This window comes from Pyrus communis, chromosome 7 (genome assembly GCF_041283825.1).
Source record: "Pyrus communis isolate YQ-2024b chromosome 7, ASM4128382v1, whole genome shotgun sequence".
Lineage (NCBI taxonomy): Eukaryota > Viridiplantae > Streptophyta > Magnoliopsida > Rosales > Rosaceae > Pyrus > Pyrus communis.
Genome location: NC_142571.1, coordinates 28920415 through 28980559, shown reverse-complemented (window position 1 = coordinate 28980559; position 60145 = coordinate 28920415). Strand labels below are relative to the sequence as shown.

Here is a 60145-nt window from a genome sequence, read left to right as displayed (position 1 = left end):
GGCGTCCCATGCTACTCGGTACCTCCGGTTTTCTTGTTTTGATTCTTCACCACTTGTCCAGAGGAACTTGATCAAGACTCCTCTCTTTCTACACAAAACAAAAACGCACAATTAAAATCCATCATTCGAAACCTTTCTGTACACAATTCTTGTAACATCCCACATCGTCAAGGGGAGTGATGCTTATATGTATATTCTCATCCCTACCTAACACGAGACCTTTTGGGAGCTCATTGGCTTCGGGTTCCATAGGAACTCCGAAGTTAAGTGAGTAGTGCGCGAGAGCATTCCCAGGATGGGTGACCCATCGGGAAGTTCTCGTATGAGTTCCCAGAAACAAAACCGTGAGGGCGTGGTCGGGGCTCAAAGCGGACAATATCATGCTACGGTGGTGAAGCGGGCCCAGGAAGTAATCCGTCCCGGGCCGGGATGTGACAATTTGGTATTAGAGCCTAACCCTGGTCGCGTGTGTGCCGACGAGAACGGGATGTGACAATTTGGTATTAGAGCCTAACCCTGGTCGCGTGTGTGCCGACGAGAACGTCGGGCCCCTAAGGGGGTGGATTGTAACATTCCATATCGCACAGGGGAGTGATCCTTATCTGTATATTCTCATCCCTACTTAGCACGAGGCCTTTTGGGAGCTCATTGGCTTCGGGTTCCATGGAAACTCTGAAGTTAAGAGAGTAGTGCGCGAGAGCATTCCCAGATGGGTGATCCATCGGGAAGTTCTCGTCTGAATTCTCAGAAACAAAACCGTGAGGCCGTGGTCAAGGCCCAAAACGGACAATATCGTACTACGATGGTGGAACGGGTCCAGGAAGTGATCCGTCCCGGACCAAGATGTGACAATTCTATTTAACGGAATCGATACGATAATAAATGCTCTTTTTTGCCAATGTTATCAATATGTAAAGAGAATTGCACAAGTTCAAATTAATCAAAGTTACAAAATACGATGCATTATCCAAGAGGCATTCGAATGGTTATTGCCTGCTGCAGAGCACCAGTTACCCAAAGGTTATATTTGTTAGTCATAGAAATACACTTGTTTCCATCAATCATGCATGTCTTTTCACCAAACATGAAAAGAAGCAGTGTTTAATTTGAAGAAAGATGATTGTAGGGCAATGACCCAACTCCCCACTCTGCCAATGCAAGCAGACGCATATATATATATATATATATATATATATTATATGTACATATATTCCTGAAATATTCAACAAGGGTGTGACGTTGGATTTGCAGAGACTGGGGTTTGGATTGGTGAAATCCTATGGGGATTTTGGCGGAATTTAGGGCTAGAGAGTTGAGAAGAGTGTCTGAGGGAGAAAGGAGAGAGAGCTGTATTCTTGAGCAGCAAGAGCAAGAGAAATGTTAAGGGAAATCTCTTGAAAGTGGGACTTCTCATGAACAGTCTGTCATTTTTTATATTAATTTAAAATATTGTTATGAAATTGTGTGAAAAAAATAAGATGACGATATATTCACCCATACCATATAACTTCTTCAAGCACGTCTTTTTTGTTATTCTAGTTGTGTCAGTGCCATCTAAAATAAAGTAAACATTAGATGTAAATTTATGAATTACCAGGTATAATCAATATTTTAAATTAATATTACCTTTAATTTTTCATTTGAAACACCTAAATTGTGCCATCTTTTTAAGGAATTTTCTCTTATGGAAAATGTATGCCCACAACAAAAATAATAAAAGCGAAACAATAGGAAAACGAATCCAATACAAACCTTAATCGAGGGTTGTGAGACCCCTCGACCCTGCCAAAAGAAAGCATTTTCTCAATATTTATAATGTTGCTATGAAATTGTGCGAAAAAATAAGCTGACAATAAACATCCACCCATCCTATATAACAACTTCATTTTTTATTTGCTAAGGATGACTTTTATAATAAGCCTATACAACTTTTGTATCATTGCCGGGGTAGCATCAAATATAATTTGCTCTAAAGAGTTTGATCAACTTATATGGAACTTGATAAATTGTTATAGTGGTGTCACGATTTAATACATGAATTGTTATTAGCATTCCAAATTTCTCACTCTATAATCCTAACTTTCTATATTTGAAAAGAAAAATACACTTGTTAGGAGTGTAAAATGAGATTTTTAGAGTGTCAATAACACTTCTCTTTAATAATATATTATCACATGAAAAACGAAAAACGGACACTTCACATTACATTTTTAGACCGAAAAATCATGTGACTTGATACAATCCAATTGCTATGATAGAATTTGTGGCTTGCCAGCTTTTGCAGGAAATAACATGGGAATAAGATTCTTTCTCCTCCTAATCTCTCTCTCCTTCCATCCACTCCTATTTAAACGGTTGCGATTACGTCTTGTCTACATCTTGTTTTGTATTTTTTATATAAAGAATAAGACAAAAAAAGAGTGAGAGGAAGAGATGGAATGAGATAGTAATAGGAGAGTAGAGAATTCTACTCCAATAACATAGTGTCATTTACCACACCGTACCTTTGTACAAAAGTAAAAGCAATCTACCTCACAAGGTAGAGAGCGCTAGGGTTGGTTGAAAAATGGGAAGAAGGAGGGTAGGGTTTCTTCGGATGAAATGAAGGGAGAGAGAGCAGCGGCCATTGTATGTATGGACAAACTTTCTGTTTAGATGGAGTCTGGAGATAAGAAAATAAATTGTATTGGGTTGAAGAAAAATAAAGTCCATTTTTTGACTTAAATCTCTACCTTGTGAGCATGGCAGATATTTTTTGTGGTGTGAATGAAAAAAAATTTGAAAATTTTGAGTTAAAAAAAAAAAGAAAAAAAAAGTAAAATAAATAATATCAAGATCAATTTTTAATGTAAAAATATAATTTTTCGTTAAAATAAACAATACTAAGAACTTTCGTTAAAATTCTCCTTTAAGGATTAGACAGCTTAATCGCTTAGTATGTTCGACATGCATATTAAATTGATATGTCATTCGTATTATTGAAACTACTGAAAATTCGATTACAAAAATTTATATCTTGAAAGTAAGCATAATTTTCATAGAAACAAAACTATCTGTATAGTGTATATCTTTACATATAAATGTGGAGGTACCACCGAGCCCGTATCAGAGGAACAGCTGGAAAGCTGTCTGGTGTTGTCACATCAGCACGAGGCACTGGGTGGCCGTCAGAAACAGCGGGCACAAAGGTGGAGGGGCCACCACACAGGTGTATCAAAGGAGTCGAAGCCTTCCGCAGAAGAGAAAAATGAAAGAGAAGGGACATTGACAACACCGATCTCATAATTTTCTTTAGATATGATCAAGATTCCTCGTTGAGTGGTTGTAGACAAAACCCCTTCAAGTCTCTCAAGTTCCATTCAACAAGACTTAACACAAACCCTAAATTTTCCTCTGTATTTTGAAATGATGTTTGCGTGATCACGTAAACGTGTTTGCGTGATCACCTAAGAAAATTAGTTTTTTATACTAAATTTGCAAATTATATGGTATATCATCAACTGAAAATAAACACATTTATCAACATTTATAATCGTCTTCCTAGCATTACCATAGTTAAATACACACCCCACTCTCCACCGCTCAGTCTACTCCCACTGCATTCCTAAGTAAGGGGATTAAAAGAGAAAAAATTTATGAGTTACAACCTTGATCTCCACTTACTAACGAACACAAAAAACTGAAATTGCCACTAAAGTTTGGCCTACACAGGCCCCTACAATTCCACGTAAAATACTTCATTAATTCAGCTCAAGACAATACTTACAATTTCCTTTAGCTTTTGTTACAACCTTCTGCACTTCCTTAGACTTAAAACCCCTACCTCAGCTGCCCAACTAGATGCCACAACATCACCAGCAGCATCATAACTTTCTCCTACACTACTAGAACTCTTCATGATTAACAGCTCCAGAAACACAATCCAGAGCACACTGATAAAAATAACAAATCCACAGATCATTAAATAAGTTGGCATCAGTAGGAAACCAAAATAAAGCAGTTTCTAGTGCAAACCAACAACCAAAAGACTTCCTAAGCATAATGATCTCCACTTGCATCACATGTAGACAAACTCCATCCACATAAGAACCGGGAATATCATAATTTTGACTATCTGGGCAGTTCAGCAAAGTGTGAGACGCTCATCTATAAACCCTTTATTGGTCAATAAACACTCATGCTTATGTTGAATGTTAAGTTCTTAATGTTGCGATTTTCATTACTTACAGTGGGTTTGATCAAAAGTAATATCTTCCAAGCTCCACGGTTATTTTATATTAGAGTGTTAAATTATTTAATAATAAAAAAGTATGTGGGATACATTTAACAAAGTGTGAGACGCTAATAAACTTACCATAATAATACAATATTATGGAGTTTTTTTTTTCTAAAGTTTTCTCCTTCAAGCACGTCTTTTCTGTTCTTCTAGTTGTGTCAGTGCCATCTAAAATAAAGTAACCTTTGGATGTAAATTTATGAATTGCCAGGTATAATCAATATTTTAAATTAATATTTCCTTCAAATTTTCATTTAAAGCATCTAAATCTAATTTTTTAAGGAATTTTCTCTTGTGGAAAATGTATACCCACAACAAAAAATAAAAAAGATATTTTGAAATAGATGCCTTAGCATTGAATATTTTAAACTACATATATTCCTTTTAAAGATTGGTTAAACAAGATTCATACAAAATTGTTGGAGTTTTCATTTACGTTAGTTCTTGATGTCAAAAAAATTACACATCATTTGAATTGAAACAAATTTCCTAGAATCTACCTCTTTCAATTTCCCTTCTAAAGATTATTACAAAAATAACTTGATTATATACAATTTATTAGCAATATGCCGTTTATTGATGAAGAAACAATAATAAACGTACCAATTGATAACATACACATAATTTGTTGTATCTAATAATAATGTCTCAAAACCGAAATAAGAAATACCTATACCCGAAATAAGAAAACAAAGATTACTAATTTGAACAAAAGAAATACCTATTTTTTCTAATATATGCGGATACTTCAAAATAGTATTAATTTGTTAAGTAAAATATATGAGTAACTACTAGTAACGAAATACTTCTTAATCAAAATCCGAAAGCGCATAAATGTTTAATAAATATAAATGGTAAGATTAGTGAGGGATTCTAATTTTTTCTAAAAATAATAAAAGCGAAACAATAGTAAAACAAATCCAATACTAACCTTAATCGACTTCACCCTTTGGGCTCCTAATGTAAAACATTCTGTCACACGTTCGAGCTACTCAAGGTGCCTCAATATTTGGTACATGACATCTAGAGTTTCTATCTTGCCATCATGTAGCATTTAAGCCTACACACAAACCATAGACGTTATTTTATATATCCATAACCCAATGGAGCTGATTCATTTCCAAGCACACAAACATGAGCCTCATCACATTTCTCTCCTACTTCAATCTATCAATTTCTAGTTGTTGCGTTGATTCTTTTTCCTGAAAAATTATGCGCCACAATATTGTTTTTTGTTTTACTTTTATTAATATTATGATGTGCATATTTTTTCAGGAAAATGAATCAGCACAACAACTAGAAATTGATAGATTGAAGCAAGAGACATATGTGTTGAGGCTCAAGGTATTGTTTGCGTGCTTGGAAATGAAACAGCTCCATTGGCTATGGATATGTTAAATAATGTCTATGGTTTGCGTGTTGGCTTCGGTGCCACGTGATTAGAATTGCGAGAGGTAAACTCTAGATGTCATGACCAAAGAGTTAGACACTTTGAGGAGATGGAACGTTTGACATAAAATTTTACATTAGTAACCCAAACGGTGAAGTCGATTAAAGTTGGTATTGAATTTGTTTTACTTTTGTTCACTTTTATTATTTTAGAGAAAATTAGAATCCCCCACCCACATGACAATTTTTTTTATTAAACATTTGTGCATTTCAGATTTTGATTAAAAGCATTTCACTACTAGTAGTTACTCATATTTTACTTAACAAATTAATACTAAATTGAAGTATCCAAACATATTAATTAAGAGATTAGAAAAGATAGGTGTTTCTTGTATTTAAAGTAGTAATCTTTCTTTTCTTTTTCTCTATTTTCTTATTTCAAGTATAGTCACTAGTTCTGTTTTGAGACACTATTATTAGATACAATAAATTATGTGTATGTTATCAATTGATACATTTAATTTTATAGATATCGTTGGTTAGTAGGTTTTCATATGTATTTTTTTATTGGTAAATTTATATTGAATACCTTTTAATTTGTATTATTGTTTCTTTATCAAAAGAAAATAAAAATTAAACGGTGTATTGCTAATAAATTGTACAAAATCAAGTTATTTTAATAATTACTTTTAGAAAGGAAATCAAAAGAGCTAGATTCTAAGAAATTTATTTCAATCCAAATGAAAATGTGTAATTTTTTTGACATGAATGACCAACTCAAGGTAAAGTAAATGATAGCTTCTACAATTTTGTAGGAAAAATGTTTAACCAAATCTTTAAAAGCAATATGTGTTTAATTTAAAATATTCAATACTAAGGCATCTATTTCAAAACGTCTTATATATTTATTTATTGTTGTGAGCATGTTTTTCCAAGAGAGAATCCTTAAAAAACTGAAGATGAACACCTTGAAACACAACTTAGATGCTTCAAATGAAAAATTAAAGGTAATATTAATTTAGTAGGGATTTTAAAATATTGATTATATCTGTTAATTATAAATTTAAATTTTACATCTAATGTTTATTTTCTTTTGAATGGCACTGACACAACTAGAAGAACAGAAAAAAATCATGATTGAAAAGAAAAACTTCATAAAAAAAAAAACTCCATAACACTATTATGGTAAGTTTTATATTAGCACCTCACATTTTGTAAAATGCACCCTACATATTGTTTTATTATTAAATAATTTAACACTCTAATTTTCTTGAAGTGCGAGTAACATTTCTCTTATATTTCATTGTTATGAAACTTACTGATGATTAAATTTAATAGGATTAATTAGCAAGATATGTATATGTGTGTATATATATATTTGTATATTTGTCTAGCAAAAATTATCATTTTGCAGTTATATAGGAATTGACCTAATGCATGCAAGTGATATATTAGGCCTCATATGTTAGTAGATGGGATGTTTATGTAAGCCCATGCAAGACTTGCAAAGGCTATTCTGTGAAATGAGATCATATATAAATGACATCACTTTGGATTATTTTTAAAAGATAATTTAGCAGGAGATCAATGAAAATTTTACTATTTAGCCATATGTTAGTTAGGGTACACTTTGGATTGGGCCAATCCTAACCCGCCCATGTGCAACCCAACTTTAAACATAGCGAGTTTTTTTTAGTTATAACTCATCCAAACCCAACCCAATTTCAACCCGTTCTTTGATTGGGTTGAGTTGAGTTAATCATTTGCCCATTCATCCCCATCCCCAACCCAATTTCAATCCGTTTATTGATTCAGTTGAGTTGAGTTGATCATTTGCCCGTTAATCCCAATCCCCAACCCAAACCGATCCCAAATTGTATTGCAATGTCAACGTCAAACCTTAGTTTCTACTGTATTTGGTGTTTGGAGCATGTGTGGGATTGGATTGCAATGTCAACGGCAAACCCCTGCAAATTTAGGGTTTTAGGTGGATTATGTTGCAATGTTTTCTCCAAAAAAAATAAAATAAAAACTTTGAAAAATCCAAAAATATGTTGCATGCTTTCTTTATTTATCTAGTTGATTTTACATCTGTTTTTAATTTTCACAAAAATTGGTTAATTGCAGGTTGCAAACAGAGAAAATAAAGACAGATTATCTTATACTGGATCATGCACTCAGCAGCAAGTCTATATTCACATCAACCACACCTACACTATGCTGAAATTTAAAGCAATTAACATGATCTAATTTAAAGATGCAAGTTTGGGGGTGATTGTTGCAATTAACATGATCTAATTTTCTGCAGCTCAGTTTTGCGATGCATGGATGAGGAGTACGGTTAAATCACAGATCCATACACCACAGAACTGAGTACAGCTATTACTACCGGATCTACAACTGTCTCACATGGATCCGAGCATCCTGCACACAAACCATCAACATGAATATACAGAGATCAAGAGTTTGCTACCACAAGTAAGCAGCTCCAAGGTGAAATTTATACGAGACATGAAGTGAGAGATCAGTTATGGAGGCTAGTGATTTTACATTTTTTTTGTTTTGGATCTGTGCTGTTCGAGTGTAGTTCCTCATTATTTCGTCAGCGGATCCAGAACCTCATACACATATCAGAACAAACATGTGTTAGTTTCCTACTTTTTCTGTCTAAATATCACCAAACGGACACATATTCAAGAATGTCATGGGTGATGTTTACCTCTGTGGGAAGATTGGAGCATCAATGTGACAACATTTCCATTGCAGAGACTCGTTGGTTTTGGGTTTTTGCAGAGAAGAGTGAGTGTTGTTGAGCCGCTAAGGGTGAAGGGTTGTGTTGATGTGAGAGAGGAGGGTAAAGCATTGAAGTAGAAATGGTAGAGGAGACGCGGCCAGGGTTGTCATATTTTTGAGAGATGGGAGCTAGGGTTTTGGTTTGTGAGAGAGGAGCAGCTAGGGTTCTAAGTTTAGAGAAATGAGAGACATCTCTCATATTTAAGAGAGAGACAGCGCCGAGGGAAATGCAGAGAGAGAGAGAGAGCCGTTTGGCTCTGGGCTCAGACTCAGAGGATAGAGAGAGAAGTGGCTGATGGTTAGAGAGAGGTTTCAAATATCAGAAATAAGAGAACTGTGTGTGTTTTAGTTTTATTATGTATAGGGGGACATGAGGGTTGTGATGCCAACCGCGTCCCATTTCAAGTGCAGCAAAATCACCACCCAACCAAGCAAACAAAAAAAATAGAAAAGTAATACTACCTTAAGTTTATCATTTGCGACTCATGCTTCAATGTATCTATCTCTTCCTTTACTTTAAAAATGTATACAACATAATTAAATACATTTTGTCGAGCAATGAAAAAAGAAATTGGAAGAACCAAAAAAAGTGTTTGTTCACCATTACAATTACAATGTATTGTGGTACATTCATGTTTGCAATTATATCCAAATCAGAATGTAGATCAAAGAATACTTGAGTCCTAAACTTTCTGCTAACGAATGATGTTATGAAGAGTTTTATCAAAGTCAAATCGTTGTGTACTGATCTGCAAAAAACCATGACACAAAAAAACTAAATAAGGAATCGTTAGAAATCTAAAAATGCAAAGACATGGTTGTTTTTTCTTTTCTTTTTTTCAAATTTACTCTCAGCATTAAAACTCGTTATACAGAGAAAGATGATTAAGTAGGATGGTGTGGAAAGAAAGTGATGGAAAATTATCATGAAGAAGAAAGATGCAATAATATCGTCTAAGAAAAAACGTTTGATATAACTTCAAATATTGTTATAGACGTTTGATAATATTAAAACAGCCCTCGGGTTTTGCAGTCACATTCATGCGTGTGAAATGCAGTGGATATCCATGCATGAAGCATCAACCGTTTTCCTTCCTGACAAATATACAGTTCACCTTTTTCTTGGCCAACTGACATATCTCCTCTCTATTGGGTTCACAATCCTCATATTCTCTGATACATGAAATACTCAAATCAAGTTACAACTATTGACAGTATGGACAATATGGAATAATGGACAGTATGGAATACTGTCAGTATGGCAGGGAATATTGCAGTCGACAGTATGGACAATATGGAATAATGGACAGTATGGAATACTGTCAGTATGGCAGGGAATATTGCAGTCAGTATGGAAGGGCACGTGAAAAAGGAATGTTGTATTATTCCTTGACAGCTAGTCAGTATGGTTTGCTGCTTATTTTTTTCTAGTTGCTGCATCATGGACAGCAAGCACAACACACTGCATTGCATTTGTTTATTGCATGCGTATGTGTGCATGCGTGTATGTAAAATATGTATAAAACACTGCTGCCGTTGCAGCAGTTTAATCAGAAAAGAACAACAAGTTGAAACCAAAATCGTAAGATGGTATCAGAGCAGGAACCATAGGGTCCTGCCTCTGTTGTTTATTCTTCTAGCCTGTTCTTCATCCTCTGTTCATCATTTGTTGTGATGGCAGAAGATATCCCATCTAGTTCTGAGGCTACAAGTTCCTCAACCCTAACACCAGCCAACATGATACACGGGGAGAGCAACCCACGACTGTGCACCGTGTTGTTGAATGAGTTCAACTACTTGCCATGGTCACGAGCTATATCTCTTGCTCTAGGAGGAAGATCGAAACTAGGGTACGTAAATGGAACCATCAAGCCTCCAGATTCTTCCTCAGCTAACTTTGATGCATGGCACTCAAATGACCAGCTTGTTATGTCCTGGGTACTTAACTCGATGGAGCCCAAGTTGTCCGAGATCTTCAGCTACTCAGATTCTTCACACATCTTATGGGAATCGATCAAAGAAATGTACGGCAGTCAACACAATGCTGCCCGTGTGTTTGAACTGAAGAAAAGCCTCGCTGGACTTAAGCAAGGTAATCAAACTTTCATTCAGCATCTTGGAAGCATGAAATCTATGTGGAATGAACTTGATCTATACCGTCCACACACCACTGAATCCGCTGCACTCTTGAAAAGGGCTGATGAAGATAAAGTGTTCCAACTATTGGCAAGCTTGGGAGTTGAGTATGAAGACTTGCGTAGCCACTTACTAATGACTCCTGAGCTACCATCGTTCGTCAACGTGTGTCATGCAGTCCAAAGAGAGGAAACTCGAAGGAAAGTAATGCATGTTGAGCCTCGGTCTAGCCCAGAAGCTAGGGCTTTCACCAGTAACCACAACTTCACTAGTGAAAGGTTTTTTAATGGAAAGAAAGCTGACTGGAAATGCACATACTGCAACACCAAGGGGCACGTAAGGGAAAAATGCTGGATTTTACACCCTGAGTTAAAACCTAAGTTTAACAAGGAAGGAAAAATGATCAGGGATGGGAAAGGGCTTACGCCTAAAGCCTTCCAATCTAAAGAGATGTCAAACTTCACCTCAAGCCCTTTCTCCCTGATCAATGAGTTTGCCGCCTTTCTCCAAAAGAAGAGTGATATCGCTGAGGGTAACAATGTCACCACGGAAAATTCCACAGAAATGCTTGGAAAATTTGCTGGTTTTTTGGCAAATTCAAACACCACTACATCCGGCAATATCCCAGGTATCATTTGTGCACTTTCCACGGCTCTCAATCTCACACACGATTTTTGGATTGTAGACTCAGGTGCCACTGACCATATAACCAACAACCAAGCTTGTCTCCATGAGTTTCAAAAATTACCTAATCCTACTCATGTGTCTGTAGCAAATGGGAAAGGGGAACCAGTCCTAGGAAAAGGAAAAATTAAATTGATGGGGAGTGATGTAGAGTCTACGGCACTATATGTACCCTCATTTCCATTTCAGCTTCTGTCCATAGGAAACATCACACATACTTTGAACTGTCTTGCTATTTTTTCTCCTCACACAGTTGTGTTTCAGGATCGAGTCACTCAGAAGAAGATTGGTGAGGGTTTTTTCTTAAATGGTCTGTACTACATCTCAAGGGAGTTCAATCAAATTAAGGAACCCATTGCCACCCTAAGCCATGTCCAGAAGCATCAACTTTGGCACCAACGTCTCGCTCATCCCTCCGAACCAGTAATGTCTAAATTATTTCCAAATTATTGTACCAACACACATGAGTGTGAGATCTGTCAAATGTCAAAAGCCACTAGGCTACCTTTTGTACCCTCTAAATCTAGAACCAGTAAACTCTTTGAAGTTGTACACTCAGATATTTGGGGACCTACCCGTGTTGAGTCATTTGATGGGTACAAGTATTTTGTTACATTCATAGATGACTACTCTAGGGTTACCTGGTTATATCTCTTAAAGTCTAAAAGTGAATTTTTTACAGCTTTTCAAGACTTTCATAAGCTAATAACCAACCAATTCTCCTCAAAAATATATACCTTACGGTCAGATAATGGCACCGAGTATACCTCCAATAATCTGTCAAACTACTTGAGCAGTCATGGTATCTTGCATCAAACTAGTTGTGTGGGTACACCACAACAAAATGGTGTTGCCGAACGCAAGAATAGGGATTTATTGGAGAAAACTAGGTCTCTTATGTTTCAGATGCAAGTTCCCAAGAGATTCTGGTCCCAAGCACTCCTCACTGCAGCCTATATCATTAACAGACTTCCCACTCGTGTCCTGAATTCCAAATCACCCTTTGAAGTTATGAAGGGAAGAACTGCTGATTTAACTCATTTCAGGATTTTTGGATGCACTTGTTATGTTCACGTTCAAGCAAATCATCGTGATAAACTCGAACCTCGAGCTATCAAGTGTGTGTTTATGGGGTACTCGAGTTCTCAAAAGGGATACAAATGTTATAACCCACACACTGGGAAGCTGGTTGTTTCTAGGGATGTACGGTTTGATGAACTAGTTCCTTTCTTCAACAATCACTCCCCGAATAGTTCTCAGGGGGAGAGTCTAATGGATATTTTTCCACTACCAACTCTTGCTGAAATCCATACAGACACCCCACCATACCACCCTATAAGTGATTCCCCAGTTGATGAGATGGTCAGTGAAGATATACCTCGTGCCCCAGCACCAGTTGTTGCCACACAACCAATTGTAGCAGCACCAAAAAGGAACCCAACTCGCGATCGCAATCCTCCTCTACGGCTGCAAGAGTACATCACTTACAGTGCAAGGCATCCCATTTCTGAAGCTCTTACTTATCACAAACTGTCAGCATCTCATGCATCCTTCCTAAGTCAGGTGACAAATAATGTTGAGCCTAAAAACTTTCAAGAAGCAGTATGTATGCCCGTGTGGAGAGAAGCCATGCATAATGAGCTCAAAGCACTGAACGAAAATCAAACCTGGAGTGTGGTAGACCTTCCCAAAGGGAAGAAAGCCGTAGGGAGTAGATGGATTTACAAGACCAAATTCAATTCCAATGGTACCATTGAAAGACACAAGGCACGATTGGTTGCACGGGGGTTCACTCAAACCTACGGTATTGATTACAAGGAGACTTTTGCTCCCGTCGCCAAAATGAACACAGTAAGGGTGTTGTTATCAGTAGCAGTCAACCACGACTGGCCCTTGTTTCAAATGGATGTTAAAAACGCATTTCTTCACGGTGAGCTTCAAGAAGAGGTGTACATGAAGCTACCTCCAGGACACCCTCAAGAACAAGAACCTACCAAAGTCTGCAAGCTTCATAAAGCTATATATGGACTTAAACAGTCTCCTCGCGCTTGGTACGCCAAACTGAGCTCCGTTCTTGAAGTGGCAGGGTTCAAAAGGAGTCATGCTGACTCCTCTCTCTTTGTTCGAAGTGGTGTCCAAGGGAAGCTCATAGTTCTTATATATGTTGACGACCTTATCATCACGGGGGACAACATGGATGAACTCGAGGCTCTTAAACGGTCGCTTCACCAACAATTTGCCATTAAAGACTTGGGAACCTTGAAATATTTTCTGGGAATTGAGATGGCTACCTCTTCCAAGGGTCTATTCTTGAATCAAAGGAGGTATGTTCTTGACCTTCTTAAAGAAGCACATATGGTCAACTGCAAACCTGCTCGCACCCCACTTGCTAGCAAACTTCAATTGGATGCTCCAGGTAAACCCCTATCAAATCCTAATGTGTATCAACGCATGGTTGGGAAACTCATTTACCTCACTATCACAAGGCCTGATATTGCTTACTCCGTTAGCCTTATCAGTCAGTTTATGCATTCTCCTACATTGGTTCATTGGGAAATTGTCAAGAGAATCCTCCGATATCTCAAGGGCTCGATCGGCAGAGGCATACTCATGCAGAAAAATGAGTCTAACAACATTCTGGCCTATACCGATGCTGACTGGGCTGGTAATTCCCTTGATCGAAAATCCACCACAGGTTTTTGTACCTTTGTAGGTGGAAACCTTGTCACCTGGAAAAGTAAAAAACAAACAGTGGTTGCACGGTCCAGTGCGGAAGCTGAATATCGGGCCATGGCAGCAACAGCTTCTGAACTCATCTGGTTGAAGAGTCTCCTTCTTGATCTTGGCTTCACCAGCAAGGAACCCATGTCCTTATTCTGTGACAACCAGGCTGCAATGCATATTGCATCCAATCCTGTCTTCCATGAACGGACTAAACACATTGAAGTTGACTGCCACTTCATCCGCACTCAAGTTCAATCCAAAGTCATCGAAACTGTGTACACTAGAAGTCATGATCAACTTGCGGACCTTTTCACGAAAGCTCTCGATTTTACACAGTTTCAACGGTTATTGTTCAAGCTTGGATCAATCAACCCCCTTGATCCAGCTTGAGGGGGAGTATTGACAGTATGGACAATATGGAATAATGGACAGTATGGAATACTGTCAGTATGGCAGGGAATATTGCAGTCGACAGTATGGACAATATGGAATAATGGACAGTATGGAATACTGTCAGTATGGCAGGGAATATTGCAGTCAGTATGGAAGGGCACGTGAAAAAGGAATGTTGTATTATTCCTTGACAGCTAGTCAGTATGGTTTGCTGCTTATTTTTTTCTAGTTGCTGCATCATGGACAGCAAGCACAACACACTGCATTGCATTTGTTTATTGCATGCGTATGTGTGCATGCGTGTATGTAAAATATGTATAAAACACTGCTGCCGTTGCAGCAGTTTAATCAGAAAAGAACAACAAGTTGAAACCAAAATCGTAAGAACAACACATAATATATTAGTAATCCCAATATATTGAAATCGAAACAACACAAATAAACTAAAGGAAACTTGTGTAAACTTACGGTGAAGCTGAAATTAACATCGAATCTACAAAACGTCCTAATGAGCATAGCGCATACAGTAGAATTAAATGTCTAGATATGCATTATTCCATCTAGAACAATTTCGAATGTGGTGATAAAGCTATTGAGACTCGATTTGCATGGTAGTGGCATAGTTTGCAGAAGACAGAACTGGAAGTTCCCGGATGAACCGTACACTCTCTTAGCCTTAAAATTCAAACGTCTTTAAGTTCTTTTAGTACCTGCAAAATTGAACCTTGCAAAGATTTAAAACAGCCAAATAATGGATTTAAAACTTCAAACATCAGCAACGATCGTTGTTTAGCAAAATGCTCACATAATATGCGTGTGGAAAAAAAAAATCAAGTTTTGTTATGTTTTATAATTTTAACGGCTTTCCCTTAACTCTTAGAAAAACCAAACTCATTTATAGAGAAACAAACAAAAGAAGTTTACAACAATTTTTTCCTAAATTCCAAAAACTATGCTTTATAATTTATAATATGTGAGGTGCATGATTTAAAAAAATGATCTTACAAAAATGGACATGATCATAGTGTGTTCCGCTAGTCTTCCATGGTGTTTTCTTCTCCATTTGTTTCGATTACTCTTCTTATGATTTTGTGATTCCGTTCTGAGCTTTCGTTCTCTTTCTCCCTCTCGTCTCTTTACCTCTTAAAATAACCACATTAGAACCAATAGCATCAACTAAACCACGTGAAGCTGCATCCTCACCCAGTCCAAACTTGGGCAACCTCATCCATTTTATCTACCTGGCAACACAGGAAAAGAGGGACACTTCGGTGTTTCAAATTAACAGAACGAAAAGTATGTAGTGAAACCAAAACAAAGAATGAATTGATGCGCATATAAACGTTCATCGATCTGGAAAAAGTTGCCTTGCCAAAACTGAAAGAATTTCAAAGCAGTTCTTTCTACCTGAAAAAATTTCAAACGCCCAAGATCAGATTTTACATTTTACAATAAAAGAAAAACCCAAAAATTATCAAATTATAGAAAACCAAACCGAATTTAAAGAAAATGCGCGGGAGAGAGACTTACCGATTTGTGTACATTCTTAGCATGCAAATGGGTGAGAACCGAAACCTGTAGAGAAATAGTAGTGAAAGAAGGAGAGAATACGGAGTGGTAGGCTGCAGTTAGAAAACAGAAAGAATAGAGTTGTACGTGGAATTGTGGGAGGTTACAGAGTCTCTTGAATGATCGATTGAATAGAGAGGTTTGTGCGAGGAAGAAGTTTGATCAGAAAATGGGGGAATAGAAGATAGACGTGGGTGGGTTGGTTTCCGTTGGCAATTATCTCCTTTTTCCTGTAATCTTTTAACTTTGAACGGGAACTGATGATGAAAGGTTGTGAGAGTTTAAAAACTGAACGGGAACTGCTATGCAGTTTGAAAATTAAACATGCAGAACGTGGTGATTCTTCCTCCCACATTATTTTAATTTTATCTTATCTCCTTTTTTTTTTTTTTTTTAATTTTATCTAATTATTTTATCTTTTTTCCTTTGATTATCTTATATGTTTTTTTTATCAAAATGTCCTTGCAGATTATAACCCTTTTGATGTTGTTAGTTGTAACTTTTTTTTTGTTTGGGGGGCTTTTTAGTCCAAATATTTTTGGTGAAGCCTTGAGACACCACACTTGACTTCTGACTTTCTAATATTAAAGATTATTTTATCTTTTTTCCTTTGATTATCTGATATGTTTTTGTATCAAAATGTCCTTGTAGATTATAACCCTTTTCATGTTGTTAGTTGTAACTTTTTTTTTGTTTGGGGGGCTTTTTAGTCCAAATATTTTTGGTGAAGCCTTGAGACACCACACTTGACTTCTGACTTTCTAATATTAAAGATTAAAGATTTTATCTAATTATTTTATCTTTTTTCTTTTGATTATCTGATATGTTTTTGTACCAAAATGTCCTTGTAGATTATAATCCTTTTGATGTTGTTAGTTGTAACTTTTTTTTGTTTGGGGGGCTTTTTAGTCTAAATATTTTTGGTGAAGGCTTGAGACACCACGCTTGACTTCTGGCTTTCTAATATTAATTAAAAATTAAAGATTATCTGATATGTTTTTGTACCAGATGTCCTTGCAGATTATAACCCTTTTGATGTTGTTAGTTGTAACTTTTTTTTTGTTTGGGGGGCTTTTTAGTCCAAATTTTTTTGGTGAAGCTTTCAGATGCTACACTTGACTTTTATCTTTCTAATATTAAATATTAAAGATTAAAGATTAAAGATATAAAGATAGACGTAAATATATATGAGAAATACTAAGAGACTCTCAAAAGCTGGAGTGTGATACCATTACCAATTTACCATGGCAGAGGCAATGCCTTGCGTGATGCCCTTCTTTTGGCCAGACAACGAAACATAAGGAAGATTATAGTGGAAGGAGACTCCAAGTTGTCATTGACAAGATTCCTGAAAGATGTGTAGCCCGTTGGAGAATTAGACCTATTATTGCAGATATCAAAAGGCTTGCTTCCTCCTTCGAGTCAATTGGAATGGAACCATGTTCTTAAAGAAGCGAACTTCATGGCGAATGCTATAATCTCCTCTAGTCACCATGTTAGTAATATGTGTATTTGGGAGGGATGATCCCTTCAAGTTAAAAATGTTTTTCAGTTTAACTTTAGATATCTCGGATGTTCATGAAGCTTCTCTTTAAATTAATTTCTTTGTTTTCTCAACCAAAAAAAAAACAAAAAATCCATACCTACCAAACTAAACTTAATTTAACTATTTAACTCATTAATGATATCAATTTACTAAAAAACCTAAATATAGTTTTGTTGAGTGTAATTTGAAATTATACTTGTGTAGAGTCAAACCGTAACCAAACCGGTCAATTTGTTTCTTAAAGTAGCGGTCGAACCGGCGTCTAGGGCTTTACAGGAAAAATACACAATTTCTCTCTCTCTCTCTCTCTCCCCTTCTCTCTCATCGCCCACTCTCACTCCGCCTACCCGCCAACGTTCCACTTTCTTCCTCCCTCCAAAATTTGAAGGCGTCGCAGTAACATAATCACACGTCCTAGAGAAGGATTTGCAGACTTGCGACTTTTCGATCGGCGTTGAGGTTTAAGGGACGGCGGACTCTTTCTCGGGTAAGTCCGATTCAGATTTTACGAAATTTGAGATTCCGAAACCCTAGTTTCTACTGTATTTGGTATTTGGGGCATATGTGAGATTGGACTGCAATGTCAACGTCAAACCCCTTAGAATAGGTGGATTAGCTTGCAATTTTTTTCTTAATTGTGCTAAACCTTTGGAATTAGAAGCTGTCGAATTGGGTTTACTGTTCAGAGTGTGTTTATGTGCAATTACTAGCATTAATATGATAAAATGAATCGGTTTAGTTGTTCTTCTTTTAGGGTTTTGGTTGAAATTGCGTTTGAAGCACCTTGTTATTGCAAAAGAAGAAAGCTTGAATTGGATTTTTGGTATTTCAGTTTGAATGTTGGTTAGGTCAATCGAATTGGGTTCGGGGTTAATTGTGATTTGTTTTCAACTCTCTTATTTTTAGGTGGATTCATTGACTTGTGTTGATTTTGTGTTTTACATCTGGATCCAGGATCATTTGGTCACTAGGCTTTCCAGTATCTGCTCCTGATGTAAAGCACATCAGGAAAATCAGAAATAATAGTAATAATTATTATGTTTGTTAATTTGAAGGCCTTAGGGTTTTGATGGATTCTCCTGAACATAGTCGGAGTCATGTGAAACGAGAGTTGGAGGATAGCTCAGATTTGAGGAGTGATAGGGCTGGAGATGATGAAGAGTGGGAGGGCAGTGATAAGAGGAAGCACAGGTCAAGCCGATCAAGAAAGTCTGGCAATGGAGAAGACACGGGAGGAATAGAGAGTAGTGGAAGAAGGAGAAGTTATGGGGACAGAAGTGAGAGCCGAAAAAGATCAGGTGGTTCTAGCATTGCAGATAGCGATGAAGATGATTATGACTCAAGGAAAGAGTCGCATTCTAAGCAGATGAAGAAAAAACAAGAAGAGAGCAGTTTGGAAAAGTTGAGCAGTTGGTATCAGGATGGGGAATTAGAGAACAGGCAAGATGGCGGAGATAAGTCGGGAGGTAGAGGGTCAGTTCGGGCTGAAGAAAGTGACAGAAGGAAAATGAGCTCAAAGCTTACACAGCATGAGGATTCTCAGAGTAAAAGCAAGAATAAAGAGGAAAGACCCTATGATGGAGAGCTTGAAAAGACACTTGGTAGAGACTCCAGGCATTCGGAGAGCAAGGAAAGTAGCCGCGAGAGGACGCATGGTTCTTCTGAACAGGTGAAGACCTCAAGAAGAAGATGGGATGAATCAGAAGGTGGGAGAAAGGCAGAAGAAAGTCATTATGAAAAATCTGATTCAAGAAGCAGTAAGCCTTCTGATCCTAAGTACGAGAGTTCTAAGGAGAAGAGTATCTCTGTGAGAAATGAACCCAGTGACAGGAGAATCCGTGGTGTGGATTCAAACAGTGATAGGCCTACCAAATCTAACAGGGAAGAGAGAAAACTTGATTTGGAAAAGAGTAAGAGCAAAAGCAGGACTGAAACACTGGAAGAAGGCAACAGTGATAGTCCTGTCACTCGTGAAGATAGATCACACAGGGAGAAAACTGAAAAGCATAGACAGCAGAGAACTCCACCTGGTCGGGATGTTGCTGAAAGCAAGGAGAGGTCTTTGAATGCAGATGAAGAAGCAAATGCGGGGACGAAAGACAAGGGTCCTAGAGAAGTAGAAAGTACCACCAGGTCGAGGACACCTGATAGGAGTGGGAGGCGTTATCAGGATTCAGAATACTTTGAGATGGATCATGACAGGAATTTTAATCTTAAACGGAAAGAACTGGAAAAAGATGGTTATAGGAATGATCGACCTAAAGGCAGAGATGATGACTGGACTGGCAGGAGTAGGGATCGGGAAGGTTCCAAAGAGAACTGGAAAAGAAGGCAACCCAGCAGTAGTGAAAAAGACTCCAAAAATGGGGACATCAATTATGATCAGGGTAGGGAGTGGGAGCTGCCACGACACAGTCGTGAGAGGACTGACAGTGAAAGGCCTCACGGTCGGTCTGGTAATAGGAAAGATGGAAGCCGTGGTGAAGCTGTGAAGACCTCATCAAATTTTGGAATTTCAAATGAAAATTACGATGTGATTGAGATCCAAACTAAACCTATAGATTACGGAAGAGTAGAATCAGCATCCAACTTTGCCAGGAGAACCGAAGCTGGTCAGCAATCTGATGGGAAATCAGCACCAAGTGATGAAGAGTGGGCGTATCTGCAGGATGACAGGACAAGGAGTGATATGTATGGATCTGGGCCACCTAGGGAAGATTCAAAGGAAAGATATACAGATGATATTAACTCCTTGCGAGATCAGAATTCATGGAGGGAGGACTATGATGCCCATGGAGGCAAAGGAAGAGGACAGAAGGGTTCCATGCCTGGGCATGGTACTGGTGGCCAAAGTTCTGGGGGTGGTTCACAGCCTCCATATGGAAATGCGGAGCCAGGTTCCTTCAATAGAAATGCTTCGCAAGGGATGAAAGGGGGGAGAGTTGGTAGAGGAGGAAGGGGTAGGCTTACTGGAAGAGATAGCCAACCGGTAGGAATCCCACTTCCAATAATGGGATCGCCGTTTGGCCCTCTTGGAATGCCACCACCTGGACCTATGCAGCCACTTACACCTAGCATGTCACCTGCTCCAGGTCCACCGATGTCCCATGGTGTCTTCATTCCTCCATTTTCTCCTCCCGTGTGGCCTGGGGCTCGGGGAGTTGACATGAATATGTTAGGTGTCCCACCTGGTCTCTCCTCAGTCCCTCCTGGACCTTCAGGCCCAAGATTTCCTACTAACATGGGTACTCCAACAAACCCTGCCATTTTTTTTAACCAATCTGGCCATGGAAGAGGAGTTCCTCCAAACATATCTGGCCCTGGTTTTAATTCTGCAGGACCAATGGGACGAGGAACTCCGGCTGATAAAAATCAAGGTGGTTGGGTTCCTCATAAAAGTAGTGGACCTCCTGGTAAAGCTCCTTCCAGAGGAGAGCAGAATGATTATTCTCAAAATTTTGTCGATACTGGTATGCGACCCCAGAATTTCATCAGGGAGTTAGAGCTTACAAATGTTGTGGAGGATTACCCCAAGCTGAGGGAGCTTATACAGAAAAAGGATGAGATTGTGGCTAATTCTGCTTCACATCCCATGTATTACAAGTGTGACCTGAAAGAGTTTGAGCTATCCCCAGAGTTTTTTGGAACCAAGTTTGATGTCATTCTTGTGGATCCACCTTGGGAGGAATACGTTCATCGTGCTCCTGGTGTTGCTGACCACACGGAGTATTGGACATTTGAAGAAATAATGAATCTTAAGATTGAGGTAGTATGGCTGAAAATCACATTTTTTTTCCCTGACGAAAGACTAGAAATAGGCATATCTATGAGCTGCAAAACTTGCTGCTTAGTTACATTTTATTTTTTAACTTCGTAGTGGTAAATATTAATAATAAAGCAGGTATCGACAGGTGCTTCATATTATTAAATATTAGCATTTTCATATTCTTTAGGCTGCACATACATTTATATGTACTGTACTGTATTAGACATTTAGACTTCATTCATATGCCATAAAGGTTTAATTATTGCCTTTACGCTTCCTCTCACCTTTGACTCAGTAATTGAACTCTTGTCTTTTGTGCTCACAGGCAATAGCAGACACACCTTCTTTCATTTTTCTTTGGGTGGGTGATGGCATGGGTCTTGAGCAGGGTCGTCAATGTCTAAAAAAGGTATTTAATCAAGAATTGTTGATTGGATTGTAAACGCAACATGTGGTTGCTTTTGTTGATGTAATATGGTGTTGGATAATATGTTTGTGTAAACTAATTGTAATTATTGACATCTAATCAATGTGTTCCTGCAGTGGGGCTTTCGTAGGTGTGAAGATATATGTTGGGTGAAGACAAACAAAATTAATGCAACTTCTGGTTTGCGGCACGATGCTCATACTTTGTTTCAGCACTCAAAGGTTGGTGTAATGTTTCTATTGTACACCTGTATCCTATCACCTGCCCTCCTCCCTTGTTGAAAATCCTTTGTGGTAAGTTGAGTGTTTTTTAAATGGTTTGTTCTGTTGCCAATACAATGAAGGAACATTGCTTGATGGGAATAAAAGGCACAGTTCGTCGCAGCACTGATGGTCATATAATCCACGCCAACATCGATACAGATGTGATAATAGCCGAGGAACCCCCGTACGGTTAGTAACCACATTAAGAACGCTGAGTTTTATTGCTATGTGTGAATCATGGATATAAAGTTGAAGAGTGGTGGGGGTTTTTATCTTAATGTTTCTGTGATTGGGTCTTGTGATGTGTAATGAGCTGGTGGCAGTAGCATAGTCTGCTAGAGTGTGAATGTTTCTAAAATGAGTTAAATGTTTTATGCTGTTGGTTTATATATAGTAACTTGGTATTCATGTTATTTCTGTTTATGTTTTAGACATTAAATGGTGACACAATGATCTCTGTAGCGAAATTTTACTTTAAGTGTAAACACAATAACACATAGAAGCAGTCCTATCCTCGAACAATTAACAAAGTGAGGAATGGGGGAGAGAGAAAAGGCATTATCAATTACATTATTCTTGGTTCTAGGGATACCATCCCACTTGCATCCAGAGCAATGAAAATGAGCACCTATGATGCTAAATTATGCCTTCGCAATTACAGGTTCAACCGAAAAGCCTGAGGATATGTACAGGATTATTGAGCATTTTGCCCTTGGCCGCAGAAGGCTTGAGCTTTTTGGTGAAGACCACAACATTCGGTCTGGCTGGCTGACTGTTGGTAATGGACTATCCTCATCGAATTTTAATGCCGAGGTAAAATAGCTTAAGCTCAAACTCTTTGTGCTTTTTGTTTGGTTTTATATTGCAAAGTAGAAATATGAATAACCCATACATGCCAGAAAGTGGGCTTAGAGTCGATTAATTGTACCACTGCATCAATCTTGTTCCCTTATCAACATCAAAATTCGTTTCATTAATCTCCAGGGCTATATCAAGAACTTTGCTGACAAGGACGGGAAGGTTTGGCAAGGAGGGGGTGGACGAAACCCGCCTCCAGAGGCACCTCATCTTGTTGTGACAACTCCCGACATAGAAGCACTTCGGCCCAAGTCACCAATGAAAAACCAGCAGCAATTGCAGCAGCAGAATTCATCGTCCATTTCTCTGACACCGGCAAATTCCTCCAACAGAAGACCTGCCGGAAATTCGCCACAAAATCCAATTGCTCTTGGTATAAACCAAGAAGGTTCAAATTCCAATCCCTCAACTCCAGCTTCTTGGGGGCCTCCACCAATGGACGGTTTTAAAGGGAGAGACGGCAACAATATGTCGTCCGATGATAAGGTTTTTGATATGTATGGATACTCCGGACAGCCAAATGCAGAGTTTGTAGATTTTGAGTCTCACAGACATATGAATTTGTTGTAAGAAAACTCCGAGTATTCTCTTTATTTGTATTTTATTTTTTTTTCCCTCTAATATAATGGAAAGAAAATGCGCTATTGTTATGCATCCATCTTCTTCGTCATTGTTCATCTTTTTCCCCTTCATTCAATGTTTAAAATATCGGTATGCAAATATATAAAAAGATGATGGATGTATCGATATCGGTTGCTTTCGATGAAAATGATGAAATTCTCCTATGAGGGTTTATCGATATTAACTGATATGTTAAAAATATAAACAAAATCTATCAGTTTTAGATGAAATTTAAAGGTTTTTCTGATATTTTGTGAAGTTTGGACCTCACCCTCTTTCCATGTCTTTTCTCTAATTCTCCGATATTTTCAAGGAAATATTGACCCGTATCGAAAAAATTTCCGACAGTACTTTCACCTTGAATAAAATTGCTCAACTAATTGTGTCTTTGAAGCTGAAGACATCATGGTACAAACCCGAAAAGAAAGGCCGAAATTGTCACTTCCTAAAAAATGGCATACCTACATTAGTACCAGGTCAAGATATTGCTACTAGATGAGATTGCAAACACCTTTTTGGTCTCTGAATTATACAGAAATTCTATGTACCAGACTAATTCCATATTTTCTTTGAGAAGGAACAACAAAAGTGGGATTTCTCAGCTCCATTCATCCTCTGTCAAAGCTTCATGTCTCAACTTTGAGATTTATGAACAATTGGCAAGCGTCCGTCCATCAATTGTAATTTGTTCTTATGTCTCAATTTGAGGTTGTTGAGGCGAAGGCATTCTGGCAGCAGTTTCTTCTTCAACAGTTTGAGGTTGTAGGGGTAAAGGCGTTTCCGCAGCAGTTTCTTCAACAGTAGCTGTTACCAATGTACGTACACAACAAAATCATCAAGAGCGAGAGAGAGATGTATGCATTCAACAAAGTTGTCAAGAGAGATTTGATAACGACTAACCTTGAGACAAGGTCTGAGGTTCAAGCTGACTTTCCACTGGAGCAGACGCCTGCGCCTGCTTTTGGGCAGCTGCTAGCTGCTCCTCTGTGATCTTTAAGTACTCTTCTGTGGTGTATGCTCTGGGTGGTGATGGAGCCCCATCTGCATTAGACAATTGACAGGTCCGGGTTTATTAGACAAAAAACTATTTGCATTGAATCATACAGCGACAACATGAATCCGATAAAAAAAAAAGACTAAATACTGAATATTTTCCTCTGTACGAAGCAGATGTAGCACACATGAAGGATGATGCATGTGCAAGAAATATTATGGGAGATAGAACCGTCTCAACATTTCCCAGCTCTAGTTACTCGAATTTGTTTTCTTTCCTACCATTAGTCCATATTCTAAACCTCAAAAATTTGTACTAAAGTTCCATAATGTGTCAGATGATGTAATGGTTACTATTTACTTTTTCAAAACGAGGGTACAAAATTTGAGGAACAAGTTAATCGCTTACTGGTGTCAGCCATGGTCTTGGATTCATCAGCCGTCGTAGTTGATGAAGAAGTTGAAGTCTTGCCCATTATTCTGGCATTGTACGCATCTATTGATGATAAACTTGAAACGTCTACAGTTTTGGAATCTTCAGCCGTGGTTTTGGAATCTTCAATCGTGGTTTTGGAATCTCCAGTCGTGGTAGTTGATGAAGGGGTTGAAGTCATGTCCATTTTCTTGCCATTGAATGCATCTATTGATGAACTAGAATTGTCATCAAGACCGATCTCCTTTTCTAGGGTGCTCTTGAAATCCCTCGAAACTTCCTACATGCAGATGTCCGTACATGCAACATTGACATCCTTCTCATAAGAGGGCGTAAACATACATTTTGAATGAAGCTCATATTATCTACCTGAAGTTCTCTAATGGTGGGTTGAAAAGCACGCAAAGTTTTTCCTAAAGTCCGAGCAACCTGCATGAAGATAAATCGTTACTCAGGAATGCCAGAACATCTGCTAACTGTCGAGACTAAACATTATCAATTCTTGTCTAAAGCTTGTTATCCTAAGCTCTTGACACTATCATTTTGACAGACGAAAATTCTGTGAGGGGTTCATATGCCAATCGTAATCCCCCAGTTCTCCAAAACCCCTCCATCCCCGCTACTCAAACTGAGAATACATGCATCTACACGAGAAATTAAGGGCTCGTTTGGGATTTGCTTATGGGAAGGTCAAAAGTGATTTTACGACAGAAAAATTTAGAAGTGCTTCTAGTTTTGGAAGTACTTGTAGTGGTTCCTGGGAGAAGCACTTCTACTGCAGAAGTCCTTCCAAATGCATTTCCAGGAAACATTTGGATTTCTTAAAACATTATTGTGCTTCTCGCACAAGCAATTTGGCTGTGAGAACTAATGAGTAGAAGTGTTTTTTTACGAAACAATTTGAGAGCTCAATTTCCAGCTATAATATAACATACCACAGGTAATGCTAGGTAGATTCAATTTGGAGACTAAATTTTGAAAACTAAAAAACATAGAAGTTGATAACTGGTTTATTATTTAAGCGTTGATAGACATGTTCATTTATATTGATGACACACCATTTAGTTTGTAAATTTAATCTCCAAATTGAGTCTCCGTACCATTACTCAACATACCACTCACCTCAGCAAGTCCTTTGGGACCAAAAACCAGCAGAGCCACCACGCCAATAACGAGAGCCTCCGGAGCTCCAACCCCAAACAGGGATGCATAAACCACCATACCCTTACACCTTTCCCTCCTCTCTGCACCGCCAAATCACAAACAAGCTGGACTGATTAAGCAAAACAGCAAACAAATTGCAAAAGCAAGAAAAACCCACGAACCCAAATACTGAAAGTTACCTAATTTCAAAGACTTAGGTGCCAATGAGATGCTCAGCTGCTTCAATCCGATCCATGGCGAGAACGGGCTGAGACCCAGTGGAGGAACCACTGAGCAGAGCTGAAACTTCGGGTCTTTGCGACGAAATACGGCTGCTTTTGTGCCTCTGGCGGTGGATGACGGCGAGCACACAAACGTAGCAGCAGCAGGAGCAATGGTGGACGTCATGGCAATCAGTTCAAGAATTTTGATAATTTTGGAGTCATGAGCTCTGGTGGCAGTTCTTCCAAAATTATACCAACCAGAAGAAGCATTGGAAAGTGGGCTTTGCAATCCAACTCAGAAAGGATCACGAACACTGAATGATTTTAGAAGATGGGTTTGATCTATACCTTTTGTTGGGCGAGTCCAATGTTGTTGATGTACTCTTCTTTGGGCCCAAATAACATATGTGATTTGTTTTCAGATACAAGCTTAAGGCGGGTCAGGGTGGGGTTGGAACACAAGATCTCGTTTGGAGAGGTAAACGCTCTCAACCACTTTGGTTACAACAACAAATCCTTTTCATGTGAAAATTTGGCTCCTAATGTTCTTTTCTTTTTGGTATATGGAACGAAATGTTGTTTTGCAGGGGGTTTAGTGATTTTTCTAACAATGGATACTCTAAGCTATTCTAATTTATTTAGAGTTGATTGAATTATGAGAGTGACAAGTCACTCCCTCGCCTTGCAGCGTCGACATATGTCTTCCAAGTTAAGTCGTTTCCTAAAATGACTCAACTTATTTACTATAATCCAAGCAACAATACTTATTAATCAACTAAACTAACACATACGGGCAAAAGATTCGTGCATCAAGAACTCGTTTGAAAGTACTTTCAAAATGACTAAAAGCGATTTTAGCGAAAGTGTTTTTAGGTTGTAAAAGCACTTGAAGTGCCTCCTACAAGAAGCATCAGTAATGTGCTTCACGCAAAAAACATTTAAGTGTTTTTCTAGGATTGATTTCAAATATATTCTTACTATAAGTTCTTTCAGCCATTTTAAAAATACTTTTAAACCAACTCTAAATCCTACAACAATGATTGACGTTCATCCAAACTTCCAAAGCAGGATGATGATGAATTATTTTGATGAGAGAATTTTGCATAGGAGGATAATTTATGATGGAGGATCTTGAATTAAATCTTTTATATGCATATAGTATGTTATGCATGTGTTTGTATATTAAAAGTTTGTGATCAAATCCCCCACCTACTTGATAAGTGGAACATGTGGTGTGCTGGTTTAGCTTTTGGCTTGTAGGACCATAGCCACACCACCTAGCCACCCCATTAGAGGGACCATTTTATGAAATATCCAGTAGTTGCACCTCCCTTGGGTGCCCCTGCCTTTTCCACTATTTGGTTACATGGGTGGATCTAGAACAAAGAAGTATCACGTTCTACACTTCAAATGTAACCAAACATATACATACATATATATATATATATATATATTTTATCAAAGTGGGATATGAATATGATAAGCGTTACTATGATAAATTATCCTTGTTTGGTGGGCCAACCAGGGACAAAGCCAGAAATTTGTAAGAATGAGGGCATCTTCAAATAATAAGGTACAATTAAAAAACTCAAGAATTTACTGCACAAAACACTTATATATTAATCCATAAAGTTTTTCATACAACATCTTACAATATTCCTACGCGTTTTCGTGCAAATAGCTCCCTCTATAAAAATAATGTTGTCATTGATCCATTGATCTCTCATTCGATTTCTCCATCGATTCTTCAAAAATTTCATGGCCAACAATGCTTTTTCAACAGTGGCAGTAGCAACTGAAAGAGTTAATGCTAATGTCACAAGCATGTAAACTAGCGGATGCACCTTGTCTTTTTTCCACTAGACCATTTTTTTATATAGTTTAATTAGAACTGACGTTGGAATTGAAATGCAATCCATTTTTTCATTTATAGTTTAATTAGGGCTTGGGAATTGGAATGCAAAAGTATACACACAACTGAGTGGGGACGGATGCTCCCCTAGGCCCTATACAGCTCCGTCCTTGGGGCCAGCATGGAAAGGCTTCTCCATAGTGTCGCGTTGAGAGTATTGTCTCATGTTGGGCTGATGAGGTGTTTTGTTGAGCATTTGGTAGGCATGTCGACATATATCAAGCTATGCTACAAAGACTCTTCAAACATCACCTATCGTGCCCTGTTGAGATATGTTGAGTATACATTTCAACGAACACCTGATAGGCACTATCAGGTCTTGTATCAGATTGTCATAAGGTATTCAGAGGACTTTCCAAGCCATTCTTCCATTTTCGTAGGATCTCAAGACATAGTTGATCCCTAAATAAATTTGCTAGGGGAGAAAACTGATCTTAGTTATTAAGGGTTCTAGTCCGACGTCTAGGCTCAATCCAAAATCCTTATGGGTTGCACGAACACTGTCTACTATAAATCACTTGTACATTTACTTACCACAAATAGATATGAAAGGAGCTTGTATTGTTTCATCTCGAAATTTTTATGCTCTTACAATATAGTATTAATCTTACATGTGAACAATCACGTATCATATCAGCTATATAAAAATAAATTTATCTTATACCTGAACAACTATATATCATTCAGATTTATAATTCACTCGATCTGATCATAAAGTTCAACTAGATATGAGAACACAATCTTAATATAAGTGCGTGTGACTAGGTAACATGAAACTTAATAATTAAAAAGTAAAATCTGAGACCATAAAGGTAAAAAGGTACAAAGCTAAGAAGATAAAAAGGTTAGTAATAATGCAAAGGGGTCCTCTTGGATTCCTTTCCACCTATAATCCATCTAGTCCGAGACTCGGATCGTTGAAATTTAATCCAATAACTAAAAACAGGAGACTCATTTAAAAGTAATAGTAACTATAATTGTTGAATTAAATTTTAACGGTCCGAATTTCGAACTAGGTGAAAAGGGATCCAGCTTTCCAGTAATAATAATAAATTGGAAGAAAGAGGGTGTTGAGATTTCATTATCAGAAAGCGAAAGGATTGAATGGGATGGGAGGGATGATAAAAGAGAGAACCACCCGTGCAAGTTTAATTTAATGTATGTGCATGTCGCTATCTTACGCTCGTGGGGTGCGCACAAATACCCATTCAGAAAACACAAAGGCATCGCCCCCACGTGCACATCTTTGACAAAAGGTTTCATCTTAGTGGAAAATATAATTAAAAATTAGGACTTTCTGCCTTTTCATTTTCTTTTCTTGGTTGGAATTTGTCTACCTTATATTTCAACATAGTGATCAACTAAAAACTCATTTAGAAGTACATTTAAAATAATTTTAAAAAAAAATTGATGAAACTATTTGGGTTCAAAAAATATTTTAGTGTTTTTTCTTGTAAAATACATTAAATATGTGTTTTTCGCATGAATCATTTAAAGTGTTTTTTTTCAAGAACCACTTAAATTTTTATTAAAGATTATTTTCAAAAAGATTTCTACTGAAATGCTTTTGATTATTTTAAAAGATATTTTAAATGAGCACTTAATACATCACTTTATAACCTTTTTTGCCAATAAATTAACAGAATATAAAGAAAAATTTACACATGATATTGTATAGCCATCTCCAAACGAAATAGGTAAACACAACCCCATCTAAAGTTATAGCCTTGTAAAAAATTATTTAGAAATGAACAATTTCATGCTACTCATATACCTTCTTTCTAATCGAATGAGCTAAATATAACCCCCTCAATAATTTATTAGTTTTAAATTTATACTTTAAATTTATTAGTTAATTTAACTAAACTATCATAGGATGTTCAAATCTAGCCGTTGTTTAACTAAACTATCGTAGGATGTTCAAATCTAGCCGTTGAATTTGAATTAATTATTAAAACAGAAGAACTGGACTCTAAAAAATGGGCTAAGAGAATGATATATTTGGTCAGCCTAATGCTCTTTTTGGCCAAATAAGTGGGCCATCCATAAAATTTTAACTTAGACATTGGTTACAGATAAATTTCTAGACAAACATTTTTTAACTTTTGAACCTTTAACTCTCTTCATGGGCAAAACGCCCCAGTTATTCTCCAATAAATGGGCCCACTAAATATTGTAATTTATATTTAACTTGAAAAGTTATTGAATTTATGGTTATTTTGTTGGGTTGTTCCGTTGTGGGGATCGTAACTGAAATGTGGTCACGAGAGGGGCGCGGGACGTGCATAACGTAAAAATCAGAAACCCAGAATATTACGAGTCACGAGTATCACCGCCGTTGCTTTTCCCATTAAAATCACCGCTGAATCATTAACTTGGTGGGACATGGTTGGTAAATTAGAACTACATCAGAGCCCAATAATGTCATTTTGTATTCTTTGGCTACTAGAAGCACTCTAATTTGTACAAATAACATGTGGTATTTGCTGCTGGAGAATATGATTTTTTATTGTTTGTTTCTGCTGTTTTCGGATCTAAGATTGTGTGGGCCTTCCGTTGTATCTTGGGTTGCTGCTCTCATTTTGCTTGGGCCTTTTACTTTCCTATTGTTGTTTATCCAGCCATTTTTGGGTCTTGATCATAATGAAAGCTAACTTTGTGATAAAAAAAAAAAAAAAAAAAACAACGACCGCTGTAAATACTATATCATTTCTCATATCCAATAATAAATTTTTTAGTATTAATTAAGGGGTCGTTAGATAATAATTTGTTTTTACTTTTTTTTAAACTGAAATCTTGTTTGATAGCTATTTTGGTTTTCATAAAGTGAAAACAAGAAAAATATTTTCTTAGGTTTTCAAAATTTTGCCTTCAGTTTTTACTTTGTTGTTTTCAGTTTTCATTTTTATGAAAATTGAAAAATTGAAAGTAGTCAGTTAGGGTAATGCTAGTAAGACAATCTATTAAAGCTATATTTTGTAAATCGTATGACATGGTTATTGGTGATTAGATTAGTGTTTATTAACGTGCTTATTTTCTATTGGTGACACGTCACACAATTTACATATTTGGTTTTAAAAGTTGGTTTATCTAGCGTTATTCAGTTATCAAATGGCTCTAATTAAAACGTGTTTAACTTAAAAAAATTACACATATAAATAAAAAAGGGTAATGCTCTTCAAACACCCGTTTTTACGTCTCACATACTCTTGTTAATTTTATCTATCGATCTTATTCAATTCATTCGACCCAACCCCTGAAAATTAGGAATGGCGTTTGAGAAAGTGTGAATAACATCACCTATTAAAAAAATATGTGTGCGAGAGAGATGGCAGCTGGCTTTCTTTTGTCCAATCCCTTATCCAATTATCCCCCAACTTGCACGATTTAATCATTAATTAGTGAAACCCATGGCCACATTAAGCTAGTTTTATACAACCATTAGTTTTGTCAACATTAAATAGATACATATGTAACTTGTGGAACAAGTTCCTCTTCATTGCAATGAAGAGAATCTGTCAACATGTCCAGATCATTATTATGTTTGAAAAACATAAAACCAATCAGATCTATTGTATCAATAATAATCAAATTAGGAGAGATTATTGCGTACGTTCATGTGATTAGAGATATAAAACGAACAAATATATTTTCTCGAAGACAGTCGAGACCTTTCCCAACAAGGGATTAGGTTATTGCATTTAAGAAAATACAAACATATAACATAGGTTATTTTTTTGCCTGAATCTTTTACTATTATCACCTAGAAGTATGTTTTCAGAGAAACGAACCTCTTGGCAGGCGTTGATACTAGTTATGGTCCCTCTATTCAAAATTGCTACATTTGGGATCACTCCTTGTCTTCGAGGGCTTGGAATGCCTTTCTTTTTTACTGTATTAAACTTGAATGTACTCCGTTCGTTATAAATTTTATTTTCTAGCAGAAAATATACAACAATATTATATATATACTTTTTATAATTTCATAATAAAAATTTAAAAGAAAAACTAATAAAAAAGATTTGAAAATTTTGATTTTTTAAAGATAATGACAAAATAAAGGGTAAAGTGAATAATATTATGATTGATTTTTTTAGTGTAAAAATATAATTTTTCATCAAATTAAACAGTACCGAAAATTTTTCATTAAAGTTCTCAAAATTAAATAATGCATCAAGTGACAAGCCCACGTGCAACTAATTTCTTTTCTCCTTGGTTTATCGCCATCATCGTCGACATCCATACTATTTTAATTAATTGATACTCAAAATATTTATAAAAATAAATTAAATAATGCAGCAATGCAATAATGCGAGATGGATTTTGCTAGAAAATAGAAATAAAAAATAAGCGTGTGGGTCCCATTTCAAGAGAGAGAGAGAGTGCATATACAATACAAGCTCACATTTTTCGTTCATTCATTCAGGTTCAAGAAACGTTCATTACCAGATCGAATCCGCCATGCCGGTCGAATCTCGCCGGAAAAACTGTCGTTATCCGGCCACATAGCTCGGAATTCGAAACCCAGTTGCTCAATCTTCGCCGGAGTTGTTTATTTGAGAAAAAAAAAAGCGGAGGAATTTAGCTTCTGAAGCAAAGCAACGAGCTTTGTGGGATCACAAAAGCAATCATGAATAGCAGCGTTGACACTATCAACGCCGCCGCCACCGCCATCGTCTCCGCCGAAGCTCGCGCCCAGCCCACCAACATCTCTGTAACTCTCTCTCTCTCCCCCCCCCCCCTCTCTTCTCTTGCATACATATATTTATGCATGGGTGTTTTTCTCTTCTCCCAATTTGTTAATTTGTTGTGACTTTTGGGTCCTTGTTATACTCCGTTTGGTTGCTGAGAAACTGTGGGAATCTAAAAACACAGTTATGGCCTGTTTGATCTTGCGTTCTTTTACTTATTTTCAATCCTCAAAAGTGAAAAGTACGAATCTTTGAGTGTTTTTGTAGTGCAAATAATCCTTGGAATTGTCACACATCTGTGTGTGTGTGGCATGACTTGTTTTGTTTCTCAAATCAATGAAAACATTAGAGGAAAAAGTTGAGAAATTTGATTGAACTCAGACAATTTAATGACTGATTAATTGGTATAAAAATGTAAGAATTTATTTTAATTTCAGTTTGATGGAGACTTTGTTGTGTTTGTATTGCTATGGTGACTTCATTTTATTTCAACTGCTAGTATTTTAGGTAGGTATGTTTTGATGCGGTAGATAACTCGGGAATTCCAGATTTTGCTAGGCAGCACCTAGCAGAGTTTCAGAATTTTCTGTAAGGTATCTGGTGAACATTTCGTAGTTTAGAGATTCTGGAGTTTCAGCGGAGAAATCCAGCGGGGAAGGGTACCTACTTCCCATTCTAACAGCTCTTCTTTCTTGTCGCCATTGCTATGGAGGATGTTGCCCGATGGCTTTTATAGATTCGGCTTTTAGAGTGCCAGTACACCGGAATAGCTTTAAACCCAAAAACTGTAAAATTCAATTTCAGTTGCCATCTTTGTGTTATTTGCTATCTGATGTAGAATGGTGTATAAGTAACTTTTACATGAAATACTTTTGTATTCGTTTGTGGGTCAAGAGTGAACTCAAATCTTTGCGGTGATAAATTTTGAAGAGTTGGTTCTTCTGGTGTCTTTCGTGCATTGTTTTGGTGTTAAATTTTGAAACTGTGTCGTTGACAATCTTTTACCATTTGACTACAGAAAAGAAGATGGGGAAGCTGGTGGAGCCTATATTGGTGCTTCGGGTCACATAAAACTAGCAAGCGAATTGGTCATGCTGTCCTCGTTCCCGAGCCTGTAGTGCCAGGAGCTGCAGTTTCAACCTCTGATAACCAAACAACCTCCACCGCAATTGTATTACCCTTCATTGCCCCTCCATCTTCTCCTGCATCTTTCCTTCCATCCGATCCACCGTCTGCTTCCCAATCACCTGCTGGATTTCTGTCCCTCACATCCCTTTCTGTAAATGCCTACTCTTCGGGTGAACCTGCATCCATGTTTTCCATTGGCCCTTATGCATATGAGACACAGTTAGTGTCACCACCTGTATTCTCTACATTCAACACTGAACCATCTACTGCTCCATTCACTCCCCCTCCCGAATCCGTTCAGCTGACTACACCTTCATCCCCTGAAGTGCCATTTGCTCAACTTCTGTCATCTTCATTGGACCGACAACGTAGAAACAGTAGCAACAACCAGAAGTTTCCACTGTCCCAATACGAATACCAGCCTTACCAACAATATCCGGGAAGTCCAGGTGGTGATCTTATATCACCAGGATCAGCAATATCGAATTCAGGAACATCTTCTCCGTTCCCAGACAGACACCCTATGCTTGAGTTTCGCATGGGGGAAGGTCCCAAACTCTATGGATTTGACCATTTTACCAATCATAAGTGGGGTTCAAGGCTAGGTTCTGGATCATTGACACCAGATGGTGCGGGGCTGGGTTCCAGGCTAGGTTCTGGAACATTGACACCAGATGGCTATGAGCTAGGTTCAAGGCTAGGTTCCGGATGTTTGACCCCCAATGGTGTGGGAGTTGGTTCCAGGATGAGTTCTGGATGTTTGACGCCTGATGGTACGGGGCCAGCCTCGAGAGACGGTTTCCATATGGAGAACCAGATTTCTGAGGTGGCATCCCTGGCCAACACAGAGAGTGGATGTCACAATGGTGGAACTATATTTGATCACAGGGTGTCATTTGAATTGACTGGTGAAGATGTTGCATGCTGTCTTGCGAATAAAGCATTGAGAACTGCAACGGAATCTTCAAATGATATAGCAGCAGAAAACTCAATTGAAACAGATGGGTTATTAACAGACTCCAACAATCACCGCGAGTTTAATGTGGAGGAAAGTTTGAGTAGAATTCCTGAAAATGCTTCGGGAGAAGGGGAGGATCAAGGTTACCGGAAGCAAAGATCCATCACACTTGGGTCGACAAAGGAGTTTAATTTTGATTACACAAAAGCTGAAGTTCCGAGTAAGTCCAACATCGGCTCAGAATGGTGGGCTAACAAAAATGTTGCTGCCAAGGAATCTAAGCCTTGCAATGACTGGACTTTCTTTCCGATTCTACAACCCGGAGTTAGATGACATAGCAATGGTTCAACATGGCTTTTACTGATGTGTATAGGTAGGGGATGACGTTGTTGACAGATGAATGGATGCAGAGGTGAGAGTTTCTTACGAACGAAAAACATAATTCAGAGAGAATACATTGTAGAATTGTTAGTGTGAGTAGTGAGTACTCAAAGAGCATTCTTTTGAACATTTTTTTACTTTGATGTTATACAGAGGATAGAATTCACTTATAAAGATGATGTGCTGTGGATTATTTTTTGTTCAATGTGTAATATAAAGGTCGAATTACGTCATTTGTGTAATGCATTTTATCTTGGTAGGATTTGTACTCGAAGATGCATATCGCATTCTATCAGGAAAAGGCCCAGAAAGCTCATACTTTCTGGGCCTTATTGGAAGTTTAATGCATTATATCTTCGAAAGTCGATTTCTTTGCCCTAAACCAGTTGTGAATTCGAAAACCAAAATCGGGTTCATGCCCGAAACCAGGTTCAAACTTGGAATGAATGGAGACGGAATGGAAAGCATGAAGTGCCTTAAATATGTAGGGTAAGAGCTTCACTGGTCTAGCATTGTAGGGTAATGGATGTGCAACCAATCAAGACGGCGCCAATAATTGTTATGAAGGATTAAAAGGATAAGCATAAAATTAAAAATGTCAGATCGGTAATGGCCAAAGTTCATGTCTCTATCAACCACCACGGATGGTTTAGTGGTTGAGATGAATTCTTGACCTATATTCTACACAGCACGTTCTGAGTTCAATTCCTGATTTTGATGAATCACACGATGGTGGCTATGAGATGTTGAAATGTCTATGTGAGTTTTTCCGACATCTGAAAAGATGGATTATCGTGGCAAAACCATCGTCCGGTCCTTTTTTTTGTTGTTAAAAAAAGCTCAAAGTCTGTCCTACCCGCTTGCCCAAAACAGGGCAGAAATGCAAACTGGGAACAGGCTGTGACCAACAAACCAGGAGACATGATAAAACAAGAAGGAAAGCATTAGGGCAGCATGTCATGTGGAAAAAAGTTCATGGCTCCAACTCCAAACCTCATCACCATCAGCGGGATCGAGATGCATATTGCAGTGTGGCTAATTGCACACCAATAGGTTTTTGTGGTGCTTAGAAATAATTGAGGGTTTGTTTGGAACTGCTTCGGTTGAAAACATATTTTTGTTGATTTTTTTAAATGTGTTTTTTCAATATAAACATGTTTTTAAATTTATTTGTTAAACTTAGTTAAAAAAAAAGAACATTTTGATTATTAGATAGCATTTTTAGCTGCTTTAGAAGAAATATTAGACACGCATTAAAACTAATTATGGATTATAAAACACTTTTTGAAACTTAGAGTTCATTACCGACTAGTGCCTCATTTTAATTAAAGTTTTTGACATGCTTTTCATAAAAGTACTTTTAAATAATGTAAGTGCTTATAAGCAGAAGCGTTTAGTTCAAACACAAATATCAGCAGACCGTCCTTGACAATTTTTTAATAATCAATATAGGCTATAAGTTGAGCAAAACATACACATGAGACTTAAAATAAAAATAAATAAAATTACACATGAGGGCAACTCATTCGAGGAAGATATTTTTGACTCTTTCTGACACGTATTTAGCTCAAAATATTAGACTTCCAATTCTTTATTGCATGTGAGATTGACGTTAATGTTTTAATAAAATGTGTCACATGATTTGGTTAAAGATTATCACATAACTTTTTTTGGTTACAAAGAATCAGCTAACGGCTTCTTTACGATGGTTTATATTTTTAAGGGTGGGGAACACTTTCAAAGATAATTCAACTTTTTATAGTCATGATCGTGTAATTCACCGACATAAAAAATTAAACCGAAAAAGTATCGTATGAAAATCTTAAATGCTTTTATAATTATGAATCCGTATGATTCAATATTTTTTAAAGACATCTTTAATTAATCTATCATTCAATTTTATTTATTTCTTGTTTGTTTTTCTCTCTTGGCAACATAGTAGACAAAATCAAAAACCAAAACATGTTACATCGCGCATGCTAGTTTTGTCGCTGATCCATCTAAGCATCGTACATGTTTAATATATCTATTGCAAACCTAATTTTGTTGTTAATGAGTTAAAGAGTCTCATTCTACAATTTTATTGATCGGGCCTCACTTGGTCGGTGTTATCTACAAAAAAAAAAAAAGAAAAAAAAAGAGTTATAGGTTACATAACTGACATTAAATAATTTCTTGCAAGTCTTGCCTCTCTATCAAGTCTATCATCTTATGAGAAAATAATGATAGGATTAGGCGTTTGTCATGGAACGCCATGTCACAATTTATCTTTTACGTCCACTCCCAATCCGATGTAACACTTCCAATTTCTCATCAGATCAAAGTTCAAACCAGAGATTGGTTCACAGAGATTCAGTAAATATTAAATTCCGCATGCAATAGATTAAAAAAGGATGTAATATTGGGTGCCGATCGGTAACATTTTATTTTTTTTTACTCACGTTTTTTAGAGCCTACTTCTTAGTGTATTTTAATGATTCGAATCGTCTATCTTTTTTATCTCCACTTAAAGATTATGTTTAACAAATCACTCAAATATGAAATTACTTCACCGTCAGATTAAGGGTTTAGCATTCAAAAAATCTCATTCTACAATCCTCACAAGTATATTTTTCTTTCTAATTATAAAACATTTAAAATGTAAAATGAAAATTGAAGTACCAATAGTAATTTCCTTAAAAAATGTGTAAAAATGATGTCGCTGATTTGTCCCAATAAACAAAAGATACAGATCGACTAAACATTATCATTTTGTCGCTCTCACTAAAATAGAGTACAAACTTTTTTACCCATAATTTATCAATACAATAATAAAACTAAAACTCTGCAGAAAAGTATAAGAATAAGAGTGAAGTCCCCATATTCGCATCATATAAAATAAGGCATTTTATTTAGACCGTGATTTTCATACCTTTTTTTTTTTTTTTTTTTTTTGAGTTTTTTCATTTTTTTTTTTTTAAGGGACAACTGGTGACAAGTCACGATTATCTATTATTTTCGGGGGCAGGGAAGCCACGATTAGTTCTTTGTTTTTGTCCTTTTATTGTTTAATACATTTCGGTGCATATATTTGAGTACATACATTTATGTGACATCCCACATCGCTTAGGGGAGTGATCCTTATGTGTATATTCTCATCCCTACCTAGCACGAGACTTTTTGGGAGCTCACTGGCTTTGGGTTCCGTAGGAACTCCGAAGTTAAGCGAGAAGGGGGGCTATAGCAATCCCATGATGGGTGACCCACTGGGAAGTTGCTCGTGAGTTCCCAAAAACAAAACCGTGAGGGAATGGTAAGCCCAAAGCGGACAATATCGTGCTACGGTGGTGGAGCGGGCCCGGGAAGTGATCCCCCCGCCCGGGCCGGGATGTGATAGTTTGGTATCAGAGCCTAACTATGGTCACGAGTGTGCCGACGAGGACGTTGGGCCCTTAAGGGGGGTGAATTGTGACATCCCACATCACCCAGGGAGTGATCCTTATATGTATATTCTCATCCCTACCTAGAACGAGGCTTTTTGGGAGCTCACTGGCTTCGGGTTCCGTAGGAACTCCGAAGTTAAGCGAGAAGGGGGGCTAGAGCAATCCCATGATGGGTGACCCACTGGGAAGTTGCTCGTGAGTTCCCAAAAACAAAATCGTGAGGGAATGGTAAGCCCAAAATCGGACAATATCGTGCTACGGTGGTGGAGCGGGCCCGGGAAGTGATCCCCCCCCCCCCCGCCTGGGCCGGGATGTGACATTTTGGTACTAACATTTAAATACATTAGTTCAATATAATACATTTCGGTACTAATATTAGATACATTAATTGAGTCTTTCAAGTTTGAAGAATATTAAATAAAATAAATAAATAAAAACTTTTTTTTGGTAAAAAAAATTAAAATTTTTATATTAATAAATTTAAATATTTAATGGGAGACATGAAATAAAATCCACATTAATTATGTTGAATTGAAGACACATCAAGAGACTATAATCAATATGTAATCGAATTTATTTTAAATTTCAATATTCTTGAAGGATTAAAGTTAAAAAACCAACATTTAGTTCACTCTAGATGATGAATATAAACAATTTTTGTTCGTTTTAAGGCTAGATTGTTAATTCCGAACGAAAAAAAGAAAGAATATATCCAACTATTTGTATTAAAACACTGTATCACAGACAATGTTTTCGGCACACTGTAAAAATTCTCATTGGGCCGAGATGTTTCGTTCATGAGGGATTTAGACTGGTATGACCTAAAAGAGCATCAAGCATATATTAAAGACAAAGATTATCACGGTCAAAGTTTTTAGCTTTTTATTTTAAATTTCATTGTGTCGATTTGGGAACTGAGAAGAAGCCCCACTCACTGCAAATCGATCGATTCCCTTTTAACTTATTTATAAAATACCCGAAACAGAAAAGCAGTCCAATCCCCACTTCCTTGAACCTGTTTTCGAGGTAAGATCTTTGTTTCTTTTGGTCCTATTATTGCTAATTAGTTTATATTTTGCTTAAAAGTAAAGCACTTTTTTCTGTCCAACTTGAGCTACCTTTCCGTTTCATTCTATTTATAGCAAATACAGTGGGTTTTGGATAAGGGTTTTTGTTGAAATCAGCAAACAAATCGCCATTGATTTTTTTTTTTTTCCTGATGAATTTTTGTAAATTTCTATTGAGTTGTTGCTATTAAATAGATTGAAAGATTCAATCTTGGCTTGGTTCTTCTTGTAAATTATTGAGATTTAAGATGCGATTGTTAAGAGGATTGACATTGATCCTTATATAGAACTTGTTGTCTGTTTTACTGTTTGCATTCAAGCTGTTTGGTCCTGGTCTAATTCAGTTTCTAAGTTGAATCTTTCTTAAATCTAATTGTGCAACTGGAATTGGTTTTCGTATTCAGGTTTTTTCGTTAGCTAAATGGAATTGGCCCGTATTGATGCTATGGTTAGCTATCATGAGTAAGATCTTCAGTTTTTTATGGTATAAGCGATATTCTACTTTAAACTAATATAGATTACGGGGTTCAAATCTGAGTGCACAGGAGGGAGCACGTCCAGTCTTAAGTTGGAAAAATGGCAATGGCTTCTCCTGTCAAAGTGGTTCTTGGCTCGATTGCTTTTGCAGTCTTTTGGGTGTTGGCTGTGTTTCCCGCTGTCCCTTGCTTGCCAATCGGTAGGACTGCAGGGTCCCTCCTAGGGGCAATGCTTATGGTTGTTTTCCGAGTCTTACCTCCTGATCAAGCATACGCTGCGATTGATCTCCCAATCATTGGTCTTCTGTTCGGGACAATGGTTGTGAGTATCTATCTCGAAAGAGCAGATATGTTCAAGTATTTGGGCAAGTTGCTTATGTGGAAAACTCAAGGGGCAAGGGACTTGCTCTGTCGAATCTGTTTGATTTCTGCAGTTTCGAGCGCTCTCTTCACCAATGACACCGCTTGCGTGGTTTTGACCGAGTTTGTTTTGAAAGTTGCAAGACAACATGACCTCCCGCCTCATCCTTTCCTACTCGCCCTTGCCTCGAGTGCAAACATTGGGTCTGCAGCAACCCCGATTGGCAATCCTCAAAACCTTGTTATAGCTGTTCAGAGCAAGATATCTTTTGGGACATTTGTGATTGGAATTCTCCCTGCAATGCTTGTGGGAGTTTGTGTGAATGCTTTGATTCTTCTATGTATGTTCTGGAGATTGTTGTCCGTCCAGAAGGATGAGGAAGATCCAGCTCTGGAACCTGTTCCAGAGGAGGATGTAAGTTCTCATCGGTTTTCGCCAGCTACATTGTCACATAGTGCATCCTTAAACTCTCAAGAACTGAACTCTAGATTGGAAATCCCGACTCTGCAAAGTTCTCCGAATCTTGATGTGAGCATAGGTAATGTCGAGACTCTTAGAAATCGCTTACCTTCTAGCGAGAATGAAGTAAACAAGGTTCCTAGTGGCGCGATAGAGTCGGCAAGAATTTCAAGCGCATCAAAAGAGGAGACAAATGATTTGTCTTCTCATAAAAGGGACGAAACAATCCCATCAAAAAGGTCTCCATCGAACGATAGACAAACAGATGCAATTCCTACGGAGTCGTTGAAAGGGAAGGAACATCTGACGACAAGATGGAAAAGGATATTGTGGAAATCTGGTGTTTACCTTATTACTATAGGAATGCTGATTGCACTGCTTATGGGCCTCAATATGTCGTGGTGTGCGATTACTGCTGCACTTGCTCTGGTTGTTCTTGACTTCACGGATGCCCGTCCAAGCCTAGAAAAGGTAAGTTTCACGAGCACAAAATTCTGTATGTTAGATTAGATTACAACTGTAACAAGTTTCTTTCTTTGACAGGTTTCCTATTCGCTCTTGATTTTCTTCTGCGGAATGTTTATAACCGTCAATGGATTCAACAAGACCGGCATTCCAAGCGATCTTTGGGACTTCATGGAGCCGCATGCGCAAATTGATCGTGCTAGCGGGATAGCAGTTCTTGCAGTCACCATACTTGTGCTGTCAAATTTGGCTTCAAATGTACCAACTGGTATGTATGCTGATATTATTTTCCGTTTGCACTCTATAAGAACCAAAATATTTTCACACTTTCAGCGGCCACTTAACATGCATGTTTTTTTCTTCTTTTATGTTGGATAGTTTTGTTGCTTGGAGGGCGGGTGGCAGCGTCGGCGGCCCTAATCTCTGCCGCGGAGGAGAAGAAGGCGTGGCTCCTATTAGCTTGGGTGAGCACCGTGGCCGGAAACCTGTCGCTTTTGGGATCAGCAGCCAACTTGATAGTGTGCGAGCAGGCTCGCCAATCTCCACAACTTGCCTACACATTGTCCTTCTGGAGTCATCTGAAATTTGGAGTCCCCTCCACACTTATAGTTACTGCTATTGGTTTAACACTAATTAGATGAAACGTTTGGAAAACAAAGAAAGCAAGCATTTTTGTATAGTTTTATTTCTACATTTGTATGGAAAAGGTTGCTCATTTGTGACCGAAATGTCACGGGTTCGAGTCATGAAAATAACCTTTTTGCAAAGTAAGGGCAAAAATACGTACGATAGAAGTTCCCCTGACCCTCTCAAAGCATAGAGCCTTATTGGTTACAGTCCTTTTTTTTTTTTTAACAAACAATATTATTTTTACTAGGGAGTGAGCTTAGCCTTACAATGAGTTAACAATAAAATGGTTCAAAATTTGCCTATGGCGAGAGTCGAACCTAAAATTTCTCACTTATAAGTGAAAATGAATATCACTATATTGTAGTACTAAGTGGGATTTTACTAGAATCTGTCGGCCATCAACCTTTGGGTTCAATTGCTTTTGAAATAGATGGATTATGGGCCTTTGGACCGGAAAAAAAATAGAGAAGAAAATATTATGGTCCTGTAGAGTAGTTGGGTTTTGGGCCTTACAGTACATATATACTTGATTAGTAGTAAATACATATAGAATCAGTCATGATGACTATTGTAGTGCTAAATTGCTAAGGACGGTTATCAAACTTTTGGAACTGGTTATAATACTTACATATATTTTCATGCAACTATTATTTGACAATCAGATATAATTCACGTCAATAAATGTATTTTATCCAATCATCATATGATTGTCGTGACAGTGATTGTATTAAATACATATAAAGTATCAAATCTAAAACTTTTAATAAAAAATAAACTAAAGAAATCCAAAACCAACACTTTTTTGTAGTATGTTATGGTTTATGTTGTAGTTAGTGATTGTGTAAATACTAATAAATTATATTTAAGATTTCTATGTAATCTAGAAGATCTTAGGCTTTCTTACTTGTAAGACAAGTAAGCTCGTTATGTTTATTGTAAATAAATGCACAAGGTAAGGGAAAAAGATACATATAGAATTTTTCTACATCTCTCTTTTCTCTTTGTTGTCGCACTCCGTCTCTTTCCTTTAGTTAAATTTGGCCACAACAATTTAGTGCTTTCTGACGTCGCTTTGAGTTCTATTTTTAATTAAAAGTTTGTAACAATTTTGTGTGTATATTCCTTGAAACATAATGATTTTTAGCTTAAGAAGAATGAGAAGGCTATTTTGTCATGTCTTGGCGGCTATCATAACTTGGAACTTAGAAGCCATTTCAAGTATGATTCAAGTAACATTGATGAATGAGTATCAATGCGTTGAGAAAGTTTTTAGACTATATCCACCTCCCTTGGAGTCCATTTTTTTAGCGTGACGCATTTTGTCATGTAATATTATTTATTTAATAATTTCAGCTGCTTATTAATCAACTTCTACTTACAATTCTTATAAAATCACGCCTATCTATATTATAACACATAAATTTATAAAATTATGTGAAAACATGATCATCGTACATTCCTACTTGGCCCCAACATAAAGCAAAGCCAAATCATTACAAAAGAAAAGGATTGTGGGAGCACGATACGTGCGATCCGTGGCCCCACAAATTTTAGCGTGAAATAGCTTTGGTGCATCTCCCCTTGTTTGCAGGTTGGCCATCTTTCATCTCCCAACACCAAACTCTTGCCTTACGTTTAGCAAAATATTGGCACAAAATACACAAGAAACAGAATTTTCCTCCAATGAAAATCAATTTTAAGATAATTAACGAGAACAGGTTAAGTTAGCAAGGATGATTTTTTTCACTAATTAAGGCCTAAGTTCGAGTTCCGTTGCCAGAAATCTCTCTTATGGGCGATTTGTTAAAAAAAAAATAATAATAAAATAAAAAGAAGAAGAAGAAGAAGAAGAAGAAGAAGAAAAAGGTTAAATGTAAGTTTTCAAAGATGCTTGTAATAAGGTGATCTCCAAGCGAATGAGGGTCAAAAGGCTCCCTTTAGCCCTATATTCCTATAGCCCTACAATAAATTATATTTTAATGAACAGAGCGAGAGCATATTTTATACCATCTCCAACCGAGGATGCCTAGGCCAAATATTGCCTTTTGACAAAAAAATCATCTCCAACCGAGGGGGCCAAAGGGCCATAGGCCAAATATAATTTATTATTTTAATTAAATTAATATGGTTAGTTAAATTAAACTACTATATTAAAATAAGATTTTCGAACATATTTTGAGTGTCACTTGTCGCCAAATGAATAAGACTCTGGATTTCTTATCTTTATATAATCTCAATAATTTTTTGTATAGGATTTCGAGTTACACGTGTCACTAACGTGAGTAACTCCAAATTTCTTATCTTTATGTAATCTCAATAATTTTTTGGATATGATTCCAAGTGACACGTGTCGCTAAAGCAAGTAACTCTCCATATTTTTTATCTTTATGTAATCTTAATAATTTTTTGGATTGGATTTCGAGTGCCACGTGTCGAGATGTAATTAGTTGTGCACAATTTAGATATGATTCTTATTTACGTGGCACTTCTTAGTTCTTATCTTCAGCTTTCAATGTTGTAGGAATGATGTAGGTATTTATACGGAAAAAAATTAAAATTTTTTTTTTAAAATTTGTCTTAAAAAAAATTCAAATTACAACGGTAACTTGACGGCAACATGACGTTAGCTAGTCGTTGTTAGTTGGCGTCAGGTTGACACCAGGTAGCCGTTAGCATTCAAATGGGCTGAGTTTGAGGGTTGACAAAATGTCAAGCTTGACATTCTGGTGCTGGAGAGTTGACTGGCTGGCTAGAAATGGCCAACCCGTTGGCCTGATTTGAGGGTTTGGACTCGATGGGGCCCACAAGTCCTTTGACCTAGCCCTCGGTTGGAGATGATTTTCGTGTCATTTCGAGCAATTTTTAGCCCTATAACCTTTTAATCGGGTTGGTTGGAGGTGGCCTAATGCTTTGACTCTGAGATGAGGGAGCGTCCCCTGCCCCTAAGCTTTTAAATACCAAATAAAATCAATTCTAATTCCTAAGAAATTAATTTAGTATTTATTTTCCATAATAATATTATATTAATTCCTTAATTTCTGTACCATGTTTTCGGTGAATAAGACTCCCATAGTGCGACATATGCGACCGGATCTTTCCACCTCAAACTGTGACTGAAAATGCAGTGTGAAAACAAAAACAAAACGTCATATATTCATCCTAAGATTATCACGAATTAAGAAAACAAACAAACAAGGAGACGGCCCTCATGTATCTCGTGTACGAAGTCACCGACGGCGCAAGATTCACAAACTTTCACAATCACAATTTGAAGTTTGAAAATTTTGGAGTGTTTTTGTATCGTATGCGGCCTCAACTCAAAAAGCAGAGAGTGCATCTCCACATGACATGTCCAGTGAAAACTTGCATACAACCAATACATAATCTAAGTAGCATGATTTTTCTAATAAATGCTAGTTGCGTATTTAAACAGTGAACCATCTGTTAAATAAAAACTCACTTGATACGTCTTATTTGCATGGAGAAGTATTGATCTCTTTACATGAGGAGAGATTTTACTGCATGCTCGTAAGGGACCACTACACGCTTGCACACAAACCATCGTCTGCACAACGACGAGAAGTGTATGAAACTCAAGGAGACCACCACAAACATCCAGTCGTTGATGGCGACGGTGGAGCGCCGATGGTTTTTTTACATGCTCAAAATTTTATTTGGGTAACAACTGGTAGCGAGTTAGCGTTATCCACCTCTTTCGAGTTCAAATAGGGTATGTGGAATTTCACCCTATCCGTGACCACAGTCAAAGAGACTCACTAACTCACAACATCGAATCTGCAGCCTCTCACTTATTTTTTGTTTATTGGGGGACCCCCACATGCTCGAAATTCCATTTTAATTAGATATTCAGAAAAAAATATTAATATGAAATTTAAAATATGAGTCACTATTTCTACCTTTTTGCTGGCACAAAAATGGTTAAAACGGCTTCATCGTTTCTTTCCTTTTCTTTTAATAGGGTAAAAACTATTTGACTTTCTGTAGCAAACAAAAAAGAAAAACTAATATTTAAAAACTCAATATATACTTTGATGGGTACTAAATTTTGTGAAGAAGAGGCACATTACCATTTACTACCAAAATTCTCCTATATTACGGTGCATCTTACGTGTCATAATTTTTTGCTTTAGATCTTCGTCATAAATTCTTGATCAATGATTTAACAGATAATATTCTCAGTGTATTGAATACCACATATCATACTCAAAATACCCTCACGTACCTCTTTTTATAATAATTTTTCAGAGTACCAATAATAACTCCCTTAATGATCTTATCCTAGAATGAATCAAAGATCATTATGTAAATATTATGCCACGTTTACGTAAAGGTAATCGGAATAAAAAAAACAGAATTGAATTCTGAATACAGGATACTTCAATGTTTATTGATTGGAGAATAGCAAAAATAGTGGGACCCACACAGATTTTTAGAGGAGGGATTGGATTCCCCATCAATGAATAGGATGGTTCAATTCATTTTGTTCTGATTGCACATATTAAGAAGTGTTAATATTTGGTTCCAACAAAATGATGGTATGATATGATGACAAACCCTAGCTCATTTGTTCTGCTGCCATTATGCCATACCCAAACAATGACTTCAATCAGTAGACACCAACAAACAAAAAGTTTGTACAAAACAAAATCACCATTTAACAAAATCTATTAACATTGTGTAATTTAAACTCACATACCGCCTGTATCATGTCTATTAGATTGATCAAGTTGTCTTTATATTTTTTTTTTTTTTGCTTTATGAGTATTTTTGGTTTGAAAAGCTTTCTGATTTAAATTCAATATACCATTTTTGAAATTTGTGTTGATAATGAATCTTACATTGATAGAATGAGAGACCTTACTTATAAGTAGTTGAGTTACTCCTCATATTGCCAATTGATTTTATAATGAAATTCTATATTCTTTATGGTACTAGAGCCAGGTTGTACTGCTTGTGAAGCTTAACAGCTACACGTATTCCACGTCACCCGATTTGTGTTGTCCACGTGTTTAGCTAGACTACTCCCCATATTGTCTATTAGTTTTATGATGAACCTCCAGCTTCTTCAGTTTATACATGTTCTTAACGTTTTAATAAAATCATTGTCATCTCATTTAAAAAAAAAACAAACATTATGTATTTCACTAAGGTTAGTTGATCTTATTACTAGTAAGTTTGTAACATGCTAATTTGAATTAGATGGCATAAGTATGCTTTATGATGAATAAAAAAAGGGAAGATACGGCACTACTTTATAAATAAAAGTTGGGTATCAATCAAGTTGTCTGTTCTTTGTTTCTTAGGCAAATATAATCAAGTTGTCCCCAGACTACTCAATTTACCTTTTCTACAATATTTTCATAAAACATACAAATGTTTTAGAATTTTATAGCGATAATCGCATAATGTCTAGTAATTTTAATTCACGTATTATAATATGAGTATAAAAAGTATGATATCATATAAAACAACTTATGATTTTATGATATAATTCATTAAAAATATGAATAATATAACGTGATGACTTGACGGTCATACTAATAATCACCATTGCCACATTTTTTTTATTAAAATAATTAGTGGATATAGGAAATTATGCCTTTGAGCAATTACAATGGTCTTTAGAGGGGTAAATAAGATTCGGTCAAAAGTACATGTATTATAGCTAACAATATGCTAAAAATTAATTAAAAGTAATGTTTTTTCATCAATTAGTTATAGCAAAATAGATAGACGTTCGTAATATTTTTATTGGTTTCGATCATTTATTTTATACTACAAATAAATAAAATTTTACATAAAAAATCTGTATATAATAATTTATAATACGAATAAGTCCGATAATAAACAAAAATTTCGTAAAATGATGGTAAGATATCGAGAAAAAGAGTTACTTTCATCACCAATTCGTATTTTAAAAGTAAAATATAAAAATGAAAACTCAGCAGCTCCAGACAACTTATTAATGTCTTTTGAGCTCAGAATAGAATACTCTCTCTCTCTCTCTCTCTAAAAGCCACGATTCTCTTCTTCCTTTCAATTGAAACAACCTACATCAAATTCCTCATAATCCAATCCGCTTTACGTCCTTCATTTCCAGGGATTTTGTTCCTCCGAGCTATTTCACTGTGCAATCAGAATTCAGCCCATCAAATTATCGTCGAGATTCGTGCCAGATTCCAAGTGGGTTCAGCTCGGATTTTGCAGCTCCTGAAAATTTACAGTGAGTATCGTTTTGTCTGTTATCCAAGTTTAGTAAATTACTGATTTTTTGAGTTAATTTAGTTGTCTGTGGATTCTGTGTGAGTGTTTAAGTTTGCAAGTAGATCTGTGTTGCGAGCTTGTGGCAGTGAGCAATTTGGGATCGAAACTTTTTGTTTGGTTCCCGAGAAAATTGGAGAAAGCAAATTGAAAGGGAAAATTTGAACGTTGTTGTTACCGTTATTTTTGGTTCTTGGGTATTGAAAATTGGAGGCAATACGTCCGTTGTGCTCGTTGAAATCAGAGTCTTTTTGTTGTTTTACATGACCCAACTTATCAAGGTTTGGATTTGAAATTATGGGGTTCGTTTGCAATTTGCTGCTTTTCTCAGGAACCAAACAAAGATTAAGGCTTGGGGATTGGAAAGAAGTGGGTGTGAGCTAATTTAACTTAGTGCATGGATATTATATTGCACTCTAAATTTCAATGATCCACATTTGTTGAGTTCACTAAGTGTCGTTTGAAGCCGGGTTTGGGAGTACAGCACGAGTATTTGATATAGTCAAACTCCTGTGATCTACCGAATTTTAGACCTCAAGATTTAGGTGCTAGTGGACTTTACTTAATTTTGGTTGTTTTTGTAGCATAGCTTTTGGTCTATTAACTAACATAGAGATCCTTTAAATAGAGTTACTGACAGGCGGCCTTTATCCCTGCAGATTTTGATAATGTGCTGAATTAATTGTGAACTCGTGTAACGGATTGGTAACCCATGTAATGGTGTTATACAATTGACTTATAATGCTAGAAAATGAACTTCCTTTAAAGCACTTTCCCTTGGATTTTAAAAACCTTGTATGAGAAATATGCCTTCATGGTGGGGGAAGTCGTCGTCCAAAGAAGCAAAGAAGAAGGCAGGAAAGGAAAGTTTCATTGACTCTTTACATCGGAAATTTAAGTTTTCTTCAGAAAGTAGAGTGAATAGTAGATCAGGAGGATCTCGGAGAAATTGCAATGACACAATTTCGGAAAAGGGATGTCAATCCCCTGTAGAATCAAGATCTCCTTCGCCCTCAAAAAATGTTGCCAGATGTCAAAGTTTTGCTGAAAGGACTAATGCTCAACCACTTCCACTTCCTGGTCTACATCCTGCTCATGTTGCTCGTACAAATTCTGGAATTAGTATATCAACAAAACCGAGATCAGAAAAAGGCTCTAAGCCATTATCGTTTCTACCTCTCCCGAGACCTGCATGCATCGGAAGTAGGTCAAATCATACAGACGTAGATGGAGACATGGTCACTGATTCAGTCTCTAGTGAGAGCTCTGTTGATAGTGACGATCCAGCTGACTCATCATGCCATCGTAGCCCTCAGGCAACTGACTTTGACAATGGTCCTAGAACGGCTGCTGGCAGCCCTTGCAGGTGAGCTTTCATTTATTGCACATGCCATTATGCTACTAGTATGCATGTTTTTTTAATATGCATGATTGTGCATGATTTATTTGTAATTCTTTTAGCTTGTTCATCCCTGACATTTTTTCTGCAATTTTTATGAAGTGTGATGCTCAAGGATCAGTCATCCACTGTTGCTCCAGTACTCTCAAGAGAGCCTAAAAAATCAGCTAACATTTCTTTCAGTAATCACGTTTCTCCTACATCGCCTAAACGGAGACTTTTAGGCAGCCATGTGCCAAACCTACAGGTTCCTTATAATGGAGCTTTGTGCAGTGCTCCCGACAGCTCATTGTCAAGTCCTTCTAGAAGCCCAATGAGAGCATTTGGCACTGAGCAAGTCGTGAACTCTGCTTTCTGGGCTGCAAAAACTTATACAGATGTCACTCTACTTGGATCTGGCCACTGCTCCAGTCCAGGTTCGGGTCACAATTCTGGGCATAATTCAATGGGAGGGGATATGTCTGGACCGCTGTTTTGGCAACAAAGCAGGGGTAGCCCTGAGTATTCTCCAGTACCTAGTCCCAGAATGACAAGCCCAGGCCCAGGCTCAAGAATTCAGAGTGGTGCTGTTACGCCTATTGACCCTAGAGCAGGAGGGACTCCCAATGAGACACAGACAAGCTGGGCTGATGATGGGAAACAACAAAGTCACCGTTTACCTCTTCCCCCGACAATTACAATTGCTTCCCCTTTTTCTCATTCAAATTCAGCAGCAACATCTCCTTCTGTGCCACGAAGTCCGGGAAGGGCAGAGAACCCATCAAGCCCTGGTTCACGCTGGAAAAAGGGAAAGCTGCTGGGTAGAGGGACTTTTGGACATGTTTATGTTGGTTTTAATAGGTAGATACGCAAATACATTTCTTTTCTCTCTCTCTCTCTCTCTCACACACACACACACACACACACACTCTCTCTCTCTCTCCCCCCCACACACACAACTAAGCAATCATTTATCTAAGTACTTAGCCATTAATACTCTAAAGGATATAAAATTCTGGGAGCAAATGCTAATGGAACGTTCTAATGATATTTGCTTGATGATTTGGCCAAGTGTAGTAAAAAAAAATATCCATTTTATCTCAATAAATTAGTTTTTCTCATAGGTTGCTTGTGTGTGAAATTTATGCCAATCTGATTTCTCATAGGTTGCTTTTGTGTGAAATTTATGCCAATCTGATTTTTTATTACCAACTTTGTTCAGTGAAAGTGGTGAAATGTGTGCGATGAAGGAGGTCACATTATTTTCTGATGATGCAAAGTCAAAGGAAAGTGCCAAGCAATTAAACCAGGTATTTTGTTTTAGGTTTCAAGTTCCTTCCTTGGACAAAAGTTACATGCTTTCCTTCATTTATTTTATTTGACTCTTATGTTGCAACGTTTTGACAGGAAATTGCTTTATTGAGCCGTTTACGGCACCCAAATATTGTGCAATATTATGGGTCTGAATCAGTAAGTCCTTTGTCCATGATATATTATTTTTAGTACACATTTAAATATCGATCTTTCATTTGTCTTTTTTGTCAATATTACATTTCTTAGTTATGACTTATCAGTCTGAAGCTTAGTCTCTACACATTGAGAAGTTGTTAATTCACTGGCCTTTGGAGAAGCTAAGCATCGCACTCTAGATTGGACCCCATAGAATCACATTTTCTGCAAAATTAACTTTTATTTGAAGATTCAAGCAACCACTGTAATTGATGCTGATATTCATTCCTATGACAGGTTGGTGACCGGCTATATATATATTTGGAGTATGTATCTGGTGGCTCCATATATAAACTTCTCCAAGACTATGGGCAATTTGGAGAACTAGCAATTCGTAGTTATACTAAGCAAATTTTGTCGGGGCTGGCATATTTACATGCTAAAAACACTGTTCACAGGTGAAATTCATTATCTATTCTTGATCAAGTAATTTGAAGCATAAATTCAACCGTTGTAATATATTGATCGTGATGTAATTACTGAACATTAAGCATCTTTCATGTTCAGGGATATTAAAGGAGCAAATATACTTGTAGACCCAAATGGACGTGTCAAGTTGGCAGACTTTGGGATGGCCAAGCATGTAGGCACAGGCATACTTAATCTCGATATGATTAAAGGAGTTTGACATGATATTGCAAACCATAACCCACTATCTTGTGTGCTTTGCAGATCACCGGGCAGTCATGTCCGTTATCATTCAAGGGAAGCCCTTACTGGATGGCACCTGAGGTTAGATTGCTTCTACTTTTTTGATTTTTCTCATCAACGACATGCTTCTTGATGGGTTTACTTAGGTCTTCATTTTGGTTGCTTGCCCAGGTTATAAAGAACTCAAGCGGTGCCAACCTTGCTGTGGATATATGGAGTCTTGGGTGCACTGTTTTGGAAATGGCTACGACAAAACCACCTTGGAGCCAGTATGAAGGGGTAAGAATATATATCTACAAACAAATACTTTTGTACATTTATTTATTTATTGGATGTAGGGCTGGGGGTTATAAGAATTTGAATTTGAGATTGAGATCATAGCGGCTGTTCAAATATTCTTTACATTGTGTAATATTTTTCTTTTTGTGGTTAAAAGGTTGCTGCCATGTTTAAGATTGGGAATAGCAAAGAACTTCCAGTAATGCCAGATAGCCTCTTGGACGATGGAAAGGATTTCATAAGGCAGTGCTTACAGAGAAATCCACTACATCGTCCTACAGCTACCCAGCTTTTGGAGCATCCTTTTGTGAAATATGCTGCGCCTTTGGAAAGATCTATGTTGAGCCCTGAGCCTTTTGATCCACCCTCTGGGATTACAAATGGAGTGAAAGCACTGGTATGAATTCCATTTTTACCACAAATGTAAAATTGGTCTCTTACGGTATTGGTAGTTTTGTGATCATTTTTTCATTTATGTTTGAGCTTAGTGCATGCTATCAGGTTCTATATCTGTTATTTCGTAAATGTGTGCCAAGAACTCATGAGTTCACATTACAACCCAACCCAGTCCCAATATGTAGAGGGAATACAGATGTTGAAATCTTTGTGTTTTAGTGTCTCTATCCGTTGAGGGATTGAAAATCTTTCCTTGTGTTGTGTTTCATCAAGTATAAAAACATTTATGAATCCTTTATTGGACTCTGATGAAGCATAGTTATTTGCACGGGTCCTCTCTTCTCGCCTCTTATTTTCATCTGTTGTGTTTTATTGATCATTGTCAGGGTATTGGGCAAGGAAGGAATTTCTCCAACTTGGATTCAGATAGGCTTGCAATTCATTCATCTAGAGTTTCAAAAACTAATAACCATACCAGGTCTCTTTCTCTCTCTCTCTCTCTCTCTCTCTCACACACACACACACACACACACACACACACACACACACACACACACACACACACACACATATATATCCATCTATCTCTATGTTTCTCTCCGGTGATGTGTGACAACATCTGTGATGGTGCATACTACAACATTTTGATAATAAGATTTTGATCTTATTGCCTAAACTGCAGTGAGATCCATATTCCAAGGAACATATCATGCCCCGTCTCACCCATTGGAAGCCCTCTATTGCACTCAAGGTCACCACCACACCTAAATGGAAGAATGTCACCTTCACCTATATCTAGCCCACGTACTACTTCGGGCTCATCCACTCCTCTTACAGGTGGCAGTGGTGCCATTTCATTTATTCACATGAAACAGTCCATCAACTTGCAAGAGGGTTTTGGAGGAATTTCAAAGCCCTCGAATGGTCTCTATGGCAATGGTTCTTCATCCTATCATGATTCATGTCCTGACATGTTTCGAGGGAAGCAGCCAGGATCTCATATCTTCTCAGAACTGATACCCTGGGAAAATGATGTTCTGGGAAAGCGGTTTGTAAGGCATGCCCACGCAGAGCAGTATGATGGGCAATCAGTTTTAGCTGATCGGGTGTCTCGCCAACTCCTTAAGGATCGTGTTAAGATGAACCTGAAACTGGATTTAAGTCCCAACTCTCCTTTGCCGAACCGCACAAATGGTGTCTAACTTGTTTTGATGGAACCACCAATCAGTTCAAGCTCTCAAGTTAACCAGACCATTTTGGATATTCTGGATCAACCATCCATCATGCTGAAAGTATATTTTGTACAATAAAAACTCAAAAGTTGAAGAACTGCGGAATAAGGTTGAAGCTCCGGGAAGTTAGTGGCTGGAAACAGACAACTCTTTTGCATGGCATGGGCTTAGTCTTCAGGTTCATGACATCCGGTAAGCAAGGCCATGAGATGGAACTGATTCCGGAATTATGCATATCAAGCTCACATCCTGACAAATAACATACTCTTGTTGTACATAGATGCGGTTTTGACTTGTAGAACATTGAGTGCTTGACTGATTGGAGCTATGAAATATGCTTGATTTTGGCCGACGAGGATGGTTTCTGATGATCTGATCCATTGCAGTTCCTCTGGTAAGCAAGAAACTCAAGGCAGCAAGAAATGTATATTCTTTGAGATGTTCATATAGAAGGAAAAGAACAAGCTAAGAGGCAAATAGTATTTAGCTTTGGAACAATTTTTTGGGTCTGAAACTGCTGTACAGAAGATGGAGACTGCCGGGGGCCGGACTTGTTAACGAAATAGTCAGTCGGAGATTTTTGAAGCCTACACGTTCTGTTTTCTGCACCGATTTTTTGTGGGCTCATGTGTAACATTGTATAATGCTGTCTTGAACTACCTATTTTGTTGTATCATCGTCATCATGTATGTAGTGTACATCATCACTCAAGTGAAATGAAGAAATCTAACTGCATGGTTCTCTCTTATACCTCTTCAACTTCTCCCGTCTTTTCGGAACGAATGTCAAGTGAATTTGTTCACCTTGAAAGGATATTGTTCAAAACGACAAAAGTCTCGAGCAGAAAAGGAGTTTATTCACCTTGAAAGGATATTGTTCAACTTCTCATACACAAGCTACAACACTCTTGGAGTCTACTATTCAAACAACAAACAACAATCAAGGCTAATTCCACTAAGGGAGTTGGCTGTATGAATCTTAAAACGTCATTGCGCTTGATTTTGCACCTTGTCTTTTTAAGTCGTTAACACACTGTAAAATTTTCATCTTCCAAGGGGCACTCTCGTAAGTCTATATAGAGTTTTCGGAAGATTGTTTGGTCAAATCCATACTGAAATCCCATAGTTTCTTCGCCATCTCCATGTCTTGACCTTGCGGCCTTGGCTTGGATAGGTTACAGTCCGAAAAATATTCGCCGGTCACCCCCTTGACTTGTGGATGCAGTGCTACGTAGCACGTCGTTGCTGCTCCCTGTAATCGACTAAGTTAACAAACAACAATACATTCTACGTTTAAACGAATACTTGAAAATTCACATTTCAAATTACTCAAATTCGCTTGGTATTTTGTTTGCTCGAGGTTCAAGCAGATGTGAATTACCTGCTGAACATTTTTAAGCACAGCTCTACCAAGCACATTAACAAGCCCTGCATCAAACCAGAAAACCAAAAGTCTGATTATCCGAAACTAAGCAAGTTGATAATGAATATGTAAATTTGAGATTTGTGGATTGATGTCAATTTTGGTTCGGTTTAAACTTTAAACATACCCTGAACACAAAGCCTCCTTGACAAGCGATAGTATGCAGTTTATATCGGAATTCTACATTTAAATAAGACTCACATAGTTGGTTAAGTGAAGTGATTTACCGTTGATAGCGCTGTTATAACGAAACAGATTGGTAACAATTCCACCAGGGTGAAGTGAGTTTGCAGTCATATCTGCTCCTTCTTCCTGTTGAACAATCACAAATAACAGAGTTCACTCAACACACCATGACTGCCATAAACACAAAGCAAGGTAATGTGTGTTTATCTCTAGATATAACAGTAGGGACGTATTGGACAGATGCAAGCATAGCGGGTATTTTGAGAATCATGATTCTGCTGATTTAACGTTGCTGATTACCTTTAAGTGTCTTGCAAGCTCATTAGTGTGCAAAATGTTAGCAAGCTTTGATTGGCCATATGCACGAAAGCTGCTGTACCTGCAGATAGGCAGAAGTACTGATATGGCATCAAAATCCAACTCCAAACTTACTTGTTGCATAAGCTCCATCCGTATTTAATCAAAATACTATATGACTCATGCGCTAACACGTATATAATACCCTGTAAACACTAAAAACTATCTCAATGTTACCCTTCTTGGTCGTTAATTTTATCAAAACGAATTCCTTCAGCATAAGAGTAGCGGTGAGCTTCTGAGGACACATTTATGATCCTCCCTTCTTTGCCGCTGTTGAGTGCTGTTTTCTTCATAGTATCCAACAAAAGATTTGTCAACAGAAAATGACCTGCAAAATCAGAAATATAACCAAATAGATGCAATCAATCCTCCCGAATCAAAGAAGTATGAAAGGTTAGCTGAGTTTATTGATGCATATGCCCCAACACCGAGAGATAAAAGGTCTAAAACTAGATTGGCTACAGACTAAACTAGAAGAAACATTCAGTCAATTAGAACAGCTTAACCAACAATACTTTTTAAACTGTCAATAGCGTTCTAGGATTCATACAGCCGACCCTACTTAGTACGATAAGGGTTGGCTGTTGTGGTTGTTGTTGTTTGTACTTTAAACTGTCAGTTTTACAGAGTAACAAATGCAACATACCAACGTGGTTTGTGGCGAACTGAAGTTCGATCTTGTCCTTCGAAAGCATGAAAGGGGTTCCCATAACTCCTGCATTGTTACTTACGAAAAGACAAGCTATTATTACCTGAGGTGGATTTTATGAACTAAGCCTCTTCAAGGACTTGTACCATTTCTGTCCATTTCTTACATTAAAATGTTAAGAGGAAGACCGGAGGAATTGAAATCCGATGCGAATTTCCTAACGGATGATAACGAACTGAGATCCAATTCCATGGCATCAACTTTGGCAGTGGGGATTGCCTTCACTATTTGTTCTCTTGCATCTTTACCGGCAGCCATGTTCCTCACTGCCATAACCACATGGGCGCCACGCAGTGCAAGAACGCGTGCGGTTTCGGTGCCAATACCACTCGATGTTCCTGCAACATCAATATGCAGAACCAAGGAGCATTTCCCCATAAGAATACGGAATAATAGTTGACGAAAGTATACCATCTGCATATGAAACCTAAAGAAAGAAGAAGCAAATGGAAATTCCCACACCTGTAACAATGGCGGTGAGACCAGTGGCATCAATCCCTTCAGTAACTTCTTCTGCTGTGGAAGATGATGAGAACCCAGATGGGCCTTTTCTTCTGAAGAACCACATCTTCTTCTGCTCTCTCACTCTCTCTCTCTGCACGCAAAGAGATGGGAAAGTGGTTTTTACTGAGTTTTGACGAGGTGTTTTCTTTTCTTTGCTTTGGTGGTGGGTGCCTCGCTGTCGCCTCTTTGGCCTATTATGTTTTTAGTGTCACAATTTTTTGATAAACTGATGTTATCCACACACATCTTTTTTATTTTATGCCATTTGGTTTTTTTTTTAATTTAATTAATCTGACGGTCGAATATTAAAAGAAATACATGACAAGTAAGAAAGGGTGTGTGATACACCACTCGTTAGATATACACAAAGTTTGAAAATGTCAATTTAATTACCACAACTATCCTCATCTTATTCTTAATTTGGTAAAGATTACCGTTGCTTCAAATTTAAGCACATTACAACATAGTGAAAGGATTGAAATGAATTTTGTTGTTCACGATTTGGCTTATTTTCGTTTATCTTGTAATTTGGATTTAAATCTTTTGGAACAAACTCCACTGTCTTGTACACTGTTGCTGGTTATTGACATAACTTGCTAAGATTGTTTGGCCTTGTGATATTTTCAATAGGTTGGACATCTATGTTTAACAACGGAATTTTGTTTGAAGATGAAATTTCTAAACTTGATACAAGATATCAAACGAAAAGCAATCTTGACTCAAAACGACAAGGTTACGAGCAGAAAAAAGGAGTTTATTCACTTTGAAAGGATATTGTTCAACTTCTAATTTATAAGTAACAGCATTCTTGGAGTCTATTATTCAAACAACAAACAACCACCGCTAAGCGTTATTCTTGTAAGGACAGTCCGTTGTATGAATCTTAGAACATGTTGACCCTAAAAACGACACAGCACAAAGGGCACTCCTTTAAGTATTTACACAGAGTTTAAGTTTTGAGAAGATCATTTAGTCAAATCCATGCTAAAATCCCATAGTTTCTTTGCCATCTCTACGTCTTGACCTTGTGGCCTTGGCTTGGATAGGTTACAGTCCGAGAAATATTCGCCGGTCACCCCCTTGACTTGTGGATGCAGTGCCACATAGCACGTCGTTGCTGCTCCCTGTAATCGACAAAGTTAATAAACAACACGACATTCTACGTTTAAACGACTATTTGGAAGTTCATCATATTTCGAATTATTCAAATTCGCTTGTTATGTTGTTTGCTCTAGAGGTTCAAGCAGATGGAACTTACCTGCTGAACATTTTTAAGCACAGCTCTACCAAGCACATGAACAAGCCCTGCATCAAACCAGAAAACCAAACGTCTGATTATCCGAAACTAAGCAAGTTGATAATGAATATGTAAATTTGAGATTTGTAGATTGACTTCGATTTTGGTTCGGTTTAAACTTTGAACACACACTGAATACAAACCTCCTCGACAAGCGATAGTACGCAGATTATATCGGAATACATTTAAATAAGACTCACATAGTTGGTTTAGTGAAGTGATTTACCGTTAATAATGCTGCCATAACGAAACAGATTGGTAACAATTGCACCAGGGTGAAGCGAGTTTGCAGTTATATCTGCTCCTTCTTCACTCAACACACCATGACTGCCATAAACATAAAACAAGGTAATGTGTGTTTATATCTACATGTAAAAGTACAGACGTATTGGACCAATGCACGCGAGCGGGTATTTTCAGAATCACGATTCTGCTGATTTAACGTTGCTGATTACCTTTAAGCGTCTTGCAAGTCATTAGCATGCAAAATGTTAGCAAGCTTTGATTGGCCATATGCACGAAAGCTGCTGTACCTGCAGATAGGATTAGACTCATATCAAACTCCCTCCATTCAGCATATGCTAAAACCAAGGAAACACACCGAAAACAAATATAATACACGACTAACTTGTGCAGGAGTACTGATATGACCAAAATCCAAGTCCAAACTTTCTTGCATAAGCTCCACCCGCTTTTAATCAAAATCCTATGTGTGACTCATGCGCTAACACGTATTTAATACTATCTAAATATCTAAAAACTAAGAATTATCTCAATGTTACCCTTCTTGGTCGTTAATTTTATCAAAACGAATTTCTTCAGGATACGGGTTGTGGTGAGCTTCTGAGGACACATTTACGATTCTCCCTTCTTAACCGCTTTTGCGTGCTGTTTTCAATAGAACTTTTACCGGAATATTTTTTCTTAATTGTATTGCTTCTTTAGAAATATAAATATATACAATCAGTGTTCAACTAGGAAACTAAATAAAGCTTATAAACAACCTACTTAATAAAGGACTCCTACTATTTACATTCCTTTTTTTTCCTAATATTGACTCATGACTAACACTCCCCCTCAAGTTGGTGCATAGATATCACACATGCCCAACTTGACAAGCGAGTCATCAAACTTTCGACTACATACTGCATGAGTTAGAACATCTGCAAGTTGCTCCTCCGAATTCACAAAAGGTATTGACACAATCTTCCTTTCAAGTTTCTCTTTAATAAAATGTCGATCAACTTCCACATGTTTTGTCCTATCATGTTGTACCGGATTATCAGCTATATTTCTTGCTGACTTATTATCATAGTATAGTCTCATGGTCTCCTTTGGCTTGAACCCAAGCCCCTGAGTTTTCGAAGCCAGAGAATCTCACAAATGCCGTGAGCCATCCCTCGATACTTAGCCTCAGCTGAGGATCTTGATACTACCTTCTGTTTTTTACTTCTCCATGTAACCAAATTTCCTCCTACAAAAGTAAAATATCCCGAAGTAGACGTCGGTCACCCACACTTCCTGCCCAATCAGCATCTGTGAACCCTTCAACCCTCAAATGTCCATGCTTCCGATATAAAACTCCTTTCCCAGGTGCAGACTTCAAATATGCTAAGATACGCATAACAGCAGACATATGATCTACACTCGGTGAATGCATAAATTGACTTACTACACTCACTGCATAAGTAATATCAGGACGTGTATGAGCCAAATAAATTAGTCTCCCTACAAGTCTCTGATATCTTCCCT

At 37.4% G+C, this 60145-nt stretch overlaps 7 protein-coding genes and 2 long non-coding RNA genes across 18 annotated transcripts; 4 read left to right on the top strand and 5 right to left on the bottom strand.

Annotated features, from left to right (window-relative positions):
- Window positions 1-2951: 2951 nt before the first annotated feature.
- Window positions 2952-3796, bottom strand: LOC148696026 (uncharacterized). The gene is made up of 2 exons (XR_015964743.1): window positions 3767-3796; window positions 2952-3604 (listed from the first exon to the last, which is right to left on the bottom strand). It is a non-coding gene; the product is annotated as an uncharacterized LOC148696026 (long non-coding RNA).
- Window positions 3797-7705: 3909 nt separating this feature from the next.
- LOC148696025 (uncharacterized) lies at window positions 7706-8766 on the bottom strand. The gene is made up of 2 exons (XR_015964625.1): window positions 8216-8766; window positions 7706-8089 (listed from the first exon to the last, which is right to left on the bottom strand). It is a non-coding gene; the product is annotated as an uncharacterized LOC148696025 (long non-coding RNA).
- An 8963-nt stretch (window positions 8767-17729) lies between these two features.
- LOC137734918 (N6-adenosine-methyltransferase non-catalytic subunit MTB) lies at window positions 17730-23480 on the top strand. 3 transcript variants are annotated; one of them, XM_068474244.2, is made up of 7 exons: window positions 17730-17997; window positions 18465-21276; window positions 21602-21685; window positions 21820-21924; window positions 22047-22155; window positions 22628-22779; window positions 22951-23480. In XM_068474244.2, the coding sequence occupies exons 2-7, from the start codon at window positions 18580-18582 to the stop codon at window positions 23392-23394; spliced, it is 3591 nt and encodes a 1196-aa protein (XP_068330345.1). In that variant the 5' UTR covers window positions 17730-17997; window positions 18465-18579; the 3' UTR covers window positions 23395-23480. The 3 variants fall into 3 exon arrangements, with proteins under 3 accessions (XP_068330345.1, XP_068330344.1, XP_068330346.1); XM_068474243.2 differs by having other exon boundaries at window positions 17775-17997; window positions 18566-21276; XM_068474245.2 differs by having other exon boundaries at window positions 17783-17997; window positions 18573-21276.
- A 303-nt stretch (window positions 23481-23783) lies between these two features.
- Window positions 23784-26541, bottom strand: LOC137735336 (sec-independent protein translocase protein TATB, chloroplastic-like). Its single transcript, XM_068474756.2, has 6 exons — window positions 26215-26541; window positions 25994-26115; window positions 25241-25300; window positions 24848-25151; window positions 24346-24486; window positions 23784-24249 (listed from the first exon to the last, which is right to left on the bottom strand). Exons 1-6 carry the CDS (start codon window positions 26420-26422, stop codon window positions 24137-24139), a joined length of 948 nt encoding a protein of 315 aa, XP_068330857.1. The 5' UTR covers window positions 26423-26541; the 3' UTR covers window positions 23784-24136.
- Window positions 26542-32485: 5944 nt separating this feature from the next.
- LOC137734755 (uncharacterized) lies at window positions 32486-35541 on the top strand. Of its 2 annotated transcripts, XM_068474037.2 has the most exons (3): window positions 32559-32864; window positions 33860-34574; window positions 34623-35541. In XM_068474037.2, the coding sequence occupies exons 1-3, from the start codon at window positions 32781-32783 to the stop codon at window positions 35258-35260; spliced, it is 1437 nt and encodes a 478-aa protein (XP_068330138.1). In that variant the 5' UTR covers window positions 32559-32780; the 3' UTR covers window positions 35261-35541. The 2 variants fall into 2 exon arrangements, with proteins under 2 accessions (XP_068330136.1, XP_068330138.1); XM_068474035.2 differs by having other exon boundaries at window positions 32486-32864; window positions 33860-35541.
- Window positions 35542-39568: 4027 nt separating this feature from the next.
- LOC137735312 (Divalent ion symporter) lies at window positions 39569-42286 on the top strand. 5 transcript variants are annotated; one of them, XM_088696964.1, is made up of 5 exons: window positions 39600-39756; window positions 40202-40245; window positions 40343-41564; window positions 41637-41826; window positions 41937-42286. In XM_088696964.1, exons 3-5 carry the CDS (start codon window positions 40374-40376, stop codon window positions 42197-42199), a joined length of 1644 nt encoding a protein of 547 aa, XP_088553090.1. In that variant the 5' UTR covers window positions 39600-39756; window positions 40202-40245; window positions 40343-40373; the 3' UTR covers window positions 42200-42286. The 5 variants fall into 5 exon arrangements, with proteins under 5 accessions (XP_068330828.1, XP_088553090.1, XP_068330829.1 ...); XM_068474728.2 differs by having other exon boundaries at window positions 39622-39756; window positions 40202-40259; XM_068474727.2 differs by having other exon boundaries at window positions 39569-39756; window positions 40202-41564.
- Window positions 42287-48165: 5879 nt separating this feature from the next.
- Window positions 48166-54663, top strand: LOC137733532 (mitogen-activated protein kinase kinase kinase YODA-like). 2 transcript variants are annotated; one of them, XR_015964235.1, is made up of 13 exons: window positions 48166-48432; window positions 49130-49836; window positions 49972-50709; window positions 51071-51158; window positions 51256-51318; window positions 51595-51755; window positions 51865-51940; window positions 52030-52089; window positions 52180-52287; window positions 52445-52684; window positions 53070-53161; window positions 53366-54107; window positions 54196-54663. XR_015964235.1 is itself a non-coding variant. In XM_068472675.2 (12 exons), the coding sequence occupies exons 2-12, from the start codon at window positions 49268-49270 to the stop codon at window positions 53883-53885; spliced, it is 2715 nt and encodes a 904-aa protein (XP_068328776.1). In that variant the 5' UTR covers window positions 48166-48432; window positions 49130-49267; the 3' UTR covers window positions 53886-54663. The 2 variants fall into 2 exon arrangements, 1 of the variants encoding a protein (XP_068328776.1); XM_068472675.2 differs by having other exon boundaries at window positions 53366-54663.
- An 88-nt stretch (window positions 54664-54751) lies between these two features.
- LOC137733533 (short-chain dehydrogenase TIC 32, chloroplastic) lies at window positions 54752-57260 on the bottom strand. Of its 2 annotated transcripts, none has more exons than XM_068472676.2 (8): window positions 57055-57260; window positions 56699-56930; window positions 56530-56609; window positions 56058-56211; window positions 55824-55902; window positions 55565-55649; window positions 55296-55342; window positions 54752-55166 (listed from the first exon to the last, which is right to left on the bottom strand). In XM_068472676.2, exons 1-8 carry the CDS (start codon window positions 57158-57160, stop codon window positions 54987-54989), a joined length of 963 nt encoding a protein of 320 aa, XP_068328777.1. In that variant the 5' UTR covers window positions 57161-57260; the 3' UTR covers window positions 54752-54986. The 2 variants fall into 2 exon arrangements, with proteins under 2 accessions (XP_068328777.1, XP_068328779.1); XM_068472678.2 differs by having other exon boundaries at window positions 54752-55176; window positions 57055-57250.
- A 569-nt stretch (window positions 57261-57829) lies between these two features.
- Window positions 57830-59248, bottom strand: LOC148696024 (short-chain dehydrogenase TIC 32, chloroplastic-like). Its single transcript, XM_088697457.1, has 5 exons — window positions 59176-59248; window positions 59022-59034; window positions 58620-58720; window positions 58355-58401; window positions 57830-58220 (listed from the first exon to the last, which is right to left on the bottom strand). Exons 1-5 carry the CDS (start codon window positions 59246-59248, stop codon window positions 58062-58064), a joined length of 393 nt encoding a protein of 130 aa, XP_088553583.1. The 3' UTR covers window positions 57830-58061.
- Window positions 59249-60145: the final 897 nt, after the last annotated feature.

Coding starts and splice junctions, on each gene's coding strand:
- LOC137734918 (XM_068474244.2), top strand. CDS start 18,580: ATGGATTCTCCTGAACATAGTCGGAGTCATGTGAAACGAGAGTTGGAG. Junction 21,686..21,819: donor GTCGTCAATGTCTAAAAAAG/GTATTTAATCAA, acceptor GTGTTCCTGCAG/TGGGGCTTTCGTAGGTGTGA. Junction 22,156..22,627: donor AGCCGAGGAACCCCCGTACG/GTTAGTAACCAC, acceptor TCGCAATTACAG/GTTCAACCGAAAAGCCTGAG.
- LOC137735336 (XM_068474756.2), bottom strand. CDS start 26,422: ATGACGTCCACCATTGCTCCTGCTGCTGCTACGTTTGTGTGCTCGCCG. Junction 25,152..25,240: donor CCACCATTAGAGAACTTCAG/GTAGATAATATG, acceptor ATCTGCATGTAG/GAAGTTTCGAGGGATTTCAA. Junction 24,487..24,847: donor CAAGACCATGGCTGACACCA/GTAAGCGATTAA, acceptor TGTCTAATGCAG/ATGGGGCTCCATCACCACCC.
- LOC137734755 (XM_068474035.2), top strand. CDS start 32,781: ATGAATAGCAGCGTTGACACTATCAACGCCGCCGCCACCGCCATCGTC. Junction 32,865..33,859: donor CCCAGCCCACCAACATCTCT/GTAACTCTCTCT, acceptor ATTTGACTACAG/AAAAGAAGATGGGGAAGCTG.
- LOC137735312 (XM_068474727.2), top strand. CDS start 40,374: ATGGCAATGGCTTCTCCTGTCAAAGTGGTTCTTGGCTCGATTGCTTTT. Junction 41,565..41,636: donor CCCGTCCAAGCCTAGAAAAG/GTAAGTTTCACG, acceptor TTTCTTTGACAG/GTTTCCTATTCGCTCTTGAT. Junction 41,827..41,936: donor GGCTTCAAATGTACCAACTG/GTATGTATGCTG, acceptor TATGTTGGATAG/TTTTGTTGCTTGGAGGGCGG.
- LOC137733532 (XM_068472675.2), top strand. CDS start 49,268: ATGAGAAATATGCCTTCATGGTGGGGGAAGTCGTCGTCCAAAGAAGCA. Junction 49,837..49,971: donor GCTGCTGGCAGCCCTTGCAG/GTGAGCTTTCAT, acceptor ATTTTTATGAAG/TGTGATGCTCAAGGATCAGT. Junction 51,756..51,864: donor GCTAAAAACACTGTTCACAG/GTGAAATTCATT, acceptor TTTCATGTTCAG/GGATATTAAAGGAGCAAATA.
- LOC137733533 (XM_068472676.2), bottom strand. CDS start 57,160: ATGTGGTTCTTCAGAAGAAAAGGCCCATCTGGGTTCTCATCATCTTCC. Junction 56,610..56,698: donor CTTCCTCTTAACATTTTAAT/GTAAGAAATGGA, acceptor TCTTTTCGTAAG/TAACAATGCAGGAGTTATGG. Junction 55,903..56,057: donor AAAATTAACGACCAAGAAGG/GTAACATTGAGA, acceptor GCCTATCTGCAG/GTACAGCAGCTTTCGTGCAT.
- LOC148696024 (XM_088697457.1), bottom strand. CDS start 59,248: ATGTGTCCTCAGAAGCTCACCACAACCCGTATCCTGAAGAAATTCGTT. Junction 58,402..58,619: donor TTATGGCAGCATTATTAACG/GTAAATCACTTC, acceptor GGTTTGATGCAG/GGCTTGTTCATGTGCTTGGT. Junction 58,221..58,354: donor TGCTTAAAAATGTTCAGCAG/GTAAGTTCCATC, acceptor TGTCGATTACAG/GGAGCAGCAACGACGTGCTA.